The 72,089-nt window shown below is 31.2% G+C and overlaps 4 protein-coding genes across 4 annotated transcripts; 1 reads left to right on the top strand and 3 right to left on the bottom strand.

Annotated features, from left to right (window-relative positions):
- Positions 1-11,549: 11,549 nt before the first annotated feature.
- Positions 11,550-13,456, bottom strand: LOC7478852 (uncharacterized). Its single transcript, XM_002302692.4, has 3 exons — positions 13,030-13,456; positions 12,846-12,930; positions 11,550-12,699 (listed from the first exon to the last, which is right to left on the bottom strand). Exons 1-3 carry the CDS (start codon positions 13,272-13,274, stop codon positions 11,674-11,676), a joined length of 1,356 nt encoding a protein of 451 aa, XP_002302728.3. The 5' UTR covers positions 13,275-13,456; the 3' UTR covers positions 11,550-11,673.
- Positions 13,457-14,506: 1,050 nt separating this feature from the next.
- On the bottom strand, positions 14,507-15,366 carry LOC7487799 (protein SEED AND ROOT HAIR PROTECTIVE PROTEIN). Its single transcript, XM_002302693.4, has 2 exons — positions 15,091-15,366; positions 14,507-14,952 (listed from the first exon to the last, which is right to left on the bottom strand). The coding sequence occupies exons 1-2, from the start codon at positions 15,359-15,361 to the stop codon at positions 14,621-14,623; spliced, it is 603 nt and encodes a 200-aa protein (XP_002302729.2). The 5' UTR covers positions 15,362-15,366; the 3' UTR covers positions 14,507-14,620.
- Positions 15,367-24,857: 9,491 nt separating this feature from the next.
- On the bottom strand, positions 24,858-25,966 carry LOC7487800 (protein SEED AND ROOT HAIR PROTECTIVE PROTEIN). The gene is made up of 2 exons (XM_002302694.4): positions 25,615-25,966; positions 24,858-25,379 (listed from the first exon to the last, which is right to left on the bottom strand). The coding sequence occupies exons 1-2, from the start codon at positions 25,922-25,924 to the stop codon at positions 25,048-25,050; spliced, it is 642 nt and encodes a 213-aa protein (XP_002302730.2). The 5' UTR covers positions 25,925-25,966; the 3' UTR covers positions 24,858-25,047.
- Positions 25,967-54,359: 28,393 nt separating this feature from the next.
- On the top strand, positions 54,360-55,745 carry LOC7487802 (ethylene-responsive transcription factor ERF071). Its single transcript, XM_002301454.4, has 2 exons — positions 54,360-54,681; positions 54,780-55,745. Exons 1-2 carry the CDS (start codon positions 54,495-54,497, stop codon positions 55,532-55,534), a joined length of 942 nt encoding a protein of 313 aa, XP_002301490.2. The 5' UTR covers positions 54,360-54,494; the 3' UTR covers positions 55,535-55,745.
- The last annotated feature ends 16,344 nt before the right edge of the window (positions 55,746-72,089 follow it).

The following is a 72,089-nucleotide window of genomic DNA, read 5'->3' as shown; positions in this document are numbered from 1 at the left end:
TATACTTCTTGTATTCATAATTATGTCTTATCACATAGACAGACATAATTGGTTGACCAATAAATACAAGTTGATATGATAATACCAAAATGATCTTTCTCTTGTCTTGATTCCCTCAACCTCTACTTGACTTGTTTTTCTACTAAAGTCCTTGTAGATCAAACCATTCATAAACCTTTGATAACATACTAAGATAACAAACATCGAATCTAAGTCTTGAGAATCAGACAAGAGTTATAAGGGCATAAGTAAATATTATTGATAATCTTTAGGGTCTCACATAATATCAAATTAGATCTTAATTTGTAGGACCCTTTGTCATAATCCAATTTTTGGTTTTCCCTAAAATTGTCATTTTCTTTTAAAAATAAAAACAAAAAAAAAATGAAAAGCAACAAAAAAAATAAAAAAATGAAAATGAAAACAGGCTAGCAAATTAGCAAAGCAGATTAAAAAGGGTTTCAAAAGCATGAAGGAACAAAGATGGAATTTTGGACAAAGTTAGGAGCCCAATTGTACCTTATTGTATCTAAGATTGAAAGATAATGCAGATTTAAGGTGAAATTAAATGATTATTGGATGAATTTGCATAAAAATTAAGTTTGAGGACTTAATTAACTTTAATAAGCCAATTTGATTTAATCATGGTCCCAATTAGAGGTTTAATTAAGTTTAAGAACGAATTTGAGTTAGGTTAAAAGAATTAATTAAGTGCAAGGACTTAATTAGACTTTTAATAGGTCAAATTAATTTTATTAGGAGCTTAGTTGGTAAAAAACTAATTTTTAAAGCCTAGTTTGAACTTAATTGAGAAGACTGAAATTGTAGAGGACCAAATATATTTTTTACAAAGTCAATTGGGTGAAATCAATTAGGTGTTAAATTGAAGAATCTCGAGAATGAGGACCACTTTATAAAAAGCATAGAGATTTCAGGGTCCAATTGAAGAAGACAAAATGTGAAATTGCAAGGAATCCAAAATATTAGGGTTAATTAGGGGTTCCATTACAAAGCTCCAAAGATTTATGGACCAAATTGAAAAATACCATAATTTCACTATTCATCATCTTCTTCTTATTAAAACAAGAGAAAAAGATGTCGAAGTGCCCATATTTTAGTCATAATTTCTCTCTCACTCCTTCACCCTTGTTATAACCATTTTTGGATTATTTCCTAAAATTTTACCTTTTTTCTTTTAAAATAAAATAATAAATAATAAATAATAATAGCAAAAAGACTGACATTTTGAAAAAAAAAAAAACAAGCTGAGGGGGATTCCAAATATACAAAAAAATCAAGCTGCAATTTTGGATGGAATTAGAAGCCTTGTTGTACCCTATTATACCAAAAACTAGAGCGACAATACAGATTCAAGATCAAATTAAATATTTATTAGACAAATCTGTATAAAAATTAAGCCTACAGATATAATTAGATTTTTAATATGCCAATTTGATTTAATTATGGGTCAAATAGTTTAATTATGTTTAAGAATTAATTTGGGTCATATTAAAGGATTCAATTAATTATACTTTAAATTAGTCAAATTAATTTTATTAGGGACTTAATTAGTGAAAAAAATAAGTTTAGGGGCCCAATTTGGACTTAATTAAGAAGATTGAAATTTTAGAGGACTAAATTTAATTTTTACATAGTTAATTTGTTGAAATCAGGGGTAAGATCGCAAGAAAATCAAAATTTAGGGTCAATTAGGGTTAAATTGTAGAAATTCACACGCAAGGATCAAAATGAAAAAGGCACCGAATTCTAGAGACTAAATTGATTGAAATCAGGGGTGAAATTAAAGAGAATTGAAAGTTTAATGGTCAATTGAGGGTCAATTTTTATAAATCCAAGACCAAGGACCACAATGAAAAAGATGCAGAAATTCAGGGCTGCTATTGATGTTCAGTGAGGGTAAAATTGCATTAAATCAAAAGTTTATGGTCAATTAGAGGTGCAATTAAAAGATATCAAAAGTTAAAGAATTAAATTAAACTTTGGTCAATTCCATAAATTAAAACCTTAAAAGCTAAAGTGACATCAATTCATTTAAATGAAACAATTCGTTTTGACCAAAACGGCGTTGGTTTATTACCCAAACAGTAACAGAAAAAAACCTAATGGCTTGTCGTCTGGTAGTGTTCATCTTCTTCCACCTTTGGCCTGAAACAGTTGCTCGGCTAGATACCTTTTCAGAGCATTTAATGTTTCATCTCTTTACTAAATTTGATACACCACCATGGTGGCCTTATATTTGACCATACCCCGATATGATTCTTTCTGGCTGATTGACACCACAGTGGCTGTCGCGCTGCCCCAAAAAGGGCCAACTCAGGCAACCATTAGTTGCAAACTTTTTTTGTCCATGATTGTATCTTTGAGCCAACGATTAAGATCTTTCCTAATTAAATCAAGGGCCAAAATTTATCACCAATAAAGACAATATGCCCCTATTCCACCCTTTATAAATAGGGGTGAATTCCAGGTATTGAAGGGGGAGAAACCAGAGGCCAAAATTTGGAAAAAAATCAGCTTTTCCCTAATTTTTTTCTTCTCCTCCACTGGTCTCCTTTGCGTTATAATAACCACCGCGTCTCCACCACTGTTGTGGCCAACAACCACACACTGGTCTTCCCTGTACCAATAGGAACACCGCCAACAACTTTTCTCCTCTGGCCAGCAAGCTTTCCTCTTCTTTTTTTCCCTCAACCCCCCCCCCCAAACTGTTGTGGCATAAATAATTAAGCATGGTCACTAGGCTAGGCTAATGGCCATGCAAAAATAGGCTGGACCTGTTTCAGCCTAGCCTATATGGTTGTGCCAGGTCTAGCCCCAAAAAAAAGGAGAGTAGGTTGTTGGGCTGCCAATCCGCCCACCCTGAGGGCTAGACCCGTTATAGCCCAACCCAGATGGCGGGGCCGAGTTCAGCTCAATATATTTAATAATAAACAAATATTAAAAAATTAAAAAAATAAAAGAAAACTTCAAATTTTTCAAAGGACGTTTTAAAAATATTTATGGGTCCCTGCATGTTTTTCCAATAATTTTGTATAATATTAGGTTGTAGAATTACATTGTAAGATATAGATTTGATATTAAAAATACCCGGTTTTCTCTAAAACTTTTTAAAATTAAAAAAATTAAAAAATGTGTTTTGTTTTCGTGCATACAACCAAATCCTAAAAGTTTTTCATAAATATTTTCTAAAAAGAAGATAAAATCATTTTTATCATATTTTAAAAATGTAAAAATTGATATCGTAACTAGTTTATGATTATCCATTAGGATTTGACCAAATTATTAAAAACTTATAACAATTATTATGTTCAGAACATTAGGAATTAATTATATTTAGGAAATAAATGCGATGCTAAAATTTAGGTCTTAGAATAGTTAGGCTTTAACCTAATAAAGTAGAAACTTTCTCATTAAGAGAGATCTACCTTAAACCTTAGACAAGATCAATGGATAGAAACACGACCTAGAAAAACAATCAAACAACAATGCAGCTTACTTTAGGGAGGGGGCATTGGGGATGATGCGTCTTCCCCTTCCATAACCAGTCCTTTACCCGGACTTTCGCAGACCATCGGTTTCTTAGTAACCATGATATTAAGTGTCAACTCCTAATCTCATAATCATAATTTTATGATTATCCACAAACCCTATTTTCAACACACTTTCAAGAGGCAGACCTGCCGTTCTCGATACCGTGACAATCATATCATACAAATCTTGTGCTAACTTATACCCTGCAATTTGTACTTCACTCCAAGCTATAATTCCAACTCTAATGGTACTAAAAACATCTGCATAATATCTCATAAAAACGCTACCCAACATTGTTTTGCCTACAAAAACAACCTTGGTCCTCCCTTTGTCAGTTGTAGAGTAGGACAAACTTTTGTCCTTAACTCTAATGAATGGTTGGGATCTATTATCCAACATTAAAAGTTGAGATCTCATTAGTATATAAGCCTCAGAACCTTCCTATTTCTCCTATAAACATGTCATACAACCCTAACACAAACAATCAGGAGGTAGAAGAAAAAATAAGACAAAAGCCATTATTTTTTCAGCCGCCTTACCAACCACCTTTCTCCTTCTTCAGCAACACGTGAAAACTAATCTAGCCATCACCAAAGAAAATAGCCTTTGCCATTCACAATAACTTCCAGTAACACCCATGGCAACTCAGTTTCCCTCATAAAGAAGACTATGAGGGAACCTTCTCTCTTTACCATGACCAGCCTTCCACCATCCCCTCTCCTTTACCACAGATGACAACACCACCTAACAATAACACTAACTTCAACTCCTTCTCCTTCCAGCAGCCAGCTTTTTCCAACAACGCCAACATCCTCTCAAGAGAAGCCCTAAAAGCAATTATAGCAAACCTTCAACCCAAGCAACACCATAAACCTCCCTCTAGTTCCTTCAGTCATACCAGTAGCAGCAGTCGTAGCTCCTTCCTTCACCACCACCAGTAGGGGCAACACACTCATCAATTTAACTTTCTCCTTTTTTTTTTCTTTAGCAAGCTTTTATTGCATACAAAACATGAATTAATTCATGTCCTGCAACTGCTTTTTTTTTTTACCAGCAAAAAGCAAGATGGGATTTACCCTCAACCTAGCCCACCTTTATATATATATATATATATATATATATATATATATATATATATATATATATATATATAAAGAGGAAGAGATTGTTGGGCCTTAAATTGGCCCAACCAGGCCTACTACGGTAACTGAAATCCATAGTTTTCTTGGATTGGAAGGATATTATAGGAGGTTTATCGAAGGGCTTTCAACAATAGCAACTCCATTGACACGACTCACCAGGAAGAACACAAGATGGGAATGGTCAAAGGAGTGCGATGAGAGCTTTCAAGAATTGAAGAGAAGGCTTACTACTACCCCCGTACTAATCTTTCCGTCCAGAAAAGAAGGCTTTGTAGTCTACAACAATGCCTCAAGAAAAGGACCGGGTTGTGTCATAATGCAGCATGGAAGAGTAGTTGCCTATACATCGAGACAACTGAAGACTCATCAAATCAACTACCCAGTTCATGACTTAGAATTGGCAGCGGTAGTTTTTGCCTTACGAGTATGGAGGCACTACTTATATGGATCTCGGGTTCAAATTTTCACAAATCATAAGAGCCTTAAATATCTGATGTCACAAAAAGAGTTGAACACGTGACAACAGAGATGGGTAGAATTGATTAAAGACTACGACTGCAATATAGATTATCATCCAGGATAAGTGAATGTAGTCATGGATGCTCTCAGCCGTAAAGACAAGGCAATTATGGGTGGACCAACAACCTGGGATGAGAAAACTTTGATTGAGCTAAAGATATTGGGGGAAGTATTAAAAGTGAGTCCGAAAGGATCCCTAATGGCTCAATTAAAGGTGAAGTTAGGGTATCGAGAGCAAATATTAGAGGCACAACAACTTGATGATCAAGTGTTAAAAGTACGAAGTAAACTGAAATCGGGGAGTGAAACTCTTTTTGAATGGGGGATGATGGAATTGTGGTGTTGGGGCGACCCATGTATGTACCTGACAACAAAGTCCTTAAACAAAAGTTACTACAAGAGGCTCATAAGTCTAAGTTCACTTTACATCGAGGTAGTACTGAGATGTACCAGGATCTAAAACAATACTACTGATGGCCAAATATGAGAAAAGAAGTTGCTGACTTCGTGACAAAATATGGTATTTGCCAATAAGTAAAAGTGGAGCACCGAAAGCCGGCAGGGCTGTTACAACCATTATCAATCCTTGAGTGGAAATGGGAGATGATCACAATGGACTTTGCGTCAAGTCTACCGAGGGGGAAGAAGGGAAATGATGCAATATGGGTCATTATGGATCAACTAACTAAGTTTGCCCTTTTCATACCAGTTAAAATGACGAATCGAGTTGACAAGGTGGCTAAGATTTATATGAACGAAGTTGTGAGGCTTCATGAAGTCCCAATATCAATTGTTTCAGACCGAGACCCAAGGTTTACTTCATGACTCTAGCCAAGCATACAACATGCCTTGGGAATAAATTTGAATATCAGTATTGCCTTTCATCCGCAGACTGATGGCCAATCTGAAAGAGTTATTCAGATCCTAAAGGATTTACTAAGGGCATGTGCTTTGGAATTTAGTGGAATCTGGGAGGAGCACCTGTCACTAATAGAATTCACGTACAATAACATTTATCAGACAACAATTAAAATGACCCCATTTGAAGCTCTTTATGGCAGAAAGTGTAGAACACCATTATGTTGGGAAGAAGTTGGGGACAGAAAGTTGTATGGGGCAGAATTAGTACAAATCACTACTGAAAAAGTGAGGATCATTAAGGATCGAATAAAGGTGGCTCAGGATAGATAGAAAAGTATGCAGATATTTGAAGAAGACCCCTTGAATTTTGTCCTTGAGATAAAGTATTTCTGAAGGTAGCTCCATGGAAACATATGTTGAGATTCGGCATGAAGGGGAAGTTAGCTTCGAGGTTCATTGGACCATTTGAAATCTTGAAATGTATCGAACCCGTAGCATATGAAATAAACTTGCCCTCACAATTGGCCAAGGTTCACAATGTATTCCATGTTTCTTTACTGTGAAAAGCTGACGTAGACCCTTTGAGAGTGTTACCTCAAATGCCAGTGGAGGTGAAAAGTGACTTAACATTTAAGGTGAAACCGATAAAAGTACTTGATTAGGGCGAGAAGGAACTTCGTAATAAGAAAATCCTTATTGTTAGAGTTTTATGGTGAAGCTTGCAAATCAAGGAAGAAACATGGGAGAGAGAATCAGAAACATGGGAGAGACCATGATTGGATCTTCTGTTGGAGGACGTCACGAGACAGGCAGAGTAGGTGCGTGGTTTTTCCCTCCTCTTTGCACTTGTGCAATTTAAAGTCTTTCTGGTGAATGCAATTACAATAATGTCATGTTCAATGTAAATAAAGTCTAGAGTATTTACAAGATTAGCTTCGGCTAATGCCATCCGTGATAGGATTGCAAGGAGATGAATTACAAGATTAGCTTTGGCTAATGACATCCGTGATAGGATTGCCGGGAACGATCGATAAAACTTGATTTGTAAAAGGTATCCATGTTTGAATGACATGGGAAATTGATAAGTATAATTGCCTAAAAATATCCAGGTTGAACTATACAAAGTCACCCAGTTCATGCAAGTGAATAAGAGTATTTAAATTAAGGATATGCAAATGAGTTCTAATTGGGTTTTAAATACTTTACAAGCAAATTATAAGTTGATTGTTAGAATTCTTATGGATTCGATAGAAAATTTATACTTCATTAGTATACATTACATGATCATCTATATTTCTTTTGTCAACATAATGGTATGCTTACTAAGTTGTTTGTGTAACAGGTCCATCAAATGTCTAGGAAGATCATTAGTTTTTTAGGACTCCACTTTGTGAAGCTTATGTAAATATTTAACTTAAGCATAATGAAATTAGCGTGATTGTGCAATATGCTTTTTGTGTAAACCTTAATGTATATAAAAATCTTAGCTCAAAATGTAGTACATTAGTTATGTAAACTCTGATATAATGAATGAACCAGACTCGTACGTTATCTTGTAATTAATCCTTTTAATATATATTGTGTGGATTTGTTTTACGAGGTGTTGAATATTAATGATTGAAATAAGGTCCCAAATTATGAGACCTTGTTATGATGGATTGAATGGGTAGATTGATAGTAGTAAATAACTTGGGATGTCCTACATACAAAGGAAACTCTGCTGAATTTTTAGTAGAATTCTGGTATAAAAAAAATACCCTCAAATTAAGAGCATATGTTGGGAGCTTTTAGCATTGATAAAATCAAATAGTCGGAACTGTTACACATATTCTTTTAAGTGTTCAAAATATCTTACAAAGATACATTTCTTTCTTTTTAGACCTCGTTTTTCATATTTATGAGAAGAATCATGAGTATAAGTAACATAACCCTAAGGTTTCAAAAAACTCAAGTCGGGTTGTCATTTTGTCTATAATTCATATGACATAGTTGTAACTAACATAGAGGGTACACAATTAAGTACATATATGTCAATTAATAGTGTATCACCCCAATAGGTGATAAGCAAATTTGTTTGTGTCATCATTGACTAACCATTTCAAATAGAGTTCTATTTCTTTTTTTCACAACACCATTTTATTGTGGCATTCTAGGAATAGTCAATTGTCATTCTATCCCTTTTTCATCATATAATTTTCTAAACTGATAAGATAAATAATCACAACCTTGATTGATTCTTAAAATTCTTATTTTGATGTCCAATTGATTTTCCACTAGGTTTATAAATTTTATGAAGCAACTTAAAGCTTCTGATTTATGAGAAATAAAAAAGACATAACCATATCGAGTAAAATCATCTATAAAGGTGATGAAATAGACATCATCATGTCTTGCCCTCACATTTATTGGACCACAAATATCATAATTAATTACTTGAAATGAAAATTTTGCTCTAGTATCTTTTGCAAAAGGTTTCGTTATTGTTTTTCCAGCTCGCCAATATTCATAGTTTTCTAATTTAAGGTGGCTTATTATATCTTCCATCATTTTGATATTTTCATTGGGGTCAAATGGATCTTCATATGCTCATGGTTATGAGGTAAAGAGCGTATGACATCTTAGACTTGTTGCTCATCCGTTAAGGTATGACCAGTGTCCTATAGCTCACTAATCATGTTTGATATTTGCCTTAAATATTTTTTCATTGTATGTTTTGGGCGCTTCTTGTAAGAGCCCGTTTGGCTCTGCGGCTGCGGTTGTGTTTTATTTAAAACGCAGTTTGCAGCCGTTTGGTTAAGAAAAAAATCGATATACTGTTCACTGGGCCCCACTTAATTTCTGTGTTAGAAACGCAGTAGAAGAAAAGCAGCGATTTCTTACTTTTTTTCACTGTTCATGTTAATTGCACTGTTCAATGAATAGTGCAATTAACATGTACAGTATACATGTGAACAGTGCAAGAGAATTGCACTGTTCACTTTAAAATAGTGAATAGTGCAATTCTCTTGCACTGTTCACTTGCCTGCGTGAACCTTTTTTTTTTTTTGAAGTAATGTGTTAATTTTTAAAACATTTATTTAAAAAAAACTAATTTAGAGTGAATTTTATACCTGATAATATTTTATCTAATTTTATTACATGCTAAAAATATTATGGAAACTGCGTTTTTGTCGGATGTATTTCGTAAGTAATGGAATTATAAATGGTTTCATGGAATAATAAAAAATATTTTATATAAAATATGATTTATTTCATGATATAATAGCAATAGTTAAATCCATAATATTTAAATTAAAAATCATCAATATTAATATATATTTTTAAAATTATTTTATAACCTCAATTTTAAAAGCATTATTAATCAAACACATTAAACTATTTTTTCTTCAACCTCAATTTTAACCACAATTTTAACCAAACACTTATTTTTTCAAACCAACCTCATCTAAAAATATTTTTTATAAAATAATTTTTTTAAACTACAATCACAACAGCTACCACAATACTAAACAAATTTATAATGAGGGACCTAAGTTTTGTCTAGGATGTACCTCCAAACTTTTCTTTCAATGTGGACCACATGTTCTTAGTATTGTCATACCTTCTGAACTCTTGCATGATATCATCATCCATACTGCTCAGTAGCGTAATGAGAGCACTAGAGTTCTTTTTCCAAGCCTCGTAAGCCTCCTAATCTCTTCTATGTTGGGTTGTAACGTCATTTTCTAGCTCTTCCATGAAAACTTTCAGTGTTTCTAGAGCCTCTTGCTTCTCAAACACATATTGGATCTTCATACTTCAAATTTCATAATTCTCGCCATTCAACTCCTCACCCCTATATATTGAGCTCGACCACAATATTCTTGGTAGTAGTTGTCATTTCTTATTTGCACATGAAAAGTTATTTTATTAGTCATAGGTTCACATTTAATTAATTATGCCTAAAACATATGTGCATGCATATAATGATTATATAAGCCAACAATGATTTCACATCATGATTAGAATAGAAATCTCACTATGTTCACAATCATAATATAAGATTCTAATGTGTGTAATTATCATCATCATAATTAATTATGTAAGCATCAATCTATGCAAGCACAACTAGAAACGCGAGCCCTTAAACAAGATCACATGCATGATCAAATTAATATTAATTAAATTTTCAGTTTGAAAATGCAATCACATACCTTAGCTTCCTAGAAGTAAACATCAATATGGCATAGAGAAGTGAAGAGGATGTTCAAACAAACCTCCATAGCCTGAGATGGTGCCACCTCCATTTTCTATATCACCAGTGGCTTTCTAGCTTCCCATGCCATAATGGTTACAATACAACCAACCAATCAATTTTATATATATATATATATATATATATATATATATATATATATAAACAAAGAAAAGTTGAAATACATAGACATGTTAAGGCATAGTTCAAAAAAATTATATAATATTTATAACGGCCAAATTACAGTTAAATTAATCAAATTCATAATCCAATTTTGCTTCTTATTTTTTCTAAGAATATACTAAAGCTTTACAAAAAGTAAATGAATAACTTAAGAGAGGAACATGGCATAGAGAATAGGGGAAGAAGTGAATTGGAATACGGGAAGAAGGAGCCATTTTGTTTACTTTTTTTAAAAAAAAATTGATCTCATCTAGGTTATACCGGGTCATTCGGGTTCTAGGTTGATTTTGATGGGTCTTCCAGGCTAGTTACAGTGTAGGTTTTTTCTGTGTAAAACACGGTTAAGGCTTGGGTCACCTGGGTCCCGGATCAACCTACTAGGTCGGGCTGGGTTTTACAATAATAGTTCATATTTTTTTAAAAAAAAATTTACTCTCAATTACATCATTCTATGGTCTAATAAAAATACCAAATTAAAATATAAAGGACTAAAAAGTAAAAAGTGGAGAAAATATATGGCTAACTTTAAATTTGCAATAATTTTCATTTTCGTATAAAAGTTCTTTTTATTTGATTTTTTAGGCTTAGATTAAAAAGAGAAAAGGAAAACTCGTCAAAGAATGATAGAAGAAAAAAAATTATTGGTTGTCACCATTCTAACAATCAAAATAACAAAGTTTGGTGTTAAAAGATTTTATTCAATAAGAAAAATTCAGTGTTCATTTTGTCTGAAAAAATAAATCAAGTTAAAAAAATAATTTAATTTTATATTTTTAGAATAATATGTGGGATTTTACAACCACCTTTTGATAGCCGAAATCTAAGACTGAAAAACGATGCATAATCTGCACTTATTTGCGATCGACATGTATGGTGATTCCATTGTACAGATTTCTATGTTAATTGTTTATGTTTCTTATATTTTTTTCCGTTCATGTAAATAACGCCTGGTTGACGTCATGTCCTGTTCTAAGAGTCCGGGTTTTTTGAGTTCAATTATCATTGTGTAAATAATCACCAGAGGACAAGTAATGCTTCGAGGGACAATTTGTGCAAGATTGAGGGGCAAACGAGAATAGATATGTGAAATTCTTATTGCTCTTCTTAACTTCACAGAGAATATCTCTTATCTCTCTCTGTTTTCCACTCAATTAAACCTCATTAACATGTAAAGAACCACCATTAAGAACAAGACAAGAGCGATGAGTAAATATAATTAACAACAAAAATGCTTAGTAGAAATATTGAACAAACCCAAATTTTCATCCTTGTTGGCTCTGTAGTTTGATTATCCACCTCAACGAGTTCTGGCATTTCTTTCTTCTTCAAGTACTTTGGATTTTTGCTGGTCTCATGATTATTTGTGACATCGTTGAGGATATTGCTTTTGGCTTCGTTGAAATCACCAAACTCTTGGGTTTTGTTGCCTCTATCTTCCTCCACAATCTTCTCTTTTGATTCCGAACTTTGGAAGTTTACAGAGGTGTTCTTTACTGCCAGTGGCAGTGCCTCTATTGAGTCCCCGAACTCTTCAGTTTTGGTGGTAATTCCATCTTCCTCCATAACCATCTTTCCTGAATTTTCCATGTTTATCGTGGCGTTCTTGAGTTTCTGTGACAATACCTCAATTGACTCTGCTGCCCAAACTGCCTCTGCATTGGTTTCAGCGCAAGTGCTTCCTGTTCCTTCTGAATTCTCATAGCGTTCCTCCATGACATATTCCTCACCGCTATCGCTATCCTCCTCCTCCTCCTCAACCAAATGCATTGCTACAGTTGTCTCAGCAGTTGAATTTTCAGCGCAAACTGACTCTTCCTCCGTATCATATTCTTCATTGTTGTGTCCCTCCTCATCTTCTTCCTCTTCTCCTTCTACTCTTTTTTGTTCTACCTTTTCTTCTTCAATCAAACTCACTGATTTAGTCTCTTCTTCCATAACCCTTTCAGTATCTACTTCCTCTTCCTGTCTGCTAATTTCAATTCTTTCCAACCATGACGAGTTCTCTTCAGAATCATTTTTGATCTTGTCCTCTGCTTCACTCATCGACTTGCTGTCAAGTACTGGCAAGGCAAGTTCTTCGACGGCACAACAATTATCACATGATGCAATAATCATTTCTTGTTTTGGATCATCAGTGATGAGGATCTTTTGATCATCGCCATCAAAATTCTCAATTTCCCCATTGATCACAGATGCGGAGTTCTCCTCCTGAACCAAATTTCATAAGGTATTATTAGGAACATATAATGATTCCTAGTTTTGATATCCCTTTCAGCATCAGTATGACATCATAATATAGAAGTAGACCCTGATGGATCCGTCATCTATGTGAAAGGGAAATTATCAATAATTACCAAAATCACACTCTCAATGGAGACCATTTCAATAGAATCAATCTGGGTTTCTTCTGCAAGCATCCCTGTAGATCCATCTGTCAAGCTGCAGATTAAGAAACCATTCTGGTAATTCCAAGTATTAAGCATTAAAACACATATAGAAATAAACAAACAATCGAAGTAAACAATGTGTTAATGAGACCATGTATTCTGATGGAAAGTGGAGGACGGATTTTGAAGGATAAAACTCAGGTCCTTGACTTCTTTTTTGCACAAGAAGTCCTTATCTCTTCTCCTTCTCTTGACAGCAAAGGCGGCAGCGGCAGCGGCAGCAATCAAACTAGTAACAGCCAGGGTTCCACCCAACACAACCAATCCTCCAGTATTTATGCTTATTTTTGCCTTGCTTTTCCTAAGTTTAGAAGAAGGGCTTCCACACTTGTCCATTATTGTTCGGTTATGTTGTGTTGGTTACGATCCTGTCTTGATGTTAAAGTAATGAGTCCAAACGATTCCAAACTTGAAAATATGAGCAGAGGGAAGAAAGAGATAAAAAGCGATTGACTTTTTCGCATGAGTGAAGAAGAAGAGGTACAATATCGGAAGCGGACATCTTTTTTGGACCTATATGCTGTCTATCTGCCTGGCATATTTATTTACCTCATCCTCCAAAGATTCTCCCTTCACTTTAATCGTGTGATATATAGTTGATAAATCGATTTATATTTAAAAGAATACAAGATTCAATGAATTCAATCAATAATTTTAGAAATATTATGCTGGAAAAGGTTATTCATAGATTTTAATCTATAGTTTTCTTTTCTTCAAATCAAAACCAACTTAACATATTGATTTAGAATCCGTCAATGAGCACTCTTTTGTTTTAATTAAATTAGATAATATACTCAACGATGAAATTCAAACAATTTATTATAAATTTTATTGGATTAATCATTACTTCCATCAAAATTAAAAATTTGATCAATTAAATAAAAATAAAAACCAAATTTATATGTAAATCCAATGAACAATGAATGACTTTGGAATAGCATGGTAGGTTTTTTTCTTTTTTTACAAAAAAATTTCTTACGAGAAAAACCAACAATATATATATATATATATATTTTCATTGTTGGTTTTTCTTGTAAGAAATTTTTTTGTAAAAAAGAGAAAAAAAAACTCATTCTTCCCTGTAATTCTTTATGTATAAAAAGCCTAAATTTAAATAAATAAATCCGGATTGGAGTCAATATACAAATGTGTAACATTACACATCCTTTGATTTCTATTTTGTGTTTTTAGCTTTTTTTTTTTTTAGGGAGAAAAAAACAAAAGCAGGGGAGAGCTGAGAAGAGAGGGTAGATTGGTAGGTGTTGAACCAGCAGGAAATTTTTTGGCCTATGACAAACACTTTTGTTCATCAACCATGCCACCGGCCTCTTATGCCGACACGTCGTACAAACTACAACCCTGCCGGCATGTAGTTGTAGACGGAATATCATATAACACTCCATATATGCAAGTGAATAGCGACCAAGAATGCTTTCGGGGATCCAAGTATTATATATATTAGCCAGATTAAAATTTAAAAGCTTTTTCTCTCTTTTGATACTATTGATTTTCGCATTTGAAGTTTTCCTTACATATTATTCTCTCTTCAACCAAAAGAGCCAACCAAATAACAAAAATAAAATTAACCCAATTATATATATATATAGAATAGTTCATGATTTGAGTGAACATCGTTGAAATGAAAAGAGCTACAAGAATGAAGGCCAACGGCAAAAGCTGCTTTAATAATTAGAGCCTGAGTTGGGTGCGGAGGTGTAAACGAAAGGCCCCACGGTGAACAACTTCATTTTCTTATCACTAAGGTAGTGGTAAGAAGCAAGAAGAGCCCCAGAAATACCTTGCTTCTCATCGGTAGGAATTTTGCAGGTCTCCAATGGTGATAGCTCAAGAAAAGCCTTGCACTCTTTAATCTTCAAATTATCCTGCATTTCATATGGGGACAGCGTGGCGAAAAAGTAGCCTTTAGCATCGGTTGCTTCACTCAAAAATGAGAATGGCGCTGCTTCGTATCCATACACATCGTTAGCCAGGCATGTTATCCTTATCACAGCTCCTGCACTCGCAGCAAAAAAGATACATAGTGATGTTCTTGTGCATGCATTTTTTTTTAAGGAATAAAATTATGTATAGTCCTTTTGCACCTATTAAAGAGAAGGCAATCCTTTTTTTCTAAAAAGAATTATTGGGTTACCTTCAAGTGGAAAGCGTTTAGGGCCTGATCTGCAATAAACAAGGCCTTGAACACCGATCATTGTTGAGAGAGGCTTCTCCTTGTTTAGCTTCGGTTTTACAAGGTTAGGGTTGGGATGTGAACCATACCCCCCATCAGTAGCCGAAGCAATAGCAGCCACCATTGACAGGGACATGAAGAAGGCGAAGTAGGAAGAGGTAGGAGCCATTATCTTGTAAGGGATACCAAGAAAGAAAAGGAAGGGAATGGGATGAAGGATGGAAGATAGCATGAAGACCTTTTATAAGGTTTCAATCTTATTATTACATGCCGAATATATATATATATATATATATATATATATATATATATATATATATATATATATATATATATATATATATATATTTGATGATGGAAGTAATTTGGCTGCACGATTGATAGTCTCTCCATATTATATCCATAGACATGGCCCGGTGCTGCTATATATTGGACTGCACGTCTTATAGTTTTTTTGTTTTTTTTCTTCATGCTATCTGCCCCGGACCCACACAATTCAATCATGGGGGGTTTTTCTTTTTCCCGCTACAAACGATGTGTTCATACTAAAAATATTTGAGACTGTATGGCCAGGGGCGGAGCCAGGGAGGAGCTGGCCCTGCAAGGAATTTTTTTTCCAGCTCCTTTCTTAATAATATTTATAATTTTAGCTTAAGTAATAAAGTAATTAAAATTTTAGCCTCTCTTAATTTGATTTTCTACTTCCACCACTGTGTATGGCAACCTATTTTATTAGTTTTATTATTTTATCTTAAAGTAAAGTATTAACAAATTATATATAAGAATGGACCGCATTCAATCCTAAAATCTAAACTATTAGATTATGGATTCGTTCTTATTTACAAGTCACCATGTTTCTTGTTTTTAACACACACATATATATCTCAATAAATTGACATTATTATTTTACTTTTGGACCACAAATTTGTATTACTAGATGTTTTTTAATCTAAAATCTAATATAATATATAATAAAATTCACCATTTTTCGGCTTGTGCCAAACGCACTTAAACCTTTAACAGTCCATAAGGATGTTAAAGGTATAGCATTCTACTCGACACACGATGTAACATTAGTTAGTATTAAGTTATATGAAGAAAAAGCTAAAATTCATATTATTGTTCCATTTTAAGATGATGTTTCGATGTTGTTCAATTTATCATAACTGAGTTTTGACCGAATGATTTTCCAATGTTTTGTCATGAAAACAATTTAAAAAAATGATAAAAGGATTGGGTTGAGAAAATATCAGGCAAAAAAAAGAGATCAAATTATATAAATAATCAAATAATATAATAAAGAAAAAAATATAATAGTTGAGCTGAATGATGATATTTGATTGTGATTAAGTAGACCAATCGAGTTTATAATGGAGTAAAAAAAAGGTGAAAAGTTTTGATACAATTTTTAATTATGAAAAATCATAATAAGAAAATAGTATAATAAAAATATCTTGTTTTCCGTGTTATTGTTTTTTTCCTTTTCTAGAATATAGAATATTTTTTTATATGAGTCTAGACTTGTAAGTTAGAAGGTGTCTTATTGTTTTCTATGACAATAACCTTTTAATTTGTTTCTTTATTAAATAGTAAACTATGATTCTATAGGTAGTAAATATTATTTTACTCTTTGTCCTTAAATATGCTTCTTTCTCTATCTTTTCATGTTTGAAAATGCTTATTTAGATATATCCAAGTGGTATATATATATATATATATATATATATATATATATATATATATTACCTTGTGAATAGATTTGAGTGGGATCGATGTAATCCTATCAAGGCTCATTAAGTGCAAATGGTATCTTTCAGACTTATTTTGAAAAGAAAAAACAAAACCAAAGTAAATGGGCCAAAGCTTATGTGAACCCTAGCGGAATTTAATGGAATTCACGATCTCAAGATCAATCTAATCCAAGTTTGTTGAGATTTGAATAAGTTTATCACAATGAAAGACTTGCTCCAAGGCAACAAGACTATATAAACCATAGTTTTAAAACCCAGCCCAGCCCGGCCCGGCGGGTTGACCCGGGACCCAGCTGACCCGGAGCTGGAACCGGGCCGAGTTGATGAAAAAACCGGTTAGGGATTTAACCCGGTAAAACCCGGTCGACCCGGAGGGTCAACCCGGAACCCGGTCGACCCGGGTAAACCCGGCTATGTTTTAATATATATATATATAGAAAAGTAATCTCATCCGCAGTAGAAAAGGATAAGAGGAATTTAAGTTCAAGACAAGCTTTTTACTTGTTTGGCTCTTCAGATCTGCAAATGAAGGTAAGATTAAGTTGTTGTTATCTCTTTAATTTTTTGTTCTTCATCTGGGAAAGGTATTACTAACTCGCTGAGAGTCATGACTCTATCTCTCACCTTCTCTTCTGTTGCTGTCAAATAAAAGATTAAAATTCTAGTTTGAGAATAAAAATGATATGGAATAAGTGAGGAAATTATGGGTTTTTTTTTTATTGCTGCAAAACCAAGAATTAAGACACTGTAATTTTACTTTTTACAAGAAAGAAACAGAAATCGAAGAGCAACAAAAGCCAAGTTTGTATGAGGGATGGCTGGAGGGGTATGGTTTATGTCTACAACTTGCATACCTTTATTGGTCAGTAGCAGCATCAAATGCTAGCCTTCTGGTTTTCTATGGGTCAAGCCAGCTGTTCTCAATCGCTCTTTCCAATTTCTATCATGATCTACCATAAAATTTTCAGAATCTACAAAAACATTCTAGGAGAGGAATCGTAATGATCTTTGATGTGAGATATGCTGTGGGGGTCCTATATAAGATTGAGGAGCTGAGGGTTGTTGGGCACAAGGGGATCTTGAATCAAAGAATTCTTGTTTGGCAAGCGAAGTAGAAAAAGTAGCAGTGGTTCCAAGTGTGCTAGTATTTGTTTTTGTTGGTTTTAATTGCAAGGACACGTAAGAGAAAGGCCAACTTTTTCAAGTCCTTAACTGCGAAGAAATCATTTTTTTTGGGTCAACCCGGGTCAACCCATCTGACCCATGACCCGATCATTATACCGGGTCGATCACCAGGTCGGGTTTAAAAACTATGCTATAAACCAACTCGATCACAACGCCTACACCTGGAGACGAGCAAAAGAAATATAAATTCACAACAAAGAATTGTCACTTCTTTGAAGAGTTGAAAGTTCAATCAAGAACCAAGATTGAGCAACCAAGAAGTCGGCTACAATGCTGAAAATATCATAAAAAGTCTGCCCTAAAATTATTCCTAAAGAGTATTTAAACTCCAAGCCAAAACCCTAGTTTTCCTAATGGGTCTCACATAAGTCCAATTTAAATAATAATCAACCCAAGCTAAAACTAGCCCAAAATAATTAAAATAAACAAGTCTAAGACCCAAATAAATGTCTCCTCTCAAAATAAATAAAATTTGATAGCCCAACTAATTAAATAAGACAAGTTCGTTGTTTCCGCATTCTGTCTGTCAGCAGCAAAAGCTCAACTTAAAACGGATGTTTCTCTTTCGTCTTAATGAATTAGAAGGCATTCCATATACCGTTGGAAAGGCATGGAAGTCTAGTTTTCATCCCAATTAGAATCACATAAAACTTCAATATGTAGCTCCAGTTATGACCAAAAGAGTAACACAAGGTCAAACTGTCCGAATCTAGTCTTCTTCTAACAATCCTTGTGTAATGGTCTTGGTTCCACCAAGAAGCCCCTCTTGAACATGAATCAGATTAATCAAGGCTTGCTCTTTATTATTACAAATCCACTTAAAATCCACCTTAGCTCATGTCTTCTGAAGAAGTCCATTGAAAGCTTATTTGAACTTTTTAGCCCTAAGCCTAGTAACTGGACCAACTGGAACCTCCAATGGATCCTTTGATGGTTGGATCGCATCAAAAACCCAATTCAACATTTCTTGGGTTCAACAATCGTACTTTAAAATATAAGGATTACGCCTTATAAAGATGCCTCGTATCCTAAATTATTATTTAAGGTTTTGTTTATCCTTTACTGTAAATGTATCAACGTTAGTTTAGACAAAACAAAATACTTAGTATAAAGGCATTATAGATGCATTTTACCATAAAATATAACTTACCTTGAATAGGATGTCTTAGGGTGATTTTCATCTTTTTTTGACATAATCATCCCCTTACCCAATAATATTTGAAACATCACTATGGGTTTCTAGTTATCATAAAGTTAGGTGTCAACTCTTATTTTCTATTTTTAACCTTGATTCATCAAAGATGTCACATACAACATAATCAATTATAATATCATACAGTAGACTAAGCATACATCTAGTAAGTGAATATACATCTGGCCAAACATTCAAATAGGATCGTATATAAAAGATGTTAGAGGTTTAATCTATTTAATAAATGAATTTAATATTCACATTTATCATTTATGATTGGAAATTTATGATTGCAATCTTTATGAGTGAGCTAAGAGAATAACTTTTTATAAATAGTTAGGATATGGATAGCTTGTTTAAGACCCAACAACAAAAACTTAATATCAGTATAGAAAAAATACATTGAGAATATTCATATTGTAAACACCTAAAAAACTTATTGCATATATTCATCATATTGGTCCATAGGCTTGGTTTTAATCACTATAGTTATGTGTATATGTGTGTGTGAAGGTTTGGCACAGTCGAGAGTAATAGATAATAAAATTTATTATAAGTTAAAATTCTTAAAGACAATAAATATTATAATTACAGAAAATTATAAAGAATTGTCCATTATACCTATTGGTAATTCAAGGACGAATCATCTTGAAAAGAAGGAATGATACGATCAAAGCAAGGTCAGATTTAGATTTTGATGTAAATTTTCTACTGTATAATTTTACTTTATTGAGTATAACTCCAAAGGTATTTTTCCATGTTAAGGTAAAATTTCAGGTCATCGGAGTTTAAGAAGGCCTTGCAATATAGGTCAGAACAGGTTGTACAAATTTTGTTATTTACTTTCTTTTGACTTGTGGACTTTATATTTGACAATGATCATTTTTCTACAAGGATGTGATAGCTTGTTTTGAGAATTGTATAGTTCTACAAAGATATTTGATGGGCTACTACATAATCTCCAAGTGTGGTAAGGATTCATTAGTGTTCCAAAATCCTTGTCCTACAAGGATTTCTTATTCATCCTAGCTACACAAGGAATGAAGTGTTGGTGGTATTTAATGATAGATTGATTAGCTTATTTTAGGGATTTTCCTAATCCTACAATAAAGGTTAAAGGAAAGTAACAAGGATTTCCATGTTTTGAGAGAGTTCTTTAAAGCTTTAATTAATTATCCTAGACAAGCAAGGAATGAAGGCAACTTCAAAAAACAAATTCCTAACTTATTTTGGATATCTAAAGCTGGCTATAAAGACCTTGGTGCTTCCATGATGAAAATTTCATTTATGACATTATTTAAATCAAGAAATTTGTCTATCTTAGATTATTTTATTTAATTAGGTGCAACAACTTTAGTTTATGTGTCAGATTTGTTACTTTTATTATTTTATTCATGTTCAGGCTTAATTAGTACTTGGTTTTCAGCTAAGATCCAAGCTTGTTTAGATCATTTTTTGGGGCTTATCAGTGTAGGGTTTGAGTCAATTTTGTAAGTGATCCAATTTAATCCATATAGGTAGATTCATTGGGGTTATTTTATAAAAGTATTTAAACTCTTTGTAAGCCTAAAATTCAATAGTCATTGAATAATATCATTCTAAATTTTCAGCTTGTGCGTGAGAGTGATTCTTGTATTCTTTAGAAGAGGTTTTCATTGTGTCATTCTTCTATCAGATCTCTTTCAACATTTCAGGATCATATTTTAGTCTTGATTGTGGGTTGCGTGACCGCGTGATCATGAGGTTTGCATCACTTTGGTTTCAAAATAATATTTATGTGTATGAGCAAAACTTATACTTTTTGGTTCTTTATTGAACTGACTTAACTTATCAAATAATAAGTCTCTTCATGATATTTTCCTTATACTTCTCGTTCATGATTTTTTATAATTGTTAGGTGGGGTTTCATTCCAATAGTTTTGCTACTTTAGTTTAGGTAATCATTGTGTCGAGCTTTTATCATCCAAATCCGATTCTAGTTTTCTTGGCTTTGTTCTTTCTTGCATGTGGGTTATAGGATTCTTACCCTCCGGCTTTGCATCACTTTTACAACCATCACATGAGTCTTTCCATATACAAATATAATTTTTTCATATGGAATTCTCATATGGGTTAGTTTAGTGTATATATCATTTGACAAGCATCTATATATTAGTTATAAGTATCCCTCATACCTCAGCTTAAAAAAACAATTATTTCCTTTCATAAAGAAAAAAACATAATATGTATCAAACTTGACATCCCTAATTAATGTTCAATCTTAATACATTAATGACTAGAAACATTTAGGAATAATGCTTTGAAGCAATAGGAATGTCATAATTATAATCACTTTATAATTTTATTTGCAAAATATTTTTGTTCCATGAATTTTATTTTTACTATAAACTCATTAATCAAATATAAATAAATATTAAAGATAAAGAAAGCCTTTATTAATCATAAATATAAGTTTATATGAACAAAGTTAGAGTCATGTGTAACCAACACATTAGCTACAAGCGTATACACAAACAAAAAACATCTAACCTAACATTCTTGGAGCAGAATCTCCTCAATTAGAAAACCAATGATCTTTTTATGCACAAGCAACCCTATCATGGGTCCCTACACCTTTATGTGGGTCACTTTATCATGCATTTTACCACCAAGATTTCTAATAACAAAACACAATAGCTAGCTAACTACTAAGAATCATTGGACTTTGATACCAACTAACATAACAGGAAAAAAAGGATAACAAGATATATTATAAGTCAAAACTATCAAAAACCAAGAACATCATAATAATAGGAAGAGACTTAAAATATGTAATTTTTATTTATCCAAGTCTTACTTATCAAAAGGCTATTTCAACCTTTTATATATATATAAAAACTAGACAATACCAAAAGGATATTAATATTGAATAGGAAAATAAAAATTAAAAAAATATTATCTTTAAATAAAAAATAGAAAAACCAATGATAGTTAATGGGAAAATAAAAATAAATAAATAAATACTAAACCAAAAAAATTATTAAAAGATATTTATTTTCCCAAGAATCATCAATGTTTCATATGAAATATACAAATATTTTATTTAAACACTCATTTTATATACCAAAAGAGAAAGACTTGGATTATTTTGGCCTCCTCTGAGATAGGACATTTTGGATGTATGAGAGCTAAGATAATAGTGGAAATTATAATATTGAGTCATTTCGGATGGTACTTGATAGATTGTCGGTGTTTCGTTGTCGGCCAAGTTGATTTTTTTTTAACTTAATAAAATATATTCAAACATTGCTATTGTGTTTTAAAGCATAAAAAAATATATGGCTCGAGTCATAGACCCTACTGGGTCTAATAAGATAATTTAATTTAATTATATGATTAAAAAAAATAGTAAATATATCAATGTCAATTCAGGTTAACATTTCATAATCTTGATTTGAGTCATAAGACAATAATCACCATTTAGAGAAATATTATGAAATGTATTTCTTAATAATTAAATATTGAAGGATAAAAATAAAAATAAAAGGACCCAAACCATAAAAAAAAAATAGCAATTAAAAGGGATGATGACTAAATTTGACATAAAAGTAAAGTAAAATAAATTGATGTAAAAGCCCTAATTCAAACTAAGTTAGTATGGCAAACCCATGATGCTGGTCTTAAGGCTGAATTATCCTCATAGAAAGCAAAAACATTAATAATAAAGAAGTTGAATATTCAACAAACCTAGTGTTAAAGGATGAAATTAAAAAAAAAAGATTGATAAAAAAAATACAAATGGCAATTCATGTTAACATTTCATACTCATGATCTGGGTCATGAGACAAGGATCACCGCATCGAAAAAAATTACAAAATTTAATTCTCAACCAATCCAATATTGAATTATGAAATTGAAAGAAAATCTAAAAAACATATCCAAATCCAAAAAAAATCAATTAAAAGAATGAGGATAAAAATTGACTTAAAAATAAAATAATGTAAAAGCTCCGAGCCAATCCAAGTTAGCAGGGCAAATTCATGACCCGGCTCATGAGGTTGAGTTATCCCCAAAGAAAGCAAATAAAAAAAATCTCAATCTTCAATAAACTCAATACTGAATAATATAATTAAAAAAGAAAATCAATGTGAAAAAAAAAAAGAAAAAAAGACCAATATCAATCTGGGTTAACATTTCAAACTTGTGACCTGAGTCATGAGACTAGTATCACCGTATTGAAAAAGTTACGAAGCTCAATTCTCAACCATTCCAATATTGAAAGATAAAATTAAAAAAGTAAAATCAATTTCAAAAAAGGATCCAAAACAAAACAAATAATAATTAAAAATAATGATGAGGGATGAAATTGAAAAATAAATTCAACTAAGGAAATAAAAAAATAACAATCGAAAGAATGAGGACCATATTTGATATAAAAATCAAATAAAATCAAATGGTAAGGAATGAAATTGAAAAAAAAATCAAAACAAGGATTCAAAACAAATAAATAGAAATGAAAAGAATGATGATCACAATTAAAATAAAAATAAATGGGAGGAAAACTTTTATTTTTTTGCTAGACCAGTGTGAATCCCAATGGAAGAACATAGAAAAAAGAGGGAGAAGAAAAAGATTTCATCGCTAATGAACTGTTGTTCATAACGCTATATGTGTCACCTCATTGGATGTGTCATCACTCGACCCTTCAGATAACATGATGGTTGAACGTTTTTTGCCACCGGAAAAGCTCTCATGCTCCGCCTGAAAGGTGTTAATGACTTTCATCTGTTGGTTCGTACCTTGTCCCGCTAGTGCATGCCTTGCATGTGCTGGTTGTCTTTTTTAAAATATTATTGTATATTATTAAAATATTAAATTGCTCCCAATCAATATGATTATAACAAAAAAAAAACTTAAGGAAAAGATGAAAAAGCCCATTGAAGCTAGTTTAATAATTTTATGATTTTAAGAGTAATTAAATTATTTTGTTGTGTTTAGAATAATAAAAGACTAAAAAACACCTGAAGGTAATTTTATACTTTTTGCTTTTAAGGATAAATAAGTTATTTTACTATGAAAAAAAAGTGTGAAGACCAATTTCTCCATGATCAATTTGAGAATAACCAATAAATCATAAATAAAAGATCATATTACCTTAAAAAAATTAATGAATTTTATTTTAAAATAATAAAATTAAAATATGAGTTTATACATCATGAGAAGGTGAGTTTTTTTTTTAATAGGATGAGGCTTCAATACATTTTTTTTTTCTTGAAATCCTTCTCTCTCTCTCTCTCTCTCTCTCTCTATATATATATATATATCTTATGCACAGGATAAAAAGACAAGAAATAGAGAGAGAAAGGACACTTAATGATTCAATCGTAATCGTTTTGTAACGCGGCACAAAAGATTGAAATGAACATGCACTTTTAACTTCTTTAATAAAATTCATTAACCTTTTTATTCTTAGAGAAGAAAAGGTCCACTTACAAAGCTATAATAACGAGGCGTTCAGTATAAGTTTAGGCTTTCCGCAAACCTTTTTTCACAAAAGTCCATTTACTGGCGCAACTGAACTCAAATCAAAATTATTGCAAAGCTGCTTATCTACAAAGAAATAGAAAAGAACAAGTTCTTTAACTTCTTGATGTATAAAGAACCAAGTTTATTATAATCTTAAAATCCAAATATATTGAGCAATAAATCAAGACAATCAAAATAAATTAAACTAAATAAACAATAAGAATGCAATCAAATTCCCATCCCAAAAGTTTGAAAAATAAAAGATAAGGTAAGCCAAGAAGAAATTTAATAACCGCCGGCAGGAGTTGGTGTTGTTTCGGAGGTGTAGAAGAAAGTTCTCATAGAATACAATTTAATGTTTTTGCTGAGGATGTGGTAAGAAGAAAGAAGGGCACCGCTCATGCCATTGTTGACATCTGTTGGGATTTTGCAGGTCTCCAATGGAGAGCTTTCGAGGTAGGCCTTGCATTCTGTGACTTTCAAATCACCAAGTCCAAAAGCAGGCAATGTTTTGTAATAGTAACCGTTTGCGTCAGTTGCCCCAGTCAAGCATGAGAAAGGTGTTGTCTCGTATCCGTTCTGGTCCACAGCCATACATGCTATCCTTACCAGAGCTCCTGCACATGATAAAAGATAATTTAAGGTGAATAACCTTTGCCTCACTTTTTGTAAGAAAAATAAGATGATTTATTATCACCAGAGTGATGCTAATGTCCAGTTCAGGAAATTCAGATACAATATTATTTTAAATAAATGAGAACTCTCCATGCACACAGTCAAAATCAAGTAGCTTTAAATATAAAAGCTGTAATGTAACAGAGCATAAAAATATATTGGGTGCAGAGAGATTACCTTTAATGGGAATATAATTAGAGCCTGATTTGCAAAGAACAAGACCTTCAATCCCAATGGGGAGTGGAGCTTCTGGGATTGAATCATACCCATAATTTGGTTTTTCGTTGTCTGATTTTGGTATGGTTAATGTAGGCTTGGGGAGGTCTGGTTTCGGGGTGTTATCATAAATATTTGCGTCTGATTTTGGGTGATAGCCAGGTTTAACAGTGTCTGTCCTCGAGTCATAGCTATAATCATTAGCAGAAGTAATGACCAAGGATGACAAAAGAAGGATAGAGGCTGCGAAGAAAAAACGGGTTAGAGCCATTGCAATGCAAAGCACGAAGAAAGTTGTACGAAATTACTGACTATTGATGAGGGAGGCTGGTCGCTAGGAAGGCATTTTATAGAAAGGATGCTTCACATTTGTTTTTCTAGTTCGGGATTAAAAAAAGAAAAGAAGAGATACGTGTGAGAAACTTTGATGCACATTAGGGAAGGAATATTGTACGTGGTTGGCAATTCAAATGAACTTCAAATTGCCTTCACAAAATACGTGGTGAGCAGTATTATAGAGATTTTTTAATCTGGGTAGTTTTAATGACCTTAGAAAAGGTTGGAATATGCTCCAATTGGTAAGAAATTAATTGATAATATATACGAATATATATAAATGCTGTAAATAAATACTCTGCGAAAGAATTTCTTTTAAAAAAAGTATTAGATATACTATCTTTTTGTTTTCACCATGTTGCATAATGAATAATTCTCCAGGTCACAAAATCTCTCCGCCTTGGCGTGCTATATATTTTAAAAGCCTCCTCTTTTTTAAGGGAAGATTATTCATGGCAAGTTGGGGAATGGTGGATCTGTTTCCTTATGGTATGACCAGTGGATTGTTGATTATCCTCTAAGTAGATTGGCGGATCAGATTCATCCTTCTCTTAAGTCCTTACTGATGCCTGACATTATTTCTCCTAATCATTCCTGGGATTTTGGGAGGTTCGAACTCTTTATCTAGCTTTAATTGTTGATTTGATTAGGGTTACACCCCTTGCTAGATATGCAGGAGTTCATGATGGCTTAAAATGGAAAGGTTTAGTATCTGGTATTTATACTCCTAAGTTGGGATATGAATATCTTACCACTAGAGTCTGTGTAAGGTTAATAGGGTCTTGAATAAAACTATAGATGTAATTTTTTGAAATATTTGAGAATTATTTTCTTATTATTTTTTATATGTGTTTAACAAGTGAGGTTTTGTACAATTTTCATTTCATATTTGAGGAGTTTTTTTTTTTTTGTAAACTGAAAGCCATTTTTATTTTATAAAACATAATTAATAAATATATCTTATTTATAAGACTTTTTATTAAGTGATAACCTTGAACCAACTCTACTTACCATAATTCCTTCTCTTCATGGGAGCTCACACCCAAAGTGGAAGTTCATTCGAATTGGCTTCAGGTTCCCTCCAAAAATTAGTCTTTCTTTGGCTAATGGTATAGCAATGGCTCCCTACTAGTTCTTTAAGGTATTCTCGTCATATGATGGTCTATGGTATATTATACCCATTTTGACCCCAATTCCAACATATTTTTAAAATCATAAAAATTGAAGAAAAAAAAATAGACAGCAAAAGGATATGCAAAAATTAAAAAAGGGAACAAAAAAGATGAAATATCATACAAATGAAGAAAACAAAATAAATAGAAACTCAATTAAGATTAGAAAAAAAAATGTAAAAAGGATCATCATTCAACACTATCAGATTTAATAGTTTTACCGACAGAAATTTTCGTCGGTATTTACACTCACAGTTCATCGGTAAGTATTTTACCGACGGGCTCACGGATAGAAACATTTCATTGAAAAAACTCTTGTCGGTAATTTCTGGTCTGTTAGTGAGTTCGTCGATAATAAATTTACTGATGGATTTATAGATGGATAAAGTGCGCCAAAAAAAATTACCTGCTTCATTCTGTTAGTATTTCCCTTGGAAAGTTTGTCGTATAACCAACAAAATACTGTATGCAATTTTGTTGGTGTTTGTATTTGTCTGTCAGTATATCCATCGATAAATATAACATATCACTGACAGAATACCATCTATAATTATGTCGGAGAGTTAACAGTAACAATGATATTTGCAGTAATTCTTTTCCAACTCTCTTAAAAAATATATATTGAACAAAAGTAGAAAAATTAATTAAAATAAATTATAATCAAATATAAATCAAATATAAAAAAACAAAATTTAAAATAATATAAAAATAAATATTTATTACAAATTTAAACATATGTACAATCAAATACAATAGATCTAAAATAAAGGGGGCGTTAGAGGATAAGAAGGAGGCTAGTCGTCACAGGGACCATCAGGCCAATAAGGAGGAGCATATAAACCACTCATATGTGATCTCATCTTTATTACTACTCGGCGGAGTTCTTTATAATCCGTAGTGAGTGGTTCATATTTTTTATTAAGATGAGTCATTTGATCCTGTACTCATTGGTCTAACATCCCTTCGAACTCGAGAGTTTGAGTGCTCGGAACTGATTGAGAGCATCTAACGATCGAAACATTATGGGTTGTCTACAAGTTCTCGGCTGTAGTGTTAGAGATTTTATACACTCAATTTCTATCGAGCCCACCAGATAATCTTGTCTTCAACCACAAATACAGATAGAGATCTGAATTGGTCGAAGGATCATCCCCGTATCTCTTCTTTAAATGGTTATTATATGTATACTACAAAGAAAAAATAAATTAATCAAATTGAAGAAAATTATAGCTTAATAAAAAAAATTGTTGAAAACCAACATACTAAAAATTGTTGAGCTCAGCTATCCACGAACTGTTGCACCTCTTTTTGACAGTCATCACTTCGCACATGCGTTTCAACAAAAAGCTTCTTCGAGCTTGGCTCGCGTCCAAGAATCGTAGCCTGCAAGATAAAAATGTTAGCAGTTAAATATATTATAAAAAATAACAAATAAAAAAATGGAGGTAATAAAAAAAATCTTACTATCTGTTTTGCAAAAAAAAATGGAAGTAATAAAAAAAATCTTACCATCTGTTTCGCATGCGAAACGAACGAAACAAAGTTGTCAGTGTGCATGTTAACGATCGTGAACATGTTAGTGTTGGTTCTTCGCATCGGACTGTGACCATCGAGTGAAACATGTGGATGTCACGTGCTGAATGTAGTCCGCCCATACAGCCTCCGAGATATATGGCGATCTAAAATCCTTTCAAACTGCCACATCATTCCACGTTGGAAGCTCGCTTTCTCTCGCATTTTTTTTGTTTTCTTTTATGTCTCGTACCAAAAATCACGCAACCTATATGTTGCCAATAAATTATCTTTTAGTAAATGAAAAATAAAATTTAAATATTTGAAAAAAAAAAATTATCGTGATTTTGATCTTATCTAGTTGCAGCATGATTCTTCCAACCCTTCCTCGCAATATTATCATTAGCTCTCTCTTGTTCAAATTTTCTCTTGTAGTAAAAATTTATAAAAGAAAAATTTCAGTAATTTCAATAAACTAACCAAATTAACATAATAAAAAATATTTAAGTTAATACTAACCTTAAATCTTGAAAATCATGCATCGACTTGTAGTTTCATTCAGGATGTTTGGAGTTTCCATCTCAGATTTAAAGGCCTATGTTTTGTTCTCACAACCTCAATGTTTATAAACCTGAAATTGCTTTCATTAAATAAAATTATTTTAAAAAATATATTAAACATGTCATTGTAAAAGCAAATCAAACTTAGATTGAAAGGTCATCCCTCCACTAGGCCTCGTATTTAAGTGTAAATGAATCCCATTGTGAAGGGACTCCCCCTCGATGTTGCGGCATCACACTCGACAATCCTGAGTCATGGTCGACGCCTAATGACTCGTGATTGTCAGCATCACTGCTAGTTCTTCTAGCAGCGATCCTATTCTTATGACGTGCAATAGACTTTCCACCCCTTGCTAGATATGCAGGAGTTCATGATTTCTTAAAACGGGAAGGTTTAGCATCTAGTATTTATACTCCTAAGATGGGATATGAATATCTTACCACCAAAAAGAATTGTAATGTGTAGAATGGGAAGAAAAAAATGCACGAGTATTTTGTTTAGGTGATTGTATATAGAGGTCTGTGTTGTAATATGTTTTTTTATGTTCTATACTTGGTGATCCTTAGGCATTTATTTACCTTAGATCACATGTATTCGTGTTGCAGGTTATAAGGTCATAGATCTACTCATAGAAGTAATCACAGAAAGTATTTGTTCTATTATTAACGACTACGAAGCTAGAATATGGAAATTAGGTGGGCATCACACTAATAACTTGTAAAATGAAGAATCTAAATGGGTATAACTTGTATAATGAGAATTTAGTTAGATGGTTATGGTGGCATTAGTATGCTTAAACATCATTTGGCATGACATGAATATTAAAAAGGGAGAGTTGTCATCTCTTAAGGAAAATGAAAAGGATTGATGGGTTTTCGGCGTTATTAGGATTGATATGGCTACCATCTTTTTTCTCTTTTTTATAATTTTTCTTTTCTTCTTTTCTCCTTAGTTGAGCCTTCATTGGACCCAATTAGGCTTTCATAAAGGAATGGATTAGAGATTTGGTGTATAATCAGTTTGAATCAGAAAATAGGAAAATATATATTTAGTCATACACGATGCCAATTGTCTTCTAGGGATGTGTGAGACTTATTACAGCATTCGATCGAGGTCTTTTTCGATATCTTTAGCTTCGTCTCTAGAAAATTCTTAATGTCTAGAACGTGTTGTAATCAAAGTCATGTAGCAACTTATTTTTTTCTTTTTTTTCTCGTATCCTATCCTTTGATTTTCACCCCATCTCTCTTTTTTTTTCTTTCTTTTCTCTCTAATTAGGCTGTTAGGCCCAAATGCTGCCCAATTGGTGTCATGGGCCATTTTTTACCCTAATTCTCAACATATTTTCAAAAAAATACAAAATTTTCTAATATATATGATGCATTTTGACCAATTTATAGCCATTTCCTATTTTTTATTTTTTTACCCTTTTCACGTATCTTATTCATATTTTTAAATGATGAATTTTCAAAAACCAAAAAATTGAGATGAATAAAAAAGATTATTGAGTGAAACAATAAGCAAAGAAGGAAATAGAGATCAAAATAAACATGAAAGTTTAGGTCCCTCTCCAAGTAGTTGTAAGATAAGAAAAACAAAATAGAGGAATACAAGGAGATAACAAGAAAAAGAGAGATAAATAGATAAATAAAAAGATTAATAGACCATATATTCAAAGGAAAACAATTTAGAGAGTAGAGAGCGAGAGTAGAGAAAAGGAAGCAGGAAGGGAAAAAAAATCATTAAAAGAAATGGAAGCAAACCAACAGAAAATAAAATTGCGAGAGAGAGGAGACTAACCCTAAGGGGAAAAAAATTAAAAAAAAAAAGTCACAACTCTCTTTCTTTCTCCCTCATTACCAAATTTTGACTTTCTTTTTCATCCTTGCTAGAACCGAGTAGCCATCTCTCATTTATATAATCACCAAAACAACCTTATCTCTTTACCCATCGTGAACCAACCACCATCATTTCTCCAAATAAATCATCAGCCAACCATAAATCACCCAACAATCAAGCTTGAAATTTCCCCATCACGTGATCCAGTAGCCACTATTCTCTCTCGCCAACCTACCCAAATACCTTTGAATCTAGTCACATCAATAACCAAACATCCCCCACAACTCCGACCTTTTTTCATACCCGAAATTATCTGAGGATGTGTATGTTTGGTTGTAGTGGAATTTGTGCTCAAATAAAGGTTTTCCACACTTGTTTAAAATAAATGGTAAGAGTATTTTAATAAAATAAAAATTGATTTGCTTTCTTTTATGTGATTAATTAGGTGCATATTGATTGTCTTCTCCATAAAAGAATCAACTCAGGATGGTAAGATCCTTGAATCAGTTTTGTCCATTAAAAATTGAGGCTTTATTGTTTTTGTATAAAAAACATTTTTGTTTTTTATCTTTGTGGTTGTTTGGATGTATTGATTATTTTCTTTATCTAAGAATTAATTTTGGGATAGTGTGATCCTTAAGCAAGTCTTATCTCTTAAAAGTTAAAAGATACTGAATATAGTCCACAGTTCTTCTTATCCAGTAAAATATTATCCAAATATTGGAGTCACCTTTGAAGTGACATCATTTGATATATATATATATATATATATATATATATAATAGACATTTTGTACATATTCTTTTGGATCTTGGTCTGTAAATATAATTTATATGTCCACATTTATTGTTTATTAAATTTTAATTATGAATACGTGTAATGTTTGTTTAGTTATTTTCTAGACTAGGTCATATACCCTTTTTGTTGTAAGTGATTCTAGATTGGGTTGATGTGACTCACATAGGCCCATCAAAGCAAGTAAGGGCCTTTAGGCTGATTTTGAATGTTATCAAAGAAAACAAGCTTGAAGTTCAATTTATAATTTATCATCTTCTTTAATTCAATGCTCGTAATCCAAAAGTGAGGATTGAACTTTTTTGTCAAGCCTAGGTTTATAGTCCACAGTTCTTCTTATCCAGTAAAATATTATCCAAATATTGGAGTCACCTTTGAAGTGACATCATTTGATATATATATATATATATATATATATATATATATATATATATATATATATATATATATATAATAGACATTTTGCACATATTCTTTTGGATCTTGATCTGTAAATATAATTTATATGTCCACATTTATTGTTTATTAAATTTTAATTCTGAATACGTGTAATGTTTGTTTAGTTATTTTCTAGACTAGGTCATATACCCTTTTTGTTGTAAGTGATTCTAGATTGGGTTGATGTGACCCACATAGGCCCATCAAAGCAAGTAAGGGTCTTTAGGCTGATTTTGAATGTTATCAAAGAAAACAAGCTTGAAGTTCAATTTATAATTTATCATCTTCTTGAATTCAATGCTCGTAATCCAAAAGTGAGGATTGAACTTTTTTGTCAAGCCTAGGTTTATAGTCCACAGTTCTTCTTATCCAGTAAAATATTATCCAAATATTGGAGTCACCTTTGAAGTGACATCATTTGATATATATATATATATATATATATATATATATATATATATATATATAATAGACATTTTGCACATATTCTTTTGGATCTTGGTTTGTAAATATAATTTATATGTCCACATTTATTGTTTATTAAATTTTAATTCTGAATACGTGTAATGTTTGTTTAGTTATTTTCTAGACTAGGTCATATACCCTTTTTGTTGTAAGTGATTCTAGATTGGGTTGATGTGACCCACATATGCCCATCAAAGCAAGTAAGGGTCTTTAGGCTGATTTTGAATGTTATCAAAGAAAACAAGCTTGAAGTTCAATTTATAATTTATCATCTTCTTGAATTCAATGCTCGTAATCCAAAAGTGAGGATTGAACTTTTTTGTCAAGCCTAGGTTTATAGTCCACAGTTCTTCTTATCCAGTAAAATATTATCCAAATATTGAAGTTATATATATATATATATATATATATATATATAATAGACATTTTGTACATATTCTTTTGGATCTTGGTCTGTAAATATAATTTATATGTCCACATTTATTGTTTATTAAATTTTAATTCTGAATAAGTGTAATGTTTGTTTAGTTATTTTCTAGACTAGGTCATATACCCTTTTTGTTGTAAGTGATTCTAGATTGGGTTGATGTGACCCACATAGGCCCATCAAAGCAAGTAAGGGCCTTTAGGCTGATTTTGAATGTTATCAAAGAAAACAAGCTTGAAGTTCAATTTATAATTTATCATCTTCTTGAATTCAATGCTCGTAATCCAAAAGTGAGGATTGAACTTTTTTGTCAAGCCTAGGTTTCAAATCACTACCTTACATTTTAGTACTCAAATGTATAAGCATAAGAGGTATATTTTATCATTAAAAACAAATATGAAACAACTTACCTTAGATTGGATGTTTTAGGGTTATTTTCATCTTTTCTTTAGTATAACTAACCTTTTACCTAAGAATTTATGAAAGATTAGTTACGATTCCTAGTTAATATCAAACTAAATGTGTGAATCTTTTTCTAACTGTATCTATCCTAATCAACTCATTGAGATGTCCCTAACAATAGTTGAACTCTTCCTCTCTCTTTTCTTTCATTCCTCTCTAGTGAGGCTATTGGGATTAACTAAAGCTTATTTGAGCTCTCTTTTTTATCCTCTCTCTCATTCTCTTTTCTTTCTACTCTTTTTATTTTCTTTTCTTTTTCTTTTTTTTGGTTGTGCTATTAGGCCTAACTATTGCTTGATTGGGCTATTCCTTTTTTTTCTTCTTCTTCTTCTCTCCAATCCTCCCCTCTCTCCTAGGCTCGGTTGGGCTTCTTGGTGTTGTTTAGCTTTGCTTGATTTGGATCATGTTGGGCTATGATTTTCAGTTTGCATTTTCTTCTTTTTTATTATGCTTTATTTTGGGCTAGATTGGCCTACTTTGTTTTGCCATGTCAACAGGTTTGCTTGATCTGCTACAAGGAACTGCACTAGTGTGACCTTGCGATTTAGGGAGTGTTTTGCATCATGTTTCCTTACCATTTGAAAATATATATATATATGTTTTCAATGGTTTGCTAATGTTAAAAAATATTTTTTAAAAATAAAAAATTTTATTTTGATATATTTCTAAGCGAAAAATATTGTAAATCATCACCGCTATCACAATTCTAAATATACAATTAGCTTCTTTGTTCTGTCTTTCTCGGCATAAAAAAAAAAAGATACAAACAAAAACAAAAACAAAACTATTGTCCGAAGACAGGATATATATATATATATTCATTCAGTTACAGGCAATAGCGTGGAATATCTCCAAATCTCAAATAATATATACATCATATATCTCAAAGATTTAATGTCTTTGAGACAATATCAGCTTTCTTTAGAATGAGTGCATGATTAAAACAAATAAATGCTTTGAATTGCTGGGCGATTGGCGCCTCTCTTAAGTTATTGTAGCCTTTCTTTCCCGAAATAAATGCTTAACATTTCTAGAGCAAAGAGAGAATAATTTGTATCTTAGCAACTCTATCTTCTTTTCTTTTTCTTTTTTTTAGTGTGTGCAATTATATTTTTTTGGTAGAATTAATCAAATTATTTTTCTTGTTGATAAAATAGACATGGGAAAAGTATTACGTGCTTAAATTATAAGAGTTCACTCATTTGTAAGCATAAAAATTAAGAAAACCAGAGTGAACAGGGACCTGATAAAAGACCCAACATTTGACCCTCTGCAATCTTTCTTTTTGGTGTGTGTTCCTTGAAAATATATAAGGATTAAAGCTCCCAAAATCAAGGTAAGCCTGGCATTCTGTGACCTTTAAATTTAAATGATCATGAAGCCCGACAGCAGGCAATGTTTTGAAGTAGTAACCCTTTGCATTGGTTGCTTCAGTTAAACAGGAGAAAGGGGTTTTCCTGTGCCCATACTTATCACAGCTCCTACACACGTATAAAAATAACTTTTGTAAGGAAATTATAACAAAAACACTTTGATTCAAGCTGTAGCAGTATCCATAACATTAATAACACAAGCAAACAAATCATGGCTTCGAATTCTTTAGCTCTCAGAGAAGAACAAAGGGGTATAATTAGAACCCTGTTTGCATAGGACAAGGCCTTCAATGCCTATCAGGCTATACTCGTAGTCTAGTTTGTCATTGCTTGGTTTTGGTATATACAACTTTGGTTCCGGGATGTTCGATTTTGGGACATAATTATCATTTGGCTCGACAATCTCCGGGTTTTGGCACAGTCATCTTTGGTTCGGGAAGGTTTGGTTTCGAATCATATTTGTAATTTGGCTTGCCAATGCTTTGTTTGGGTACGATCAACTTTGGTTTTGAGTCATAACCGTAGCTGGGTTTTGGTGTGGGAACATCTGCTTTTGGATCATAACCATAATTTGGCTCGACAGTGTCTGGTTTGGGAACGATGGCTTTGTCAAGGTGTGGTTTTGAATCATACCCATTGCCTGGTTCTGGCTTTGGGCTAGAATCATAATTTGGTTTGGTGACATCTGGCTTGGGAATACTAAGCTTAATCTTGTCAAGATTTGGTTTCGAGTCAAACCCGTAGTGGGATTTCACAACGTTTGGTTGTGGTTTTGGGTCATAACTATAATCTGGCTTGAAAGTGTCTGGCTTTAATCTGGGGCTGTGGCTATAATCTGGCTTGAAAGTGTCTCGCTTGACAGTATCTGGCTTTGGGTCGTAGCCTCGTAGCTGTAATTGCTACACGCTACCATCTTCAAGGCGTTTTATAGGACTAATTTGAGAAAATATAATATAGAAAGGAAAGAGAGACTTTGCTGCACTGTAGGAAAGCAACGTGATGGGCAATACTAGACAAGGACACCTTTGAATCCAGCATGACGGCTTGGACATTACATAATAACTAACACTGTCTGGATAGATTATGTTTTTCGATTTTAGAATAAACATGACAGCATAGGATATGCTCATTGCTTTGGATGGGAAGATTGCGGACAAGATCATGCTTTCGAAAGGCTAATACTATAAACGATTGAGAGTGTGTTTTACAAAAACTTGTGAAAAATAATTTCTGATTTTGAGCAATAATTCAAACTTTGTTTTTCATAAACCATTTATGACAAAAATAAGTTTAGATGATTTTAAATTAAGAATTATGTTTTATAAAAAATACTTTAAATAGTTTTCTTAAAATAAAAAATAGATGTAGTATCTTCACAAGTCAAGAGTTAAAAAATTTACCTTTTGATTAAATAAAAATCTTAACTCAATTTTATCATATTCATGATGTTTTTCATTTTCAATTACTCATAAAATATGAATATACTATTTTGATATTTTTATTAGAATTGATATTTTTATTAGAATTGATTTGACAATCATAAAATATTTATTTTTTAACATAAACAATTATTCTAGTTAAAAATTTTGTTTTGTTAAGATAAAAAAGAGGTGCATTAATAAATAAAAAAATTATCTTGATTGAAAAAAAAAATTAAAACAACTATATTTTCAAATTTAATAACAATGCCCAAGGATTTCTTGAGTCTTTAATATTTTTTTGTGTTTAAAAGTAATTTTATCCCATAGTGCAAAGAAACAAGCTTGTTAACAAAAAGAAAAAGGGGGTTTTACTATACATATCCTCACAAAATACTATTCACTTAAATTGTGTTTTGTTTCCTTCCTTTTTTTATCTATTTCAATCTATATTTTTTTTAGTTATAGTTTCACCATTTAATATTAGTTTTATTGAAAATTAAACTTTATAATTTTTTTCATTTATTTTTTATAAGGTTATCTTATTCTTATGACCTAGATCATAGGTTTAACGAGATAAATCGATTGATTTAAGTTTTTTTTTCTAATTGGTTTTTTTTATCCTTTAATATTTGATTGATTATGAATTATATTTGGTTTGTGTTTTATGAGGTTATCACTATCTTATAATTCGGGTCATGAGTTTGAAGTGTTAACTCGAGTTTGCTATTAATCGAATATTTTTTCAATTTTATTTTTTAATATTGGGTTGATTGAGAATTGAGTTTTATAATTTGTTTTAATTTGATTTCTATTATGTTATCTCAGTCTCATGACCTGAGTTACGAGTTTGGTAGGTTAATCCGAGTTAACTCATGTCATTTTTTATCCCTTTTTAATTGAATTTTTTTTTCCAATTTTATTTTTTAAAATTAGGTTTATTGAAAATTGACCTTCATAATTTGTTTTGATTTACTTTTTATGGAGTTATCATAGTCTCATGACCAGACATGCAAATTGACAAGTTGATTAAAATCAATTCAATATGTTATCATCCCAATATTTATAAAAACAATTCATATCATGAATATTTATTTTGAGTTAAACTTTGTTTTTAAGTTTTATATATGTTATTTTTGAACATGTCATATCCACCAAGTCACATCTAGTTAATTTTCACAGCATTAAAAAAACTATAATAGAAAAAACGTTAATAATGTCTAGGTATTTATTTTTTTACTTTAATTTTTCTTATGCTACTCATGATATTGCATGGGACAATTATATATCGAAAAGTAGTCCTAAATGCTTATATACAAAAACTACTGTTCGGTAATTAGATTTTTACTTTTGCTTAAGATAATTCTAAAACATTTAATCTCTTATGAATATAGATTAATTTAATCATACATCGTCATGATCCTTGTTCACATTTCACATAGACAGTGTGCCTACATTTACTTTCTTTGGTCCAACAATGCTTCGTTTATATGAGGAGTTTTCTTGAATATTCAACATATTGTATAGTTATGTTTTAGAAGGAATGAGATGACGTGCCCGCATGCTGTCACGGGTTTATAAACCAGCGTTAGATAAGTAATAGAAACTAAAGGTATGATGGAGCAAATATTTCATGACGGGAAAAAAAGTTGTTTTGGTGATCAAAAACTTAGAGACTGAACAAAATGATTTATAGCAATCTACAATGTTTTATGAGGAAAGATACAGTACTTTCATCACATGATTTAGCTTTTCTATTAATAAAAAGCAAAAAACAATTACAAAACTAAACTCTCTACCAACTTAATATTAAAAAAAACCAACAAAGATAATTTTGGAAGGAAAAAAACCCATGAGAAAAAACGTTGCAGCAATTGACAGTGTTTTGTAAGGAAAACTACAGTGTTTTCCCCAATAAAATAAAATAAAAAACCATTTAGAGAAATATTGTAGCAATCCACAGTGTTTTGTGAGAAAAACTACAACGCTTTCTTCATATGATTTAGCTTTATTGTAATTATAATTTTTAACCAACTCAATATTAAAAAAAAAATCAACAAAGATAATTTTAGAAAAAAATCATAAAAAAATCATATGGGAAAACACTGCAACAATTCACGGTGTTTTAAAGAAAAACAAATTACAAAGTTAAATTCTTAATTAGCTCAATATTAAAAACAAATCGACATAGATAATTTTAGAAAAAAAATAACAAAAAAACACCAAAAAAAAGAGAAAAAATCATGTTGGAAACACTGTAGCAATTCACAGTGTCTTATGATGAAAGCTACAGTGCTTCCCCACATGATTTAACCTTATTTGTAATGACTTGTAATTGTAATTCTCAAACAACTCAATATTAAAAAAATAAAATTGACAAAGATAATTTGAGAAAAATTTTAAGAAAAAAAAACCATATGAAGAGACACTGTATCAATCCACAATGTTTTGTGAGGAAAGCTAAAGTGCTTTCCCCACATGATTAAGCTTTATTACAAAGTTAAATTATAACCAACTCAATATGGAAAAAAAAAAAAAACAAAACAAAATCGACGAAGATAATTTTGGAAAAAAATATTACAAAAAAAGAAAACACAAAAGAAATTGGAAAAAAATCATGTGAGGAAAAACTGTATCAATCCATAGTGTTTTGTGAAGAAAAACTTTTATTTACTTGTAATTGCAATACTTAACCAGCTTAATATTTAAAAAATAAAATTGACAAAAACAATTTTAGGGAAAAACATAACAAAACAAAAAAAACCAAGTGGAAAAAAACATCGTAAGAATCCACAGTAATTTGCGAAAAAGTTATAGTGCTTTCCTTACATATTGTAGCTATAATTTTTAACCAGCTCAATATTAAAAAATAAAATTTAAAAAAAAAGATAATTTCGAAGAAAATCATAAAAAAAAAAAATCATGAAGAGAAACATGTAGCAATCAACAATGTTTTAAAGAAAAAAATTAAAAAAACTAAATTCTTAATCAGCTCAATATTAAAAAAAAAAATTGACAAATATAATTTTAAAAACTAAAAAAATAAAATAGAAAAAGTATGTGGGAAAACACCGCAGCAATCCACAGTATTTTAAAGGAAAAAATTACAAAACGCAATTTTTAACCAACTCAATATTTAAAAAATAAAAAAATAATAATTTTGAAAAAAAAAATAAATGCAAAAAAAAAACAGAGGAAAGTTGAAAAAAAAGGGAAAGTTGGAAAAAAAAATGAAAAAATGCAAAAACAAAAAAACAAAAAAGGAATGCAATGTGGATTCCTGTTGCAATCCACAGTGATTTTGGGTGTTTTGGGTGTGGAGAAACAGTGATTTAATTGCAATTCTTAACCAGCTTAATATTTAAAAAATAAAATTGACAAAGACAATTTTAGGAAAAAACATAACAAAACATAAAAAAACCTTGTGAGAAAAAACATTGTAGCAATCCACAGTAATTTGCGAAGAAAGTTACAGTGTTTTCCTCACATATTGTAACTGTAATTTTTAACCAGCTCAATATTAAAAAATAAAATAGAAAAAAGATAATTACGAAGAAAATAATAATAAAAAACTCATGAGGAGAAACATCACATATTGTAACTGTAATTTTTAACCAGCTCAATATTAAAAAATAAAATAGAAAAAAGATAATTACGAAGAAAATAATAATAAAAAACTCATGAGGAGAAACATTGTAGCAATCAACACTGTTTTAAAGAAAAAAATTACAAATCTAAATTCTTAATCAACTCAATATTTTAAAAAAATTGACAAATATAATTTTGAAAAATAAAAAAATAAAATAGAAAAACTATGTGGGAAAACACCGCAACAATCCACAGTATTTTAAAGAAAAAAAATTACAAAGCAAAATTTTTAACCAGCTCAATATTAAAAAAATCGACAAATATAATTTTGAAAAATAAAAAAATAAAATAGAAAAACTATGTGGAAAAACACCGCAGCAATCCACAATATTTTAAAGGAAAAAAATTACAAAGCAAAATTTTTAACCAACTCAATATTTAAAAAGTAAACTCAACAAAAATAATTTTAAAAAAAAATAAATGCAAAAAAAACAGAGAAAAGTTGAAAAAAAAAACAAAAAAAAGGGTAAGTTGAAAAAAAATAAAAAAAAAGTACTAATTTATAATGATTTTGATGTGAGTAACAGTAATTATTCCACACCATTTAGAGTATTGTTAATAAGAAGAATAAAGTAAATTAAGTAGTAATTTACCACACCCATAGGCATCAATTCTCTGAAATAATGAAAGATATGTTGTGCTGTCATGTTTTTGGGATGTTGGTTATGAAGTTTTAATTTAAAAAATTAGAGATAGTACGTCTCCTTCACCATGAAGTCAAAAAAATTTAAAATTAAAAAAATCTAATTATCTTAGTAAAAACATTGTAAACATAGATCCATTTGTACCGTTTACTAGAACAGTGTGAAGGCTTGAAAAAAAATGAACTAGCTAGAATATGTGTAGCACGCGTCACCATGTGGAAGGTGTCATGCACCCGCCAATGTGTGGGAGGCGCTTATGCCCTTCGAGCGGCACATGAGGCATCTCCCGACGGCCAAAACATCCCTTTTACCGTATCATTGGAAGCATCTTAGTGTCCTCTTCATTTTAGAGGAGAGCATGTGGTCAGTGGTAGCATGGTTTGTCTAATACCCTTTTTATTATTTTTTTTCCTTCCCTTGAAATTCGTGCTGGCCATGCAAGATTTCCATAGGGATTTTTATTTTGGTTCTTATTCTTTTAATTTCTAGTTTTTATTCTTAACCCTTTAGTAATTTTTTTTTAATTTCATCCTTTAATCCGAACTTGTGATATGTTTTTGTTTTTGAGCTTTATGTTAAATTGATTTTTCTTTTCAATTTTACCCTTCAATTAAGAAATTATTTGTATTTCTTATTTTAATTTTTATCCTTATTCTTTTGATTGTTTTTTTGGATCATTTTGTTAAATTGTTTTTTCTTTTCAATTTCACATTTCCAATCAAAGATAAAATTTATTTTGTATTTCAATTTTAAATCTTATTCTTTTAATTATTATTTTTTGTTTTTAGTCCTTTTGTATAATTGAAGTTTTTTTTTTAATTTTATTATTCGATATTTGATTGATTGAGAATGAAATTTCATGATTTTTTTAGATATGATGCTTCTAGCATCATAAAATGAGTCACGAGTTTGAAAAGTTACCATGATTTGGCATTGATTTTTTTTTTAAATGGACTTTGTGATTTTTTTTTATTTTCTTTTCTATTGGGTTATCTTAATCTCATAACTTCAATCTCAGGTTTGGCGGAATGATCCGAGCTGAGTCAACTTTGATGACTAGGGTTATATATTTATCATGCTAACTTGTGTTGACTTCATTTGAATTTTTTAGATTTTTTTTTAATCAACTTTGTCTTTTTGTATTTAATGGTTTAGGAATTAATCTATTTTATTTGTCCCCTCTTCGGAAAAAAAAATATTTTCCTCAGTCATCATTACCATTTTTTTTAATTTGATTCATTTGAAATGTCTCGTGTAATTAAAATAAAAATAATTTATATAACAGAAGTCGCAGAGAAAACAAATTGGACCACGACCACAGCTAGTTTCAATTGAATTTTCTACGAGATAAGATTACATTAAAGGAGCCTCGTTGAAGCAAGCTTTTAACGAGTCACATCGCGTTGTTAAAGGCAATTACGGGCTCCTTCGAAGGTTCTTTCCCCTCGAGAAATTTATTCAAACTCATCCATCTAATGCTTTTTTTTAATTCTTTCTTTTTCCCTATTTACAAATTTTTGCATTATATCTTCGTAAACAAAAGTGGAGGCATTGGGCCGCTAATGGGTTTTCTTCACTGGATTCAAATAGTAGTATGTCATATAGGCTTGGATCTAATTTAATAACTATTCAAGTCTAAAACTGGCAAAAGAAGGTGAGCAAAAAATCTGAAAAACTAATTAAACCAAAAAATTTAGAAAAAAAATAACAGAAAAAACTCAACCGCGAAAAAAAACCGATTAGAATTTTGAAAAAACCAATCGGTTCGGTTTGATTTTGGTTTTATAAGCCCGAAACTGAAAAACCGAACCGAACCCAAACCAAAAAACCAGGAAAAAACCAAGCTAAACCGAAAAAACTAAGCCAAACCGGTTTGAATTTGTTTTTGTTCTAAAATAACCGAACTGAACCGAAACTAGTCGGTTTGAACTGATTCTAGTTTGATTTTGATTTTTTTAAAATTAATTTATTTTTTTTTTTTTTATAAAAACCAAATCAAATTAAAAGTGATAACTTTTACCAGCAAGCATACTAAACAGATAAAAACATAGGCATCTTTGAGGAAATGGGCCCAAGATCCATGGTTAAGACTCATGCAAGAGGTAATTTTGCTTAAATCACCGACCCTCACTCCAAACAACACAATTATTTTAGGTCGGTAGGAGACTGGATACAGAAACCATATAGCTTCTCTAGCTTAAGAATAACGACACATTTGACTTTGTGGAATAGTCTTGTCTCCCGTCTTTTTCCATGGATGACGCATACTGAATTTGAAACCAGATTATTTCTCTCCCAAACAGAGAAATAAAACACACAAAGGTTGTTAACTTGGTCATCTTTTCTTACCATGAAAAATAAAAAATTAATATCTTCTAAAAAGAGGTTACATATCCTCCAATTAAAGTTCTTCCAAGTAGATTGATTTTGAGTTTTATTTTTCGTGGAGCCGCTCAAATTCAACTCCAATTAATATTTTTTATAACTTTGATATACTAATATTAAAAATTAAAAAAATATTGTTTTTATATATTTTCAATTAAAAAACATATTACATTAATAATAAAACTTCCAACTAATTGTTAGCTTATTATCAACATATTCTCGTGGAAAATGTTCAATTAACTTTTTAAATTATTTTTTATTTAAAAAATATATTAAATTAATATTTTTTTATAATTTTAATATGCTTATATTAAAAAATAAAAATATTTTTTTTACACATTTTCAATTAAAAAACATATTACCAAACCCGCATTAATAATAAAACTTCCAACTAATTGAATAACATTTGTTTTAGCGATCGTTTCCCTCTCCTTTTTTTTACTTAAAAACCACAGTCAGATGATATTCTGTATCCTCTCTTCCTTCCTTCACTGCCAAAGTTTCATCTTTCTTTCTTTCTTTTTTCCACAAATATTTTGTAGCCTTCAATTTATTAATCCCTCTTGTAACAATTAATTTTAACCTTTCAATATTTTCGTATCTCACACAATTTAAATGGGATTTATTATCATACTCAAAATTTTAGAAAGATGATAGTTAAGGAACCTCAAGATTTATTTGCATGCAATGATTTGAATAATTCAATATAAATTATGAACCAAATTAATGAATCCTAATTTATGGGATATGGATATAATATCAAATTAATCATACGTCAATTTAATACACAATATTTTATATATAAGTTTATAGGATCCATGAAAAATTAATATGTTATAATAATGTGTTTGGAAAATTCAAAGTTATTGCCAGCGAGATCTGATATTTTCTACGTCGATTTACACAAATCTAAAATTTCAAGTTGCAAATAGTAAGGTACACTACCTATCAGCACGCGCTTTACCGTGGGTCTCCCTAATCCTTTGATGATGCCGAAATGGTGGTTGATGAATTAAGTCTAGATTCGCAAGCATGGTGAAAAAAAAAAAAAAAACCCTATCTGCTACAAACCCGTTGAGAGCAATTGGGTATGGCTGGAAAGCTGGTTTTCTTGTAGCACAAAAGTTACACCCCCACATTCTCACTACATGAATGTACAAGATAATTAATAATATATCACATATTAATTATATTAATTATGAAAAAAAAATTATATCACAACTTCGAGTGTACTTCTTTCCACTCGTTAGCACTATTCTTAACCATTCACGTATATTTTTCAACCAAACAATTATGTATAGATTTGTAATATAATAATATAGTAAAAACACTTAAAAAATTAAAACGTTGATCTTATATTTAAAATGAAAAGATAAAATTCATTATCATTAATAAATTTTTACCATAACAACATAATAATCCTTATAATTTAACAAATATGTTTATTACAAACTTCCAAGACAGTAGTATGAATAACAAAAAAAAATACCAAAATCCTACAGCTAATTAGAAATTGAGAAAGGTTCTATAGCTAAATGATGTTTGATATAATCCTACAGCTAAAATAATTTATCACGCCAGTCTAGTTTCAAATAGCACATGAAGAACCTATAAAAAATAATATACTAAGAATTTAGAATAAAATTATATTATAACATCACAACATTAACAAATCAAGCATATATTAACATTTACTTTCACAAATTTTCACCGATTTCAAACTTACAATTCTTTAATATCAATATTTTTTATATCATTCATTAGTAGTGATAATTCATTAATCAAACCTTTTACTCCAATAATAGCCTATAAGCCCAAACTCCTAAGCTAACTTCTTCATGTAGCATCAAATTTAAAATGTTGTTTTTCACATAGAAAATACCTTAAGGTAACTTAACATTAAGATTCATCATACCCAACCCTTTGTAAACCTCCTTTATAGGTTCATTAATATAAACAACAATCAATCATTTGTTTTAATTGGCTTTCGTGCCTAAAGTGTATGTCGAACACCTTTTTATTTTCCGCTCATATGACTAACTATAAATTTCTCATTACCTTTACACATATGGCCGGTACATTAATTTTGTGATCAAGTCCCTATTTTCTCGTGGCCAACTTGATGTTAACAACTTTAGAGCCCCATTGTTGTGGCTGACTCACATGCATAAAAAAAGCATCTATCTTGTCCTCCAAGGGACTTTGACCGTAACCCCACACATATGCGTAACTATAATACACATAACCTATATGTACTTATATTTCGCAATTCAAATTTATTTAGTTAAGCCCCACTCATGGGGTTGGCTTTTCATTTAACAACTCAAACATTTTATGAATGACAACTTATCAATCTAAACCCCTCTTATGTTGTTGGTTTAATGCACACAACACCTATCTAAAATAATCTTCACATTAAGATTTCATGAATTTTTATCATTCTATAATGTGTATATATGAATCAATAATCAAAATATTGAAAATAACAACTTATATTTTTTTTTTCAAATTAAAAAAGTTGAGGTGACAAACACTTACATGTTTCTTTCATTGGTCTTGTCTTATTTACCTAAGGTCCCGCGGCCAATGCCTCTCCAGCATCACAACATGTCTAACATCACATTCTCTCCTTAAAAATATTAAGAATGCATTACTCAATATTTTTTTAACAATTCACGTACATGTAGGGGTGTGCAAAAAAACCGAAAAACCGAATAAACCGAGAAAACCGAAAAAAAATTAACCGAAAAAACCGAACCGAGAAAAAAAACCGATTAAACCGATTAGAATAGTTAGAAAAAATCCCGGTTCGGTTCGGTTTTCGGTTTTATAATGCAGGAACCGGTTGAACCGGACCGAACCGAACCGGTTCAAAAAAAAATTCCCTAACCAGTGTTTTGTGTTGACGGTATAAATAGAAAACGATGAACTCTCGCCTCTCTCCACTCGCTAGCCCTAATTCCCTAACAGAGAAACACTCTCCCTCGCCCTTGCCGTCCCCCCTCTCCCTCGCCGCTAACCCTAACCAGAGCACCCGCCCCCGTACCAGAGCACCCACACCCTCTCGCCTCTCCGCCTCTCCGCCTCTCCCTCTCCAGTCTCCTTAGACTTAGAAAATAGAAACACGGTTACACAGATCCAAAACAGTTTGTGTTTCCATCGTTTGAAACCAGTCAAGCCTCTCATAAACAGATCGACGTTCCTCTTCATCTACGCAAGATCACATGGTACTCCACAGTCTCCACTACTCCGAAACCGAATCAGTTCTATAGCAGTGAGTTTTAATTTTGTTTTTTCTGTTTTAATTAATTAATTAATTAACTAATGGCTGCTCGTATTTTGCCTAGATTTATCTGTTTATCATCTATTTAATTTATTGTATTTGTTTTTTTTTTTCAATGCAGAGGTCAAATAATAAAGATACAGTTGCTGTGTTGATTCTGTTGAAGTGAAGGCATTCTGCTTGCTGCTTCATGTATGTCAGAATTTATTCGTATGTTTTTTAATTTTTAGATTATTCGAGTTAATTTGGATACTGTTAGAAAAAAAAATTGTTGATACTGTTAGAAAAAAAATTGTTGAAATTACTGATTATAAAATTGCTTTACTAATTTGTTAGCAATTTCTATTTAATTATTGATAGTGTATAATCATCCGTATTTAGTACTGGTTTTTTTTTATGTTCAATGTTTATGCTTGCCTGCTTGGAGCTGTGTCTCCTCATGGCTATTATTACTGTGATTCTGTTCTGTGAACGAATTTAGTTTCATCACAAGAAAAATGATGTTTAAGTCTTTAAGATAACCTGTCAAATTTTTCAAGGCTTCATAAAACATAACCTGCAAATAATGAAAACAAAAATAACTCAAATAAGCTCTACAGAAGCTGTCAATTAGTTTTGAGATTTTCTTTTTATGTTTATCTGTGTTGGTTTTATGCCCTGGTTCTGGTTTGTAGTGTGATAATATCACTTACCTTGCCACTGCTTCTGAAATGAATGGATGATAATGATATATGCCTGAGAGAGACAATGTGTTTTTCTTTGCTGAATTCTTGTTTTATTAAGGTCATTACTCATTAGTAGCAATGAAAAAATAATGGAATCTAGATTAATATCGGAATGAGGGTTAATTTAATATACAAACTCTTGCATGTTAATTTAATATACAAAACGCAGATAATTGGCACTGGTCTGAAAACTGAATTTTTTTTTATTTTATGAAAAGAGAATAATGTTTATATATATATTGTATTGTATTATTGTCTATTGAAATTACAAAATACAATCTTAGCACTCAGCAGCAGAATTTTTTTTACAACATATCAACCAAAATAAAAGAACTTAACTTGTGAAAATAATCTTTAAAATTACAGCTGAACTTATGCATGTCATATTATTGTTAATCTATTATAAATTATTGGTTTTTAACATGTTTTCATTATGTAATAACAGATGGAAACTACTCAAATTCAAAGTGCTTCATCCACGGGCACTACACCAACATCAACTACTTCTCCAACTTCAAAACCTAATGCAGAATCAACCAATGCAGGATCCACCACAGATACAAAAGGTAAACAACCTCAAGTCCTTACATCTAGGAAAAGAAATGCTGATGATAAAAAGAAGTCACAAATTTGGGATCACTTTACAAAACTTGATGTTGATCCTAAAACCCCTAGAGCTGAATGTAATTATTGTGGAAAACATTATGCATGTCATACTATTATTAATGGCACAAGTAATATGTGGAGTCATTTAAAAGTGTGCAAGAAGTTCCCTTTTGTGATTGATAAGAAACAAAAGGTTTTGGTATTAGAACCTAAGATAGAGAAGGGTGAATTGGGAGAACAAAATGTGGGAAGTCTTAAGGCAATAGGTTATAATTATGATGAATGTAGACAAGCACTAGCAAAGATGGTTATAATTGATGAGTTGCCTTTTAATTTTGTGGAGGGTCGGGGATTTAAATTTTTTGCTAGGACTATGCAACCTAGATTTGACATTCCTTCTCGTTTTACAATTATGAGAGATTGTTTGAAACTTTATGTTGAAGAGAAGGATAGATTGAGGACAGCTCTTAGGGGTCAACGATTGTGCTTGACAACAGATACATGGACATCAATCCAAAATATTAACTATATGTGTTTAACAGCTCATTGGATTGATAATGACTGGAATTTGCATAAAAGAATTCTTAATTTTTGTCAAGTTTCCAATCATATGGGTGAGACAATTGGCCAAGTTATTGAGAATTGTTTGTTGGAGTGGGGGATTGATAAACTGTTGACTATTACATTAGACAATGCAAGCTCTAATAATGTGACCATTTCATATTTAAAGAATGTGATGAAAGATTGGCCAACTAATATATTGTCAAATGAGCACTTGCATGTTAGATGTTGTGCACACATTGTAAACCTCATTGTGTGTGATGGCTTGAAAGAGATTAATGATTCAGTTGTTAAGATTCGAAATGCCATTAGGTTTGTGAGATCTTCACCGTCAAGGCATCTTGCATTTAAGAAGTGTGCTGAAAAGTTGCATATAGAGTGTAAGAAATCATTGTGTTTAGATGTTGCAACTCGATGGAATTCAACTTATCTTATGCTAGAAGCTGCTGAAAAGTTTGAAAAGGTGTTTGTGAGGTTAGGTGAAAAAGAACTTAGGTATATGAGTTACTTTTTGGAGGTTGATTCAAAGGGGAATAGAAAAAACATAGGGCCACCTGGTTTGGAGGATTGGGAAAATGCAAGAACTTTGGTTAAGTTCTTAAAGATCTTTTATATGGTTACATTGAGATTTTCTGGCTCATTGCATGTCACATCAAATTCTTTCTTCAATGAATTGATTTACATGCATACAAACTTGTTGCAATTGTGTAAAAATAAAGATAGTATTTTAAGTGGAATGGCAATGAAGATGATGTTAAAGTTTGAGAAGTATTGGGGTTGTGAAGTAAATCAGAATTTTTTATTATATGTGGCTAATGTCTTAGATCCACGTTTTAAGTTGAAATATGTGAAATTTTGTTTTGGTGATTTGTATGATTATGACAAAGCACAATTGCTAACAAATAAGGTGAAAGATACTTTGATGAGCTTGTATGAGTTTTATTTGAAAATTGATGAAGTGGTGGATAATAATAGGCATAAACAGGATGTTAATGCTATTGATGATGTGGAGGTAGATGTTAACACTTTGGCTCGATTCAAAAGACATTTGCTGGAGGTGGATAGTGTGGAAAATAAAAATGAGGTTGAGAGGTATTTGATTGAAGGTTGTGAGGATCCTAATGATGATAAGTTAGATATTTTGGGTTGGTGGAAAAGTAATGCTTTGAAATATAAGATACTTTCAAAGGTTGCACAACATGTTCTAGCTATTCCTATATCCACAGTGGCTTCTGAATCAGCATTTAGCACAGGTGGTCGTGTACTTGATCAATTTCGAAGTTCTCTCTCTCCAGCAACTGTTCAAGCACTCATTTGTTGTCAAAATTGGTTGCATCATGGATCAATTCCAACTGATATTAGAAGCTTGATAAATGATCTTGAAACCTACGAAAACCTTGAGTCGGGTAATTTTTTTTAGAAATTTGCACCTTTTATTTTGTTATTTATTAATTAAATTGTTTGCAATCATCTAACATGTCTAATTTTTTATTTTGTAGAATTTGGTGGAAAGTTACATTTAGTAACGGATGATAATTAGTTCAAAAGTTACTTTGATGGTAAAATACTACTATTTATTTTTACATATTCTAATTTATTTTATCATGTTATAATTTTAGATCTTGATTTTCAGGTTTTGATGTCAATGGTATTACGGAATCAAAGTGCAATGTTCTTGTCATCTTGTTGTGCTTTTTGATTGAGATGATGTGCACAATGAAGATTTATATTTTTTGCATGAAGTATTTTATTTTTTATGGCAATGTTATTTGTTGTTTTTTTAAGCCCATTTTGAAGGCAATGCTTTGTAATTTTAATTTTAATTTGGTGTGTGTGTTATTTAAATTTTGATGCATGAGGAGTCCAAACTCCAAAATATAAATATTAGAAAGATGTTCAACATATTAAACATAATATTAGCACTAATAATTTAATATAAATGAATATTTAGTGAAAAAATATTAAATATATTATAGAATTTTGTAACAAAATTAGAAGATATTTACATTAATTACAAGCCCATCAGAAAACCCATCAGAAAGCCCAATAAAAAGCCCGAAAAAGCCCAAAAGGCCCAAAAAAACAATAATACAGGTTTTCCGGTTTTTCTGATAAAAAAACCGAACCGAACCGAACCGAAACCGGTCGGTTTGAACCGGTTCCGGTTCGGGTCCGGTTTGAATTTTTAAGTTTTTCAAAATTTGATTTTGGTTAGTTTTTTGGGTAAAAACCGAACCGAACCGAATTTGCTCACCCCTACGTACATGTTACTCATGAATACATGTACCCTTACATCATTACACATAATTTTCTGACTCTTAATGTTTCAATATATGGAATGCTATCATACAAACTAATTTCATGTATATCGTTTATTATGTTTTCTTTTCCACATAGTAATCACCCATATTCTTCAAACAACCCAAAAGATTTTAATAACAACTAAGAAAAAACCGAAACACAAAATCAGACTTCCACAAAATAGTAGCTAAAACGATTTTACTATTTTAAAAAATGATCTAACCATTTCTTGAATCGGTTTAGTCGTTTCTCAAAACAGCTAGCCCGTTTTTGCTATTGAAAAACTTCCTTCTTTTTTTTGGCTGAAATCTTCACCCTTGTAACAAATTTATGTTTTACTTTCAAGATCAATTCTTATATCATACAGGTTACATGCATAACATGATAGAAGATGAATTTTTCTAAGAATAACACAATTTTCTCATTACCTTCTATTTTCCTTAAATTCCCAATATGAACCCTAAAATGAAAAAATTATGATTTTTCCTTTATGTTTTCAGGTAATGGAAATCCTTTGATTCCCTATCTTTTGAAGGTTGTATCAACATCATTAATTCATCAAGATTTCCAACAAAACACTTTTCCCCTATGTTTTTCTTCATGGTCGAACCTTTCTAAGGTTCCTACCTAAAAGTTTTCTTTAAAGTTCTTGTTCAATTCTACTAATTATGCTTTATCTTAAGGTAATACCATGTAATTTTTAAAAGAACACATTTTCCTGATTAAAATTTTTACATGATCTGGTAAAAAAAAAAGGAATTTATATAGAAATTTTAATGGATTAAAAGAATTAACAAAAATGAAAAGAAAATAATAAAAGGATTTTAAGAATTTATAAGAGGGGTAAACTAGGAATATAAAAAGAAAAGAAAATTTCATTCTTCCTGTCCAATGGTAGGTGGATGCTGCTAGAGAGAGAGAGAGAGGATTTCAAAAATTTCATCATTTTTGTATCTTGAAATTGATTGGGTTTCTTCATAAATCACATGGGAAATCTTGGCAAATTTAAGACTCAAGTTGTTAACATCACTAAGACAAGAATTAGGAGGAGAAAATTGAGGTTCTAGGGAGATAATTGACTGGTTAGCATTTGAAGTTCACTTTCACACTTGGTAAGAAATTTTAAACCCAATGATATGAGTTTTATGGAATAAACTCTAGTTTTATGCATGAAATTGAGTTTTTCTAATTAGGATTCTTGAAGAGTAATTTGGGGAAAATGTTATATTGTTATAAATTATTATAATTGGGGTAAATTGTGTTACAAATAATATCTTATGGTAGATAATTGAATAAAATATCATGGGTATTAGAGGGAATTAGTGCCGCCCATAAACAAAATGGAGATTTTGAGGTAATTGCTTTAATATTTGAGAGGTGTTATGAGTGTGTTTGATATGAATTAATTGATATGTTGATTTATTTTATCGATAAAGATTATCGAAATGAATTATTAAATTAAATTAATTGATAAGGATTATCAAAATGAATTATTAAATCAAATTAATTAATATGTTGACTTATTATGTCAATAAAAATTATCGGGATGAATTATCACCTGAATAATTGATATGGTGATGTTAATAAGAATTATCAGGATGAATTACCGGGTTGAATTAATTAATATGTTGATTTATTTTATCGATAAGGGTTATCGAAATGAATTATTGAATTAAATTAATTGATATGTTGATTTATTATATCAATAAGAATTATCAGGCTAAATTAATTGATATGTTGACTTATTTTATCAATAAAGATTATCAAAATGAGTTATTGAATTAAATTAATTGATATATTGATTTATTATGTTGATAAGAATTATCAGGATGAATTATCAGATTAAATTAATTGATATGTTGATTTATTATGTCAACAAGAATTATCAGGATGAATTATTGGATTGAATTAATTGATATGTTGATTTATTTTGTCGATAAGAATTATCAAAATAAATTATTGAATTGAATTAATTGATATATTGATTTATTATCTTGATAAGTAACATTAGAGTAATAAATCGTAAGTGTATGATTTAGTAATAGTAGTAGTAGTAGTAGTAGTAACAATATGTATTCATTAACACAGATGAGGTCGCAAACACTCTTTAACAGTAGGGGATCGCTAGTCAAGTAAAGTCCAGATAGGTGGTAGGCACCTTACATTAGTTGAATTGTTTTATTATTAGAATTCAAAATCATTTATTATTAATTCTTTTGAATTGTGAATTTTGCAATTTGAAATCAAGTATGAGCTAGTTGTTTTGATTTAGGAACTAGCACCCGATTTTGGTCAATGTGAGCTAGTTGTTCTGGTGTAGAGACTAGCACCCGATTTTGGACAGTGTAAACTAGTTGTTTTGGTGTAGGTACTAGCACCCTGTTTTTGGATAGTGTGAATTGATAGTCCTAGTTAAGGATTAATGCTTGTTTTGAGTTATTTAATTTATTACCCTAGTTGAGGGTTTGGTCCCAGTTTTAGGATGAATGTCTGGTTCTAGGTGGTAGAGTAAATGTGGGAATTATAATTGAAATTTTTTGTGTAAGGTGTAACCTTGAATTCAATGAAGTTGTGTTTTGTTATAAGGGGGGAATATGTGATTTAATTATGCTTTGTATTGAACAAATTTTCAGGTTCATCTCAGCAAGAGAGAAGAAGTTAGTTAACTTTAGAACATTTTTTTTTATAACATAGTTTGGTTTGTATGTGTAGACTTTTGAGAAATTATTTTTTTATTGTAATTAAAAATTTAGAAATTAAAGTATTGTAATTTAACTTAGAAAAACTTTGATACTGTATTGTATGGTTTAACATCTCTCTCTCTCTCTATATATATATATATATATATATACACACACACACACAGTATCAAAGTTAATTAAATGTTTGTGTAAATATAAAGTATATTGATAAGATCTTTAAAATATAAAAATAAATTTAAAATCTTAAATTGTTGAATACAGTAAGAGTTTGAAATGATTCTGTCTATAATGATTGAACAATGATTTTGTATTTGACGTCGATAACTTGATACTGAAATATAAAAAGAAATTCTATCAAAATTTTAATAGAAAAAAAGATTCACCCTAATTTTAAAATAAATTATGATATTTTTATTTGTAAGTTCAAGTATAAAGAGTGGAGGTTGTTACAACAATTATTGTTATTTCATTGTTTTTAAAAAATAAAAAGATAAAAAAACTTTTTTATGTAAGTTTTTTTTGTTGTTGTTGTTGTTTTTAAAGGTATGGATATAATTTTATTAAGAAAATAATATCGAAAAGATTTAAAAACCCTCTAGATTAAAGCTATATTATTTTTTTTAATGCCAACAGAGCCATTTCACTATAAAAAAAATGTGAAAAAACGATTTCATCCTTAATTGCATCTTAAATAGTTTTTCTGTACAAGGGTAATCCAATGAACAATGGTTTGTATCTTGTGTCACAATATTTTTCTATCTTTTTTAGTTTTTTTTTTTTAATTATAATATAATGATTTTTTTTTATTTTTTTTTTATTTTTGGCCTTCGTAGCAAGATTCGTTGAGGGATAACCTTGGATATAAGCAGCTTTGACATCCGCGATAACCCAAGCAAATGAAGTGTTTTTACAGCAAGAAGTCAACAAAGGTTATGCATATCTTAAAAAAACAGTTGATGCATATCTAAAGAAAGTTCCTAAACCGGACCGCTTGTCCCTACCGCTGTCACCCACCCACCTCGTTTCCTCGCACTACATAAACCCCCTCCTCTTTATTACTCACTCATCCTTCAACTAAAAAATCCTTCGTAAATTCTTTTCAACTCTTCTTCATCATAAACCCTCGTCTACTTTACTTCCCTATCAACAGATCTCTCATAGTTTTATTGTTTAGCTAATTAAAGAAATATGTGTGGCGGTGCTATTTTAGCTGATATCATCCCTCGTAACCGCGGCCGCCGCGAAGCAGCTTCACAGTTCTGGCCAAACTCATGCTTCGATAAACTCGGTCCCTTTGAGTCCTGTCTGAGCCAACCTAGCAATCAGGAGTCATTTACTCTCAAACGACCCCAACCCCAACCCCAACCCGCTTCAGGTATCAGATTCTCTCATTTCATTTCTTGTTATAGTTTTTTTCTCCATGTTCATGTTTCAGAGAAATTGATTTTGAATGTGGAATTTATGCTGAAACAGGGGATCATGAGCAAATGGAGAAGCCCAATGCCAAGAGGCAGAGGAAGAATCTATACAGAGGTATAAGGCAACGACCTTGGGGTAAATGGGCAGCTGAGATTCGTGACCCAAGAAAAGGAGTCCGTGTTTGGCTCGGTACCTTCAATACTGCTGAGGAAGCAGCTCGAGCCTACGACAGAGAGGCTCGCATAATCCGCGGCAAGAAAGCCAAAGTCAATTTTCCTAACGAAGATGAACATTACTCCTCCTCTCAAAATTCAAATACCAAGCCTCCTATGTACCAAACCCCCACTTGTCATTTCTCAAAAGGTTATGATTTTGGGTACGGTTCTGGTATGAATCAGGTTGAAGCCTACTCTTCAAATGGTTTTAATGGCCAGCCAATTGTCGCTTCCGGGGAGGATGATTCTGGGTCCGCTTCAGAGGAGGGAACAAGACTGGTGGGCTGTAATCAGAACGTGAAGAGTAATATTTATATGGGTCAAGTGAAGCTGGAAGTGGAGGAGAAGCTAGAGAAGGTGAAGAATAAGGAGGTGGTGGTGGTGGATTTGGGAACTGGAGAGGAAGAAAACGAGGTACAGAAACTGACCGAGGAGTTAATTGCGTATGAGAATTACATGAAGTTTTATCAGATTCCCTATCTGGACGGGCAATCCATGGCACCAAATGGTTCCACACAGGAAAACCTTGTGGCTAATCTTTGGAACTTTGATGATGTTTGTGTAGCTCCTCCTGTCACCTCGGCACCTCTGTAACGGCGACGGCAGTGTCTTGTCTTTTCATTTTTTTGTTATTTCAGATGTTTTTTGTAAACTGGCAATTGATGATTAATTATGTTATTTTCTTTTTTGTTGTGTGAAATATGTCTTGTTTCAATGAACAGGGATTTAACTTCTTGAATTTGCTGTCGAAATGTAAATTTTATGAGTTGATTGTCAATCAATAAAATTATTATCCTTCCCTTCATTTTCGTGTTTTTGTTTCCCTATTTGCAAGATGAGATTTTGAAAATGTTGCGAGCTCTAACCACGGCAAGGGTTCTTCCTCCTGTATTTGGATTTCACTGTTAAATGGGTCTCCAAGGATCCTCCTATTTTAATGATCCGTACCGTCCGAACCGATAGAGTAGTATTTTTTTTTAATTTTTTATGTAGTTATCATATTTTCGGATGATAAATAAGGAACGAATATTCTTAAATCTCTAAATTCAACACAAACACACGCGCGAAGCCTCGATTGGTAATAAATAAAACTTTAATTTGTGAATTCCGATTAATTACTATACCTATTTATACATACATTCCCTTGACGTAAGCAAAACTGTGTAGGATGAGCGATTCATGTAAATTCCATTTTGGATTTTCCGCGCAAATAGCAAATCAAGATGTTCTAATTGAAACCCAAGAAAGTGGCAGTGATGAATGAACTGGTTGATAAGAAGGCATTAAAAAACTGGGGTCAAAAGTGTCGAGCGGAGGGAGAGGTTGAAATTTGAGAGGTTAAATTAAACGCGGCTGAGGAGAAAGCAAATACAAAGTTGGCATGCTGTAAGAAGCAAGTGGAAGCTAAGGTGGTAAATCTGAAACTAGGAACTGCTTCGCTGGTTTTGGATAAACTACCGCCTAGGGAGCCCGGTGGGCGCCCCTGGCATATCTTTTTATAAACTAGTACTACCACTCGTCTCCTCGAACACTTGAACTACTACGACACAAAACGTCGTACAGACGAAAGAGGATTAATGTTTCAAAATAAAAAATTACAGCCCTAGTGATCTCCGGTACTTTTACTATGCATAGGTACTTGGCACCCCTCGAAGCTTCCGCCCCTGCATAGACCTAACATAGGTATGAAACCATCCGGGATTGACATGACACAAGGCCCCGGTTTTAGATTGAGTAAAATAACCTGACTAAATAAATAAATTATAAAAATATCAAAATAAAATTGTGAAAAAATCAACAAAATACACCTTAATCATTACTAAATTAATAGGAATCAAATAATGTTTTTTGCTTTTTAAAAATATAGTGGAAAAATCAAAATATTCTTGAAAATAAAATTTTATAAATTGACATCTAATGGTGTTTTTTGTGTTTTATAATGATAGTTCTGTTATTCTCATAAAAATATATTGAACAGACTATTAAAGGTACTGCAGTATTTTAATAAGGTTCATTAGTCATTATTAAATTGATCGAAAATAAATAATTATTTTTGCATTTTAAAAGTATAGTGAAAAAACCAAAATACCCTTAAAAATAAAATTTTATAAATTGGCATCTAAGGGTGTTTTTTGTGTTTTCACACTAATTTTTCTGTTATTATTAGATGGACTAAAAGAAAATTTGGTATTTTAATAAATATAAAATATAATTAAAAAATAGTTGGAGCCGTGTTTTTCATGTTATGTTTCCTAGCAGCTAAACAACACCTTTCGTCATGTTATTGGAAGCGTCGAGACGTCCTTTTCATTTTGGAAAGGCATGAGGTGGTAGGGTTACAATGATAATCTTTTTTTTCCTTTTACTCTCACTTTTCTCTCTCATCTTCTTGAAAATCATGCTTATAATTTAAAATTTTATAGTTGTCTTTTTATTTATTAAGATGTCAAATTCGGTCCTTATTCTTTTGATTTGTAATTCTTATTCTTGGTTTTTTTTATATAAAATTTTGATTTTTTTTTATTTCACCCTTCAATCCTAATTTGTGATATAATATTTTTTCTAATTTGGTCTTTATTTTTTTATTGTGTTATTTTTGTTTTAGTCTTTTTGTTAAATTGATTTTTCTTTTCAATTTCACCCTTCAATCAATTTTTTAAAAAAATTTTATTTTTGATCCCCATTCATTTGATTTTTTTGGTTTTTTTGTTAAATTGATTTTTCTTTTTAATTTCACTCTTTAATCAAAAAATAAAATTTATTTTTTATTTCAATTTTGTTCATCATTCTTTTAATTACTTTCTTTATCCTTTTGTATAATTGATTTTTTTTTAATTTCACCCTTCAACATTTGATTGGTTGAGAATAGAGGTTTGTTATTTGTTCAGATAGGATGCTTTCGGTCTAATAACCAAGATCATGAGTTTGAAAAGTTAACGCGAGTTGATGTTATGTTTTTTTATGTGTTTTCTTTCTAGCTTTCATCTTTTAACAATGCTTTTTTTAAAATAAAAATGAAAATGGGCTTTATTGTTTTCTTTATTTATATTATATCAGGTTTTCTGATCTCATGTCCCGGGTCGTGATTTTGGTGGGTTAACCTGGATTGACTCAACCCTTATTATTCAGGTTACAAGTTTATTATGCTAACTCGAGTTGACTTGGGCCTTTTTTTTTGTCTTATTTTACCCAATTTTTTTCTTCTATATTTAATTGGTTGAGAATTAAGTTATGTTGTTTGTTCTTTTTTGGAAAAAATATATTTTTGTCAAGTTTGATAATTTGTTTTAATTTGGTCCATCTGTTGTCGTTTCCTGTATTATTATCATATAATTAAAATAAAAACAACTTATTTTACTCAATCAGATCTATGACCCGAGTCATGAATTTTTTTTCCTACTTTAAAATGTGTTTGTAGCACCTGAACATTATTTTTTTTTACACAAAGTAAAAAAACCTAACCCCAAAGTGTAGTGCAAATCCACAACTAGTTCTAAAGCTAATAGGTTTGTAATTTCTCTTTGTCCTACTCTTAGTTAACTAGAACTTACTCCAAACATAATATATAACACTAACTTAGAAAACCTATTCTAGAATCCATAATCCAACAAAAAATAAATTAAGAACTAAAATAAATCCAACTAAAATCCAAAAAAATTGATCTCATATGAAAAAAAAATTCACAACAACATTCATACAATTATTAAGAACATAAAAATTTTAAAATAAAATAAATATAATGAAAAAAAACACAAAAAAGAGAGGAAAAAAAATCTAACCTTAATTTAAATGTTAGTGAAGCTGAGAAGAGAAAAGAAAAAAATAAATTCATAAAGTATGTTAATTGAAAAAATTAAGAAGAGAAAATAAAAGGGGAGAAGACATACCTCCACGTGGAAGAGAATATAAGAGAAGAGAAGAGAAAGAAATAAAGGGATGTTAGTGTTTTTTATAGAAAGGGAAGAGAGGAGAAGAAGAAGAGGTGCATTTGTTATGAAATGACAGATTCTAGTCTTTTAATTGGGGCATTTTACTGACGAGTTTATTAATAGATAATTAAATATTGAAATTTTTAATCATTCCGTTAGTAATTCTATCTGTAATATTTAATTTAAATTTTCAGAAACCCCCCAAAGATCACCAATGACTTTTTAATTTGTTGGTGATTTCGTCTATAATATTTAATTTAAAATTTCAATTTAATCAAGAATTTTCAGAAACCCCTCAAATATCACTGACAACTTTTCAATCCGTTAGTGATTTCGTCTTTAAAGAATAATAATTAACAATGCAATTGAGAAGTGAACAATTCTAGAATTCTCTAGAAAATACCATCAGAATTTATCCGTCGGTGATCTCGTATATAATAAATAACATGAACAATATAATTGAGAAATGAACAGTTCTAGAGCTCTTAGGAGAAGGGAATAATTTACTGGCGGGTTTACGAATGGATTTTTGCCAACGATATTAATCTTTCAGTAATATCGTCTGTATAAATGACATGTCATCATATTTTTTGGTTTTTTTTAATTTCTTTATTTTCCACAGTAATTCTCTCGGTATATACCAAGAGAATATTTATGTCGGTGTTTACTGACTGATATAGGTTAGGGAATATTCTATCGGTAAAATTCACTGCAATCTACTAACGAAAATATTCTTTCGTTGTTTCTGTTTGTATTTACTCATTTTCTGGTAGTGAAAACAAAACAAACAACAATCTAAAGAATAAAAATCAAAATTAATATAAATATAAAATTATAGGACCTTTTGCTATTTTAAAAAAAAAAGGGCGTGGGAACCAATGAGAAAAGAGAGAAAAGTGTGAGGAGAAGAAAATAAATGAAATTAGCTGCCTCTCCCCTTTACCAGCTACAATCATTGCATCACTGGGATGGCCTTACTAGGATGCTTCTAGAGAAATCAAGGATTATGACATTTTGACACTAGAGGAAGTTGTATGCATTTTAAAAGCACGATAAAAAGTAAACATTTCTTTACATGTTGAAGCATGCAATGCACATGCCAACCTCTTTGCCACTGTCCGTTGATACTAGTCCCTATAATTTTTATGAATTTCAAAATTGGTCCCTTAAGCTTATTTTTTTTAGTTTAATAAAATTAAATTTTATTTTACAAAATTAAGCATTAACTGTACATCATAGTTTTTCCTTGAAATCACGAGACCCCTATTTCTAAGCAACCAAAAACATATTTTTAAGTCCAATCTCCAATAAATTCAATATTAAAGGATTAGATTGAAAAAAAAATTAAGTGACCAAAAAAAATTAGGTGAATCTTTCCCCTACCCGTGCAATTCAACCCTTTATTTTTTAAAGATAAAGGGGCTGAATATTTGTTTATTGTTCACATTCAGTCTTCACGCTTTAATCGTTTCAAATCAATAAAATATCATTTAATTTTGCTAAATTAAGCATCAACCAAGCATTAAATTGTTTTTTTTCTAGGATCTCGAGATCTCATAAGCTAAGTAGCCAAAATAAACCAACAAACTCAATTCCAAATAAATGCAACTTCAAAGGAATAAAAAAAGAATGAAAATCAGACAAAAAACCAAAGGACCAAAAAATTAAAAATTAAACATTGTTGATTATTATTTTAATAAAATCAAATAGTGAAAATGTTTTATGTCGGATATAAAAAATTTGGATAATTAGTTCTCTGATTTAAAAGGTTTTTTTTTCTCATTTGAATTACCTTTCCTTAACCCAAAATACATAAGTTTCTAATCAAACCCCTTATTCAGTCAAATTACAATTTAGCAGACCAATTTGTTTAAAATTAGACCATAAAAATATAAAAAATATATATGAGTTTTTAACATTCCCATCATTATACGAAGAAGCAGGGTGAGTACAAGACATATAGGAATGACAATGGATATTTCTAGATTGGGTTTTGTACTATCCATACTCAAACTCGACCTAAACTCGAAACCTGGATCTAAAATCTAAAAACTGAATGCTATAATTTAAAACTATTTAGGATATTATTATCTTGGTATATATGTAATACGATCCAAGTTAGTTTCAAGTTTTCCTTAAAATGCCTATTGACCAATTTTGCAAGATAAGACATATCTCTTAAACAATACATCAAATAGACTTAAACTTTTATAGGGAGATACTAAATACATGAAACTATGTTTTGGTAAACTTTAAGGTGAATTAGAGTGGGCTGGAATATATTATTTAAATTGGTCAAAGTTGTTACTATTTTGGTAGATTCATCGACAAAGTATTTTTTCTTGGCTATTTTTGTGTTAATTTTAGTTTCTCATGTCGTTAATTAATTATAATCTGTCTTCTTCTTGTCATAAAGTATCTTGTAAATTGCCATGAATCCTTGAGTGAAACACGAAAGAAGTATAAACATGTGAGGGAGTGACTGAGGAATATATATATTTCTTGTCAACTAACCAATTTTTCATATTCAAATATGTTTAAGTTAAGCAATAGCATGACACCATAAAGAAGGGAAAATGAAATCGGAACTCAATGAATCAATGAATGGATCGAATGACCGATGAATTTGGAAATAGGTTGGTAAGGTTGGAGAGGCAACATGCTAATGGTTAAGGTGGGGGTTCAAAATAGGCTTGATAAAAAAGAATTTAATATTAGGAAAGTTGTTAGGCGAGTTAATATTGATATGGACGAGTTTGTGGCTTATAATACGGACATGGGTAATATTGATTTTGATAATGTGTTTGTGGGCAATGGGGAGCAGTTTGGATAACAACACGATCGTCGGTATGAAAAGGATTTATATAGTGATAACTTCAGCCAGAGGGGAAATTATAGGTGTCGTGACCATAATGCTGAGTTTGGTGGAGATTTAGATACAATTAAGTTGAAAATATTGGCTTTTTAGGGGAAAATGATCCATAAGTTTATGTAGAGTGAGAGAAGAAAGTAGAGTAGATTTTTTAGTGTCACAATTATCCGAAGCTCGAGAAAACCAAGCTTGTTGTGATTGTTTTTACTAACCATGCTATTATTTAGAGGAATCAATTATTGATGCATCACCAAAGGAATTATGAGAGGAATTTTGATACTTGGGATGAGATGAAATGCATTGTGAGGAGGAGATTTATGTCTAGCCACTACTACAGAGAGTTGTCAAAGTACAAAAAGTGTTGATGAGTACTTCAAGGAGATTCAACTTGTTATGATTCAGGCTAATGTTAAGAAGGATAAAAAGGTTGTTATGACTAGATTTATAAATGGCCTTAATCATGATATAACTTATATTGTGGAGTTGTATCATTATATAGAGTTGGAGGAGATGATGCATATGATCGTGAAGATAGAGAGCCATCTTCAATGGAAGGGTACCATTTGGCAAAGCCAATTGTTAGGCCCTTCAACACCTTGGGAACCTAATTGAAAGGCTAACGTTGGGGTTGGTCCATCATAACCGAATGAGATGGGAAAGGTCAAATATCCTAGAGAGAATAAAGGCATCTTGGCCACTTGTAAACGTAATAACGATACTTTTACTTCTTGTAACTATGATATTAAATGTTTTTACTGTTTGGGTTTTGGTTATGTGGCTTCACAGTGTCCAAACAAAAGAGTCATGGTTATGAAAGCCAATAATAAGGTTCAGACTGATGGGAGGATGGAGATGAGAAGATGTCACCATTAGAGGATACTAATGATGTTTATGTTGAGTATCAAATTGAGAGAGAAACACTTGTTGTGATGAGAGCACTGAATATGCATGTCAAGGTAGATGATTTAGAAAATAAAAAGAAGAACATATTCCACACGAGATGTCGTGTTCAAAATAAGGTATATAACTTAATTATAGATAGTGATAGTTGCACTAATATAACTAGTATTGAATTGGTTGAAAAGTTGAACTTCCACACTACCAAGCATCTCATACTTTTATAAATTACAGTGGTTGAATGATAGTGGTGAGGTGATGGTGAATAAATAGGTTTTAATTGCTTTTTTTATTGGTAAATATTGTTATGAGGTGTTATATGATATTGTGCCAATGTAAGTTAGTTATTTGTTGTTTGGTAGATCATAACAGTATGATGAAAGAGCTATGCATGATGGGTTGACAAATAGGTATTCTTTAGAGATGGATGGAAAGCTTTTAACTCTTGTACCTTTAACACCTAATCAAATATATGATGAGCAACTAAAATTGAAAACGAGGAAGATGGTTGAAAATAAAAGCTTGTATATTAGGGAGACCTATTTTGCTAACAAAGTTCTTTCATGCTTTGATGATGATGTTATTTCCTGATATGATACTGGTTTGTTTTCTTTAGGGGATGATCTTCATGCTATATTTTCACGGACGAATCCTTTTGAAGAGAGGAGATGATACAAACAAAGTTAGGTTTGAATTTTGTTGTAAAATGATTATTAACTAGTTTTGCAAGATAGGAAATATCTCACAAAAAGTAAATTGGATCAAGCTCAAAATTTACAGGGAGGTACTAAACATATGAAACTATATTGTGGTAAAAGTTAAGGTCAATTTAATTTTGGGAACATATTATTCAAATTGGTCAAAGTTGTTGTTATTGTTTTGGCAGATTCATTGATAAAGTGTTCTTTCTTGGCTATTTTCAACTCAATCAGTCCAGACTTGTAATGAGTTTTAGACAGAAAAAAAGAGATTAAATGAGGCTTATTTAAGCCCTAAACTTGTGCATGAGATTAGGCTATAAGGGTTCCGAATGTGGCTTGGATTTATAGAAGAATAGAAGTCCACACTTTGCAAGGATTTTAAATCCCACATGGATTTGATATGACAGTATCTAAGGGGATCTTTCTTTTGAGTTTCTTTTCCTTATTCTAAAGGTATTCATAGGAGGAGTAAATATAAGAAATGAAATTTTAGCAATCCAAACAAAGTTTCCTAGTTGAATTCCTACATTAAAAGTTTCGGTTAAAATATCACTTAGGAGAGCTTAGAGATTTTGGCTACATGAAGGAATTCTAGCATGAAGATTTTATTTTTATTATCCTATTTTTATATTTTATGTTAAATAATTATTTTTAATTTGGGTTTTTTCTAGCTCATTAGACATTGTTTAGGAGTTTATTTTATTATTGGACTTATGTTAGTTGATTTCTAATTTGGGCTCAATAGCTTACAACCGAAAAAGGATCCATTAGAGTTATTTAGAGGAGACTATATAATATTTTTGAAGCTACAAATCTTAAATAGCTTGGTGATAATAAACGTGAGTTTTTTTCTTTTGGTTGTTTATGGTAAAACATCCTTTCTTTGTAGGGACACAGATCGTACACCTCATTTATCGAAAATTAATTGGCTTTGTGGTGTCATTCATATACTTCAGGTTCTTAGGTACAAGGTTATCTCTAGGTCTAAGTTTATTTCAATACTGTTTATTTTTAAGTACATGGTTCTCTCTAGGTCAAGGTTCTCTCAAACCTGATTTTTAGCTTTCCAGGTTGTATTTTAACATTTTTTAGGGGTTGCTTGATTATGCGATTAAGAGATTCGCATCATATGGTAAGGCCAATAATTCATCCAGACAAGAGACAATGACATGTTTGAAGTTAGGATTGAAATATGCCAACAAAATTTCTTATTGTGCAAGGATTCCTTATGCACTAGTAATCCTTTTTCTTCAAAGAAAGATTTTAGCAACTTAGACAATTTTAAAAGTCTAATTAACATACTTTATGAGTATGAAAAGTTAACCCGAGTTGACGTTGTGTTTTTTTATGTATTTTCTTTCTAGCTTTCATTTTTTGATAATGTTTTTTTAAAAAGAAAAATGGGCTTTGGACAGTGTGAGCTACAACAACATTCATACAATTATTAAGAACAAGAAAATTTAAAAATAGAATGAAAAATAAATAGAATGAAAAAAACACAAAAAAGAGAAGGAAACAAATCTGACCTTAATTTAAATATGAGTGAATCTGAGAAGAGAAAAGAAAAAAATAAATTCATAAAGTATGTTAATTAAAAAAATTAAGAAGAGAAAAGAAAAGGAGAGAAGACATACTTGCACGTGGAAGAGAACATAAGAGAAGAGAAAGAAAGAAAGGGATGTTGGTGTTCGTTATAAAAAGGGAAGAGAGGAGAAGAAGAAGAAGAAGAAGAAGAAGAAGACTAAGAGGAAGAAGAGTGCATCTATTATGAAATGAGGGATTCTAGTATTTTAACTGGGGCTTTTTACCGATGAGTTTATTAATAGATAATTAAATATTAATATTTTTGATCATTCCGTTAGTGAATCCATCTGTAATATTTAATTTAAATTTTTAGAAACCCCCCAAATATCATCGATGACTTTTCAATCTGTTGGTGATTTCATCTATAATATTTAATTTAAAATTTCAATTTAATCAAGAATTTTCAGAAACCCTCCAAATATCATTGACGACTTTTCCATACATTGGTGATTTCATATATAGAGAACAATAATTAACAATTCAATTGAGAAGTAAACAGTTCCAAAACTCTCAAGAAAATACCATCAGAATTCATATGTCGGTGATCCTGTATGTAATAAAAAACATGAACAATGTAATTGAGAAGTGAACAGTTCTAGAGCTCTTAGGAATATACCAACAAAATTAATCTGTCGATAATACCTCTTGTAATTAACATAATGAACAGTGCTAAAGAGAAGGGAATAATTTACTGACGGGTTTATGGATGAATTTTACTAACGGTATTAATCTATTGGCAATATTGTTTGTATAAATAACATGTCATCGTACTTTTTGGTTTTTTTTAATTTCTTTTTTTTCCACTATAATTCCCTCAGTATATACCAAGAGAATATTTATGTCGGTGTTTATCAACTGATATAAGTAAGCGAATATTCTACTGGTAAAATTCACTACAATCTATTGATGAAAATATTCTATCATTGTTTCTGTTTGTATTTACCAATTTTCTGGTAGTGAAAACAAAATAAACAACAATCAAAAGAATAAGAACCAAAATTAATATAAATATAAAATTATAGGACCTTTTGCTATTTTGAAGAGAATGTGCATGGAACCAATGAGAAAAGAGAGAAAAGTGCAAGGAGAAGAAAATAAAAGAAATTAGCTACCACATGCCTCTACCAGCTACAATCATTGCATCATTAGGATGGCCTTACCGGGATACTTCTAGAGAAATCAAGGATTACGACATTGCAACACTAGAGGAAGTTGTACACATTGTAAAAGCACGATGACTTCCTTTACATGTTGAAGCATGCAATGCACACGCCAACCTCTTTGCCATTTCCCATTGACCCTAGTTCCTATAATTTTTATGAATTTTAAAATTGGTCCCTTAAGCTTAATTTTTCTATATTAATAAAATAAAATTTTATTTTACAAAATTGAGCATCAACTGTACATCATAGTTTTTCCTTGATATCACGAGACCCCTATTTCTAAGCAACCAAAAAATATTTTTAAGTCGAATCTCCAATAAATTCAATATTAAAGGATTAGATTGAAAAACAAAAAAATTAAGTGACCAAAAAAATAATGCTAATCTTTCCCCTGCCCGTGCAATTCAACCCTTTATTCTTTAAAGATAAAGGGGCTGAATATTTGTTTATTGTTCACATTCAATCTTCACGCTTTAATTATTTCAAATCAATAAAATATCATTAGATTTTTCTAAATTAAGCATCAATCAAGCATCAAATTGTTTTTTCTAGGATCTTGAGATCTCATAAGCTAAGTAGCTAAAATAAACCAGTAGACCCAATTCGAAATAAACGCAACTTTAAAGGAATAAAAAAAGGGATGAAAATGGGACAAAAAACCCAAGAACCAAAAAATTAAAAATTAAACATTGTTGATTACTATTTTAATAAAATCAAATAGTGAAAATATTTTACGTCAGGTATAAAAAATCTAGATAATTAGTTCTCTGATTTAAAAGGTTTTTTTTCATTTAAATTACCTTTTCTTAACCCAAAATACATGAGTTTCTAAACAAACCCCTTATTCAGTCAAACTATAATTTAGTAGACCAATTTGTTTAAAATTAGACCAAAAAATATAAAAAAAAATACATGATTTTTTTAACATTCCCATTGTTATACGACGAAACAGAGTGATTACAAGACATATAGGAATGGCAATGGATATCTCTAGATTGGGTTTTGTACTATCTGTACTCAAACTCGACCTGAACTCGAAACCCGAACCCAAAATCTAAAACTGAATACTATAATTTAAAACTATTTAGTATATAATTATCTTGGTATACATGTAATTTTCTCAAAATTTAAGATTATTTATTTCAGGTCGAGTTCGGATTTGGGTCGGGTAGACCAACATCTATACCCAAACCAAACCTGACCTTCAGGTTTTACCCAAACTTGAATCTAAACCTAATTGGATCTAGAAATTTTATATCCATTAGGTTTAGGTGAGATTGTCATGCCTACTAAAGAATTGACCTTGTAGCCCTACTTTTTTGGCTTATGAAGCCTCGAAAGATGGAAATCAATTAGCATCATCAAAGAATTCATTAGAGGTACCAATTGATCCTATTATAAGTTTAAAAACTAAGAGGATCCAAGAGAAATTGTTTGGTTTGATTCTGAATATTTGAGTTAAGAAGTTGTAAATTTATCAAATTAGACCTCTGTGTACTATTTGACCTATATCTGGAGCTATATGTGGAATTTTCATGCAATTCTAATTGGGATATAAAATAGATATCTCAAACATTCCATCCATATACAAACCAAATTAGATTCAAAGTTTTCCTTAAAATGTCTATTGATCAATTTTGCAAGATAAGGCATATCTCTTAAACAATACATCAGATGGAGTTAAAATTTTACAGAGAGATACTAAATACAATATGGAACTATGTTCTGGTAAATTTTAAGGTGAATCGGAGTGGGAATATATTATTTAAATTGGTCAAAGTTGTTACTATTTTAGTAGATTCATCGACAAAGTAATCTTTCTTGGCTATTTTTGTGTTAATTTTAGTTTCTTATATCATTAATTAATTCTAATGTGTCTTCGTCTTGTCGTAAAGTATCTTGTAAATTGCCATGAATCCTTGAGTGAAACACAAAAGGAGTATAAACACGTAAGGGGGTAAGTGATGAATATATATTTCTTGTCAACTAACTAATTTTTCATATTCAAATATGTTTAAATTAAGCAATAGCATGGCATAATAAATAGGGGAAAATGAAATTGTAACTTAGATGCAAATTATGAATCAATGAATGGATCAAATGACCGATGAGTTTGGAGATAGGTTGGTAAGGCAACATGTTAATGGTTGTGGTGGGGTTCAAAATAGGCTTGATAAAAAAGAATTTAATGTTAGGAGGGTTGTTAGGCGAGTTAACACTGATATAGATGAGTTTGTGGCTTGTAATACAGACATAGGTAATATTGATTTTGATAATGTGTTCGTGGGCAATGGGGAGCGATTTGGATAACAACGGGATCATCAATATGAAGGGGATTTATATGATGATAATTTTTGCTAGAGGGGTAATTATAGGTTTCGTGACCATAATGCTGAGTTTGGTGGAGATTTTGATACAATTAAGTTGAAAATATTGGCTTTTTAGGGGAAAAATAATTCAGACGTTTATGTAGAGTGAGAAAAGAAAGTGGAGTAGATTTTTAGTGTCACAATTATCGGAAGCTTGAGAAAATCAAGCTTGTTGTGATTGCTTTTACTAACTATGCTATTTTTTGGGGGGGATCAATCAGTGATGCACTACCAAAGGAATTTTAATACTTGGGATGAGATGAAATCCATTATGAGGAGGAGATTTGTGCCTAACCACTACTACAGAGAGTTGTATCAAAGGTTGCGGAGTTTAAGCCAAAGTACAAAGAGTGTTGATGAGTACTTCAAGGAGATTAAACTTATTATGATTCAGGCTAATGTTAAGGAGGATAAAGAGACTACTATGACTAGATTTATAAATGGCCTTAATCATGATATAGCTTATATTATGGATTTGCATCATTAAATGGAGTTGGAGGAGATGATGCATATTATCATGAAGATAGAGAGCCATCTTAAATGGAAGGCTACCATTTGACAAAGCCAACTATTACGCCCTTCAACACCCTAGGAACCTAATTGAATGGCTAACATTAGGGTTGGTCCATCACAACCGAATAAGATGAGCAAAGTCAAATATCCTAGAGAGAATAAAGACATCTTGGCCACTTGTAAAGGTAACAATGATACTTTTACTTCTTATAACTATGATATTAAATGTTTTTATTGTTTTAGTTTTAGTTATGTGGCTTCACAGTGTCCAAAAAAAAGAGTCATGGTTATGAAAATCAATAATAAGGTTGAGACTGATGGGAGGATGGAGATGAGAAGATGTCACCATTAGAGGATACTTATGATGTTTATGTTGAGTATCCAGTTGAGATAGAGACACTTGTAATGATAAGAGCACTGAATATGCATGTTAAGGTAGATGATTTAGAAGATTGGAAGGAGAACATATTCCATACGAAATGCCATGTTCAGAATAAGCTATATAGCTTAATTATAGATGGTAGTAGTTGCACTAATATAACTAGTATTGAATTGATTGAAAAGTTGAACTTGCACACTACCAAACATCACATACTTTATAATTTACAGTGGTTGAATGACAATGATGAGGTGATGGTGAATAAATAGGTCTTAGTTGCTTTTTTTTATTGGTAAATATTTTTATGAGGTGTTATGTGATATTGTGATAATGTAAGTTAGTCATTTGTTGTTTGGCAGACCATAACAGTATGATGGAAGAGCTATAAATGATGGGTTGACAAATAGGTATTCCTTTGAGATGGATGGAAGGCCTATAACTCTTGTACCTTTAACACCTAATCAAATATATGATGAGCAACTAAAATTGAAGATGAGGAACATGGTTGAAAATGAAAGCTTGTATATTAAGGAGATCTTTTTTGCTAATAAAGTTCTTTCAGGCTTTGATGATGATGCTATTTTCTGACATGATACTAGTTTATTTTCTTTAGGGGAATCTTCATGTTATATTTTCAAGGACAAATCCTTTTGAAGAGAGGAGATGATACAGACAAAGTTAGGTTTGAATTTTGCTGTAAAATGATTATTAACCAGTTTTGCTGTAAAATGTGTGTGGCACTCTAACCATCTAGGTAGTAGCCCAGTGGTAAGAACTTGGAACCAAGAGGTTTGCTCCTTCTGTGGTCTCAGGTTCGAACCCTATGGTTGCTCATATGATGGCCACTGGAGGCTTACATGGTCGTTAACTTCAGGGCCCGTGGGATTAGTCGAGGTGCGCACAAGCTGGCCCGGACACCCACGTTAAACTAAAAAAAAAAAACATGGCACTCAAAGAGCAACCAAAAAGACAATGGCTGAAGAAAAAATAATGATTGCAAAATAAAAGTAAAGAACTAAAAATAGAAACAAAACAATAGTAAAACAGAATGGGATCCTGCAAAAGAAGGGTGGGAAAAAAGGATGAGTCCATAGATGTAAAATATCACTAAAAACAGGAAACGAAAAAAAAAAACGAGAAAAAACCCAAAGGCAAACCAAATTTCTCAAGCGAGCACAACAAACGAATAATTTTCAAAGAAAGGTAGCAAAAACAAAGGACATCAACCTGAAATCAAATTGAAAACTTAAAAAATTCATCTGCAGCAACATAATAATTGCCAAGCGAAACAGAAAAACAACATCAGCTCACCTATCTTATTGAGAGCCAACATAAGCTGCCATTGAAGTAAGAAATAATAACACCAAAACAATTTAAGACGAGCTCACCCTGCAATAAAACGGATGCAAGAGGCAACGATTGAGCAGGGCGAATCCCTTACCTTGAGTCAAAATACGTTGCGATCTAGCCTCTCTTGGCGCACGTACCTAATAGATAGAGATAAAGCTAAGTAGTTAACTGACGTGCTTACAGTCCAACAACTCAACAAGTCTCCTATTTCCGAGTGAATTAGCAACAACACGACCTGCGACCTGTTATTTAACGACATATATAAGACTTTTGTCGCCTAATCTTCCTTTCACCTCTAACTATGAGCTCCCATGTCGGTCATTCCAGGAACAGCACGTCATTGAAGTGAGAGTGATGAAATAAAAAGGTCGGAGCTCAATCCTAAGGGTTGGTCGGCTGGCTTGTCATCCCGTGAATCGGGCTAGACGAGTGGATCTAGCCATAACTTTTATTGCTTGCGTATCGTACCGGATCCCTCCTTCAATCATCTCTATTCCCTAAAGATAGCCGCTTGAAAGAGTAGAAGTCAGCCAGTCTGGAGTCATAGGGCAGCCAAACTTTCAGGCTAGAGAGGTATGGAATGAGATATCAGCGTCCAGCTTGAGCAGTAAGTAGTATTTACTGATTTATACACGTCAGCGATCAAAAGTCAACATGATTATGCAAACATGAGGAGATTCAGTTTAAAAACTTTGGTGATTATAATTGTTTTTTAAAATATTTTTTATTTAAAAATATATTAAAATAATATTTTTTTTATTTTTAAAAAATTATTTTTGATATCAATATATTAAAATAATTTAAAAATATCAAAAAAAATATTAATTAAAAATAAAAAAAATTCAATTTTTTTTAAAAATATTTTTAAAATCCAAAAATAAATAGATTAATTCCGAATAATACTATTATCACGAGAGCAGACGAGGAAATGAATATTGAGTGGATGAGATAATGATGTTTATTGAGGAGTAAGCTCAACCTTACGGAGGAGAAAGTCCAACGGAGGAGAAAGACCAGTGAGTAGCACTTTTAGAATCGTTATATGTATGGCAAGTCCTAGGAAAATGAGGTGATGCAAGCGAAAGTTAAAAATAATAATAAATAAAAAATACATGAATTTTAATGAGTAAAAAAAACTATTGATACAAACCCTAAATTCACAGTTTTTTTTTTTTTTTGTGCTCTTTAATAATAATTCTTCAGGAGATTTATAAAGTCATAAATAGGTCAAAAACCCTACCTTAATTATAAAATAAAATAAAAATCTGAAATTACGAAGGAAAGAAGCATGAAATCTAAAAATAACAAGAAAAATCATAAAACTGTCAAAACTAGGGGCCCGAAGCGAGATTTTAAAAATCTAAAGATCTGATAGTCGGAGTAAAGATTTCA

The sequence above is a fragment of the Populus trichocarpa genome, chromosome 2 (assembly GCF_000002775.5).
Source record: "Populus trichocarpa isolate Nisqually-1 chromosome 2, P.trichocarpa_v4.1, whole genome shotgun sequence".
In the NCBI taxonomy this organism is placed as follows: Eukaryota; Viridiplantae; Streptophyta; class Magnoliopsida; order Malpighiales; family Salicaceae; genus Populus; species Populus trichocarpa.
Note: the sequence above shows the minus strand (reverse complement) of the source record. Positions and strands in the feature narration are given on the sequence as shown.

Excerpts from the sequence above, each read along its gene's own strand:
- LOC7487800 (XM_002302694.4), bottom strand. The coding sequence starts at position 25,924 with ATGGCTCTAACCCGTTTTTTCTTCGCAGCCTCTATCCTTCTTTTGTCA. Across the intron at positions 25,380-25,614 it reads TAATTATATTCCCATTAAAG|GAGCTCTGGTAAGGATAGCA; the intron begins GTAATCTCTCTG and ends TATCATGTGCAG.
- LOC7478852 (XM_002302692.4), bottom strand. The coding sequence starts at position 13,274 with ATGGACAAGTGTGGAAGCCCTTCTTCTAAACTTAGGAAAAGCAAGGCA. Across the intron at positions 12,931-13,029 it reads ACTTTCCATCAGAATACATG|CTTGACAGATGGATCTACAG; the intron begins GTCTCATTAACA and ends CTTAATCTGCAG. Across the intron at positions 12,700-12,845 it reads CCATTGAGAGTGTGATTTTG|GAGGAGAACTCCGCATCTGT; the intron begins GTAATTATTGAT and ends AATTTGGTTCAG.
- LOC7487799 (XM_002302693.4), bottom strand. The coding sequence starts at position 15,361 with ATGCTATCTTCCATCCTTCATCCCATTCCCTTCCTTTTCTTTCTTGGT. Across the intron at positions 14,953-15,090 it reads TAAACGCTTTCCACTTGAAG|GAGCTGTGATAAGGATAACA; the intron begins GTAACCCAATAA and ends CTGCGAGTGCAG.
- LOC7487802 (XM_002301454.4), top strand. The coding sequence starts at position 54,495 with ATGTGTGGCGGTGCTATTTTAGCTGATATCATCCCTCGTAACCGCGGC. Across the intron at positions 54,682-54,779 it reads CCAACCCCAACCCGCTTCAG|GGGATCATGAGCAAATGGAG; the intron begins GTATCAGATTCT and ends ATGCTGAAACAG.